General features: G+C 45.3%; 3 protein-coding genes across 4 annotated transcripts; 1 reads left to right on the top strand and 2 right to left on the bottom strand.

Moving 5' to 3' along the window:
* Positions 1–20,292: 20,292 nt before the first annotated feature.
* LOC311106533 (actin-related protein 10-like) lies at positions 20,293–50,796 on the bottom strand. Its single transcript, XM_084148896.1, has 12 exons — positions 50,621–50,796; positions 50,158–50,230; positions 35,541–35,623; positions 32,436–32,544; positions 31,808–31,983; positions 31,490–31,569; positions 30,488–30,523; positions 30,196–30,275; positions 29,941–30,014; positions 24,179–24,260; positions 21,679–21,880; positions 20,293–21,455 (listed from the first exon to the last, which is right to left on the bottom strand). The coding sequence occupies exons 1-12, from the start codon at positions 50,695–50,697 to the stop codon at positions 21,274–21,276; spliced, it is 1,254 nt and encodes a 417-aa protein (XP_084005022.1). The 5' UTR covers positions 50,698–50,796; the 3' UTR covers positions 20,293–21,273.
* Positions 50,797–55,888: 5,092 nt separating this feature from the next.
* Positions 55,889–60,495, top strand: LOC311106673 (uncharacterized protein; the record flags this gene model as incomplete). Its single annotated transcript, XM_084149066.1, has 7 exons — positions 55,889–56,993; positions 58,247–58,633; positions 58,819–58,974; positions 59,109–59,258; positions 59,433–59,464; positions 59,774–59,926; positions 60,421–60,495. 7 exons carry the CDS (start codon positions 55,889–55,891, stop codon positions 60,493–60,495), a joined length of 2,058 nt encoding a protein of 685 aa, XP_084005192.1.
* Positions 60,496–64,303: 3,808 nt separating this feature from the next.
* LOC311107039 (uncharacterized protein) lies at positions 64,304–68,865 on the bottom strand. 2 transcript variants are annotated; one of them, XR_014610379.1, is made up of 4 exons: positions 67,782–68,865; positions 66,648–66,771; positions 66,317–66,474; positions 64,304–66,110 (listed from the first exon to the last, which is right to left on the bottom strand). XR_014610379.1 is itself a non-coding variant. In XM_084149493.1 (4 exons), the coding sequence occupies exons 1-4, from the start codon at positions 68,667–68,669 to the stop codon at positions 65,973–65,975; spliced, it is 1,206 nt and encodes a 401-aa protein (XP_084005619.1). In that variant the 5' UTR covers positions 68,670–68,865; the 3' UTR covers positions 64,304–65,972. The 2 variants fall into 2 exon arrangements, 1 of the variants encoding a protein (XP_084005619.1); XM_084149493.1 differs by having other exon boundaries at positions 66,419–66,474.
* Between the last annotated feature and the right edge of the window lie 3,224 nt (positions 68,866–72,089).

The following is a 72,089-nucleotide window of genomic DNA, read 5'->3' as shown; positions in this document are numbered from 1 at the left end:
CCGGGCTGGGCTGGCGACGCACACCGTAGGTTTTGTGCGTGGGGCAGGAACAGGCCGGGCTGGGCTGGCGACGCACACCGTAGGCTTTGTGCGTAGAGCAGGGACAGGCCGGGCTGGGCTGGCGACGCACCCCGTAGGCTTTGTGCGTAGAGCAGGAACAGGCCGGGCTGGGCTGGCGACGCACACCGTAGGTTTTGTGCGTGGAGCAGGAACAGGCCGGGCTGGGCTGGCGACGCACACCGTAGGCTTTGTGCGTAGAGCAGGGACAGGCCGGGCTGGGCTGGCAACGCGCACCATTACCTTAGTGCGTGGAGCAGGGACAGGCCTCACCGGACTGTGGAGACGGATAGGAGACCTGGAATGAAGAGCGGCCACAACCCGTCCCGGCTGAATGCCTACCTTCACACACTCTGTGTGAGGCATCCGCACAGGACGTACAGGGCTGTGTACCCGTACCGACATGACAGCACGTGATACTGGAGCAGGATATCCGGGACCGCGGAGAGGCATAGGAGACCACGAGCGTTGAGCCGGCACACTCCGTCCTGGCTGCATACCCCCCTTCGCACGACACGTGCAGGGTGCTCGCACAGGACGTACAGGACTGTGCCGGACCACTCGTGGCACCGTACGCTGCTCCGCATACCGCGGAACCTGCCCCGTCCCATGCTGCCATGCCTGAGTACGGGAAGTTGGTTCCGCTCTCCATCCCGGCCGAGCCAACCTGCCTTCTGGCCCCCAAAACCCGGTGGCCTCCTCTCCGAATTGCCCTGTGGCAGCCTCCTGCTGCCCAGCCGCCCAAGCCATGTGCCCCCCCCCAATTTTTTTTTGGGGTTGCCTCTCGTCCGTCCGACGATGGCCCTGCTGACGCCGTTGCTCCTCTCTCGCCAGGGCCTTGATCCTACCCCAAGGTCCCTTGCCCCCGAGCATGTCCTCCCAGGACCACGATTTGCCCACCTGGGCCATCGCCAGCCTCTCGATCTCCTTACCCGGCGCTTCCTCCCATGTCCAGCCTCCTTGCTCCTGGACACGCTGCTTGGTCCTTTTAAGGTGGGTTTTTCTGTCACGATCGTCTAATGAGGGAGTGGACCAAAGCGCAGCGCGTTGAGCGAACATGACTTTATTTAATTAAAGTGCAACACGAAAACCACAAAACAAATGACGATACGAGAAGTCCACAGTGACAATGACTGTACAGGAACAAAAACCCACAACCACAAGGTGAAAACACACAGTTTAAATATGGCTCCCAATCAGAGATAACGAGCCGACAGCTGATACTCGTTACCTCCGATTGGGAGTCATTTGACCAAACAAGGAAACACAACCAAATAGACAACCCAACCAAACAGAACACAACGAAACGAACACACCCTGGCTCAACATACAAAGTCCCGGAGCCAGAGCGTGACAGACCATCCAGCTCCTTCAGATCTACCAAACGCATCCCTTATATTCTTCAATGCATCTATAACACTAGTGATATTATCGGAACTATCTGGGATCAAAGTATAACAATCATCCCCCGTCAAGTTCATAGCCAAACATAAGCCACCTTGTTTTGCTAAAATATAGTCAAGAGCCATGTCATGTTTCAACAGCGTCAGTCTGTGACTTCTTTGAGTATTCGACAGAAAGTTAAACCCTCTTATTGTTTCATTTGCAAAACCCTGCAAAGTATAGGTAATATTATCAATGTGATCTGCCAAAAATGTTACACCATACCATGGAAAAAGTCCCAGTCCCCACTTCTCTCCTAGACTTATCCTCCAATGGTAGGCTTCCAGACTATGACATTTCGCCATGTCCCTTTTCACCCTATTTCCAAACCTAGACTCAGATTTATCTGTGTCCGGTGCTTCCCCTCTTTTAATGGTAAAAACCTCATATGGAAGCTTCAACGTCGACATGTAACAACATCCTGTCCATCCATAGGGTAAGAATATATACGCTTTATCACCACAAACCCACCAAATATCTCTAAAATTCCCAATAGTCACATTACCAGGCAAAAGCTGATCTTTCACCATCAAAGTCCTGCTCTTCTTACTAACTGGAACATAAAAAGTTACATTATATTTCTCATCACTAACCTTATGTTCATGCTTACCCAAAGTCATCATATAATCATCACAATCTGATATTCCCATAAACATACCCTTTCCATCATATGTTTTATTAGAACAAAAACAGCTTTTAGCCCTCACTGGTTTCACCTCCAATGCTTCAGGAGTCGCTGTTAACTGATTTTCCTTCCCATCTAACACATTCACATAGGGTAATTCATTTAACCAAGAACACTTAAACCTAGGCCTAAACAAATGCTTTGACAACGACATTATTGTATCTGTTAATGACTGTTGCTGATACAACAGCCATGATAAAGCATAAGATTGACACGTACTTGATAGAGGTTTAGCCACCGTCTCTAAGATAGATCCCCATGTGCCTGGTGCTGGAATTCTCAACAGACATGGACCCTCAAGATTCCTCACTGATCTTACAGAATGAGTTAACTGCTGGAACCAAAGATTCCTACCTGCCCATCCATCTTTAATTTGCAAAACAGAAGAATCAAATCCATATGCCTTCCATTTAGTTTCTCTCTTCCCTAACGAGCGGTATTGATCAGATATATCTTCTTGTCTTCCATTAAAATCAAAGAACTCATCCTGTACCTCCATGATAGTATTCTCCCTTATCTTCCCTCTAACATTACTCAAAATAAGTTAGCAATCACTCATAACCCTCTTCCACTTCATATCGTTGTACAAAATATACTTCCTTTTACTAGGTGAAACAGCTTCTACTTCTTGTCCTCATAACAACACTTCTTCTTCATAATTATCTCTCCACTTAACTCTAAATTTCCCTTCACCACTGTTCTCTCTCTCATACTAACATTGAAACTGAGCTGACTTTCCTAGAGTTACTTCAACCCTAGTTTTCATAACTTTTCAGTCTGACTTTTTCTCCTAATCTTTTCAAAAACCATTTCACTGATTTATCCACAAATTCCTTTCCCACTAATTTGAGGATATGTGATCGGGAAATCCCCACCTGCTTTATGACTTCTTTACACAAGAACATGGCAAACGATTGAGCATCTTTTCGCTTGGTTGGACAGGCCTCTGGCCATCGTGAAAATATATCTACAACCACCAACATGTATCTTTTCCCATCAACTGGTTTTATCATATCAACAAAGTCGATAACCAACTCACGCATAGGACCTCTCAGTGTAGGAATGTAACCAGGAAGAACAGTCACACCCCTGCAAACATTATTTTTCAGACAGATTGTGCACTTTCCTATGATATAGTCAATCTGTTCAAGCAAATATGGTGCCCAAAAACCATACTCATTTGTGATCTTTCTCCTAACCTCCCCCCTTGCAACATGAGCTAACCCATGTGCTTCCTGAATCATCAGACCTAATAGGTCCAGAGGCGCTACTATCAACCCCTCATGGTTTCTCCAAAGACCAGTAGCATCTTTGACCGCCCCTCGGTCTAGCCATAGCTGTTTGTCGATCATAGAGGCAGCTTCCTGCATCAACATCACATCCTTAAGCGTAATTTTTTCTTCCAGGTCCACTCCATGAGTGACCAGAAAAACTTTTCCCAATTTGTCCACTCCTGTGACGGCTTTTGCAGCTTCATCAGCAGCTTTGTTCCCTTGTGTGACTTTTGACACATCTGTTTTATGAGCTGCACACTTAGCTATCGCTATCTCTTTAGGCTTCATCATAGCATGCAACAGTTTCATTATTTGCGCATGATGTTGTATCGGAGAACCATCCGCTTTCTTAAACCCTCGACCTTTCCATACTGCCCCAAACAAATGACATACACTATGTGCATATGCTGAATCAGTGTATATCGTCACTCACTTTCCTTCTGCTAACAAACATGCTTCTGTTAGCCCCACAAGTTCAGCAAGTTGTGCAGACGCAGGCTGTGGTATTACTTCAGCCTTTTCAACAACAAATCCAGTTCCTTGGGCTTTAACTACTGCATAGCCAGCACACAATTTATCTCCCACACGATAACAAGACCCATCAGTCCAATACTCCAGGTCTGCCTCACGTAATGGAAAGGCTTGCAAATCTGATCTAAGCCTCAAGTATTTATCTGCTTCTTGGACACAATCATGTGACTCACCATCCTCTGAAGTTGGCAAATTCTCGGCTGGATTTACTGTATCACACCTCACTAGGGTGACATCTTCCTGCTCTAAGAGCCTATGATAGTCTCTGAGCCTAGGCATAGTCAATGTATATTTCCCATAGTTCAGAAGATTTCTGAGACTATGATGGGTAAGAATTGTTACTGGGTAACCCATCGTAACCGATGATGCTTTGTCATACATTGAATATACTCCCACCATTGCTCTGTAGCACAGTGGTAGCCCTAGTTCTACTTCTGAATAGGCAGTAGAGTAGTAGGAAATAGGCTGAGGATTCGTCCCTGTGCTTGTCGGCTGAAAAAGAACTGCACATGCATATCTACCTCCAGTAGAAGTAGACACATATAGCAGAAAGTTCTTAGAGTAGTCTGGTAGTGTAAGTGCAGGTGCCTCCTGCAACCTCTGTTTGATCGTTTCAAATGCCACATGGCCTTCCTGTGTCCAGGAAAGATTGCTATGGAGTTGTCCACTTCCAGTATCCTTAACCATAGCTCTCAAAGGTCCAATCAAACTAGTATAGCTCTCCACCCAAACTGAGGAATGACCAGCAATACCAAGAAATGTCATCATCTCTCTGACAGTTCTAGGCTTCGGAGCCTTACGAATAGCTTCCAATTGACTGTCCGAAATGCTTCTGTGTCCATGCGTTATTTTCTGACCCAAATAAACAACCCTCTCCTGGCAATATTGCAACTTTTTCTGTGAAACCTTATGCCCCTTTTCTGCCAATACCTGTAGCAATTTAATTGAGTCTCTATGACATGTTTCCTTATTCTGTGAGCAAATAATTATATCATCTACGTACTGAATGACAGTACTTTGCAATATCTGATCTATCCCTACCAAATCATCCTTCAGTACTTTATTGAAGATATGAGGACTATGCTTGTACCCCTGTGGCAAACGACTGTACTCATAGAATTGTCCCTTATATGTGAACCCAAATAAACACTAAAAACACTAAAAAATGCACCACATAAGTCTAACACCGTAAAATGTGTCGCATCAGGAGGAATTTGGGCTAACAAGGTATGCGGGTCTGGCACTTCTGCTGGAAAGTCAGTCACTACCTCATTCACTGCTCTCAAATCATGAACCACACGATAAGTTTCATCTGTTTTTTTCACAGGCAACAAAGGCGTGTTACTCTGAGGGTTTTTTGTTGTCCTTAAAACACCTGCTTTCGAAAGTCCTTCAGTTTGTGGTTCAATCCCTTGGATTGCTTAATCTTTCAATGGATACTGATTCTTCCAAGGAGGTCTGGCTCCTGGTCGAAGTTCAACTTTCACAGGTTGGGCTGATTTCCCAAGTCCAATATCGGTACTGTGTTGAGACCACAAACATTCGGGAACTTGTTCCAACATCTTCTCTTTCATAGGGTCTGAATTCATCTGCACACTGCAAATAGATTCATGTGTCATCCGTACAGCTTGTGGCTCTCCTTGTCCTTGAGCCGAAATCATTATTTTGAGAAATCGCTGATCTTCACTCCTCCAAATCGCCAAATTCTCTTTCATCGGTACGAAAACAGCTTTCTCTGCTTCTGTCATCATTTCTCCTATTTGCTTCTGCTCATAGCCTTCCGAAACCAACAAGGTCACATGTGGCACACTCTTCTCAATCTCAAATTCTTTATTCAGATAATTGTCTGTGTTTATCTTCATAGCTGCTCCTTGTAGTCCTAAAATAATGCAACATGAACTGAGTTGAACTTTCTTTGGTTGATGACTCAACCATTCCCCTGAGTTCGATTGGGCAGCATTCTTGAAATACTTGAGCGTACAATGAAATGGATATTCCGGAAGCCTCGCATCTGGCATATTTGCCACAATACATTTCTCCCATATCTTAGCCTGCTTCAAAAAATCTTCACTGAGATTTCCAATCCAGAATACTGAAGACGAATCCATCTCTGTCATCATCAACAATTGGTAAACCTTTTCCTTTGGCACTTCTACCAGACAGCCGTCTGGTGTACATCTTATTGTACAGTTCAACTTACACAATGCATCTCTTCCCAACAATGCAATAGGTGTATGTTCTGATACCAGTATGGGTATTGTAATTTTCTGATTTTTATAACAGAGCTCAATTGGTTCCGTAAGAGGAATCAGCTGTTTTACTCCCTCGAATCCGATTGTCCTAATTAGTTGATTGGACATAGGGAGATGTGTAGCCTCTTCAGGCCGAACGCAGGTAAAAGCAGCTCCGCTATCCGCCATCACTTCCAATGGTCGGTTGTTTATTTTCACCTCAATTGTTGGATCTTTTTCCGGTCCTGATGCTACCAGCTGACACCCCCCTTTCGGATCTTCTGGGCACCCCTAGAATCCTTGCTCCGGGCCCCTATAGGGGTTCACCGGTCCTCCAGATGATCTTGACTGACCCCTGTATCTTCCTCTGAAATTCCCTCTGATGTTTCCTCCTGGCCCATTGCACTCACGGGCAAAGTGACCATCCTGTTCTTTCTGGTTGTGTTCCTTTTTCCTGTACAGATCCACTTGATGGGCTATATGATCTGTATAGACGCCTTTTGTCATGCTTCCAAGTCCAACCACCTCTGCCAGTTTGCTCCTTACTGGTGAGGGCAGTCCCATCTGCAGTTTAGCTCTCAAAATTGACTGCTCAATTTGACTCACATCTGGATCATTTCCGGTAATATTTCTCCATACTTGATGCACTCTTGACACATAGGCTCTCTGATTTTCTTGTTGTCCTAGTGGGTCAATCTGAATGTTGTCAGGATGCACATTTGTTGGAAACGTATCTTTCAGTGCTCTCCACAGCCGATTTCTACTTGCAGCCAACAATTCAGGGTCATTCACTGCAGTCCCCACATATCTATTGAGTCCAGCTCTCTGAAATATTTCTTCCATATCTGGAATCCCAAGGAGATTAGTCAAAAGTCTCTTAATGTCTCATATGGCTGACTGTGTTCCCACCGTAATTTCTTCCAATTTTGAAATCCAAGGATATGCTCCATCTTGAAGAGTAGGCAGCTTCTCAAGTATATCTGACATATCGGTATTTTGCAAAGGCTTATATTATAGGTTTTGTCCTCGAATGATCACTGGCATCATCTTCTTACTGGTGCCCTCTTTCCTTGGCCTTAATGTATACTTTTTCTCCAATTCTTGGGATCCTTTTCTCAGCAGTTTTTTCCTCTGTATCTTCAGCTTCTTGAGTTGTTGTTCCAGTTCTCTTACTTCTTCTAAATTATTCGCTTTATCCAGGCATGATACGCATCGATCTATATCTCTTTCTATTTATTCTGTGCTAGTCATTGTAGGATAAAATCCTCTTGAATATGAAGCACCTTTAATCTCCAAATCTTTATCGCTGTCTTCATCTTCGTTTTCATCAGAACTAGAATATCTTGTATTCTTCTTCTTCAAACATCCATCACCCCTTCTTTCCGCTCTGGCCAACCTCCGTCTGATCACAGGGTCATATCCACCCATGATCTCTTCTGAATCACTCTGATCATCATCATCATCATCTTCAAGTTCCATCCTCCTGAACCTCACTCCACCCTTAGTTTCCAGACGTCTCGTTTTCTTCTTAATTTTGGAGTTTGGATTCATCTTTATGGTCGTTTCTGCTTGTCCTCTCTCTATTATTCGTTCATCGTCATCTCTGATGCAATAATCACCCTCCTGAATGATCACTGGAAGCTGAGGATAGACGTCCTTAAACTCTACTTCTTTCTCATAAGGTGGGGGTCTTTTTGCTGAATCCGTATGTGAGAAAGGTGTACTGACTTCTGTCATTAGTTTTTCTGTCACCTTCTCTTCTTTTACCATTTTCTCTATACCTTTGTTTCTTTTATCGTTGGTATCTTTCATCAGTTTTTGTCCTTCATTTTCAAACAGCTTAACACCCAGCTCTCTTTGTCTCTTTTCTTTACGTTGTTCCCTTTTTTTTCCCTTCTTTTGATCTGCCTTATAAATTGACAGAAGCACTTTCATTATGTTGATGACGTCAGGGTTAAGAGTCCCTTCCACTGGCCATGGTTGTTCAATGTCAGGCCAACGTTTATTCCATTTTCCAGATAACCTTGCAATACCATTAACTAGAGGATTACTATTTTGTACTACATCAACAGGAGTAATTACTTTAATAGTTTTGATGTCCTTTTTCCCCATTGTAACTACTCTTTTATATTCCTTTATTGTGAATTATTTTATTATTTTAGACTATATAGCTTATGTTTTTTTATTTTTTTATTAAACAATTAATTAATTAATTAATTAATCAATCAATATATGTATAATGTTTTTATCTTTTTATTTTTTTATTTTTTTATTTTATTTTACCAATTTATTAATTAGTGGCAATCTTACCACATCCGATCAGGAAAAGTAAATGAAAGTAGTCAACTTCAGAGCAATCCAAAAAATAAAGACCTATAATCCAGCAACACTACAGCACTCACAAACCAATTGCTTAATAAGCACCCAATGACCTTAATTTTACAGAATAATGTCAGTACTCGATTTCCAACACAACTCTAATCAAACCAACTTATGCACAAAACTCCAATATGCAATTACATCAATTGATCAGTCTGTTGCCAAGTCCCTGTCAAATTGTCACAACATGAAATATGCTAGGCACACAAAATATCCTGTATGGGAAGGTAAGTTTTGTAAATAGAACAGTACTGGCCTTAATTTGACTGGATCCGTTGCAGCACACCCTGTCACGTGATGTACTTGTCAGCACCTCCTCTCTCTCTCTCTGTCTCCTCCTTCTCGTCTCTCATATGACAGAAGAACAAAGAACAGACAATAATTTAGTATTTTATGCACTCACTGAGTTATTCCAACCATTCAATATTCCTCTGTTCACATTCGCGCTAAGAAATAAGCAAACAACTTAACTCAGGAATATTTATAGATAGCTCAATAACATTTTATTTTATTTATTTTTAATCCGTCAACATATCTCTAGTTTATCAATTCGATAGGTCTCAAGCAAATAGTTTCATCGTTAAACAACAGCCGATTTAACAAACAGAATACACTATTAGTTTCTAAATCTCTCCTTTCTTCTCTGTCTGCTCTGAGTCTGCGTCTCCCAGCAGCTCAGTGCAGGCAGGGGAGTGGCATATTTGCTCTACGTAACTCTAAACTCATAAAATCCCACGCATGCGTAGTTCATTCACCAATGCGATTTCAGAGTGGATGGAGCTCTCACCCAGCTAAACAACAGAAAGTAGACAGACCAACTTTACCTCCGTTCTTCATGAGGCAAACAGTAACACTTAACAGAGCTCACAAACCAACACAAAACATGGAACACAAATCCAACTTTGAAGTTTCTTAACTTCACTTATCCTAATCTGCAGATTTATAGTTATTTTCTTATCCATTACAAAACATCTCTATACACTGTTAAAACTCCTCCCTGTAGGCTCATGATATTCTAATAGTTAGTAAACGTTCTCTTTTTATAGAGACTCATAAGATTTTTAACCTTAACGTCCTTCCAGGGGGCTCATATATAGTTAACAATTATTAACGTTCTCACCAATGCAGACTCATAAGATTTTTTAACTTTAACTTACATATTTCCTTATAAAAACAAAAAACCCTATCCTCAACCAAAACATATATATGTATATATCTCTAACATAAATCTTATCCTAACATGAGTCGACACACAGTTTAAACACAACAGAGACGTCTTTATTTTATTATTTTTCTCTCCCACACACACACACACACACACACACAGTTTAAGAGGCTTTTTCCCGTTCCTACGGACCTCTAAGGCAGTATTCTACCTCCATTGCGCCGTATTTTTCCTTGTTCCTAAATTTATGCTACCACGAGTTCGCGGACATCCAATGAGCGGTTACATCAAACATATAGTTCGTCAACTATAAGTTGAGCGGTAACTTGCAACCGAATATATATATACCACAACCCCAAGTCCCCGGGATTTTTCGGCCCATCCTAATGATCGCCTCGTTAGAGGGCTTAACATAGATTCGCAATGTCCTACTTTGTATACATTTTTCCTTGGCCTTATTCCTTCATTCTATACTTCAATAGTTATAGACACTCCCCCCTGTTTGCGTTGTTACCAGCGCAAACAAATTTAGAAATTTAGAACGGACTCCTATCCCACAGCAAATAACAGCAAAATTGCACACATAACTCTTTTAAACGGTACATGTCTCCAGCGCACACACCTACATAAGCAAGCGAACCAACCAGCGCACAAAATTGTGAGAAATCTCACCTTATGAGCCGGCGTCTTGAGCGGGAGTCACTTCGCAGCTCATGAATGGAACACTGGAGAGACGCATCACGCCCCAAATGTTCCTCGTCGCCATTCTGTGGTATCTAAATAATGATGCCAATTATGCTGTGAGACCAAGGAGTCCGCTTATACTGTACTTTGATTATAAAGGTTTATTTATATCACAAGATTTCAGCGTAAATTTACAGACATCTGCAGGCATCTGGAGAACAACGGACTCAAAATAATATGTTGTTCTCTCCTCCTTTGTTTTAACCGTGGTATTTATATCCTATGCTCTATGTAACATAATATGGGTGTTTTCCCATAAACCAATCCCAGGAGGCCACCTAACAGACTTCCTCTAACACACCATTTGCAAACATCAACAAAGTCATAAACTGTTTAAACACTAGTCTCAACTTACTATTGAGAGTAAGAATAGTAGAATACACCAGGTGCAATTTCAACATCCTGTCATGAGCCTCTCACTCCACCGGGTTACCACCTTATTTTCTTCCACTCTGCTCACCACTCTCTCTACTCAGCCTAACTAGCTCCACCTGTCCCTGCTCTGCTCTGCTCTAATTACTCTGCCAGCTGCGCTGCATTACCCACTACCTCTCCCAGTATTTAAGGCCCTGTCTTTCAGCTCTCCGGTGTCAGATCGTCTGCAAAGCTCACACCCGGAACCTGTTTGCTCGCGCTTCTGGCTCACCCTGGTTTTGTGACCCCGGACCTGCCTGATTTTTGGATACTCGTCTGCCCCAGGAGATCCAGACCTGCTTCTGCCATTACGACTCCTGACTACTCTTCAATCCCGGTAACTCTGACCAGCCTTCTGCCTTGCTACTACGTATTTTGGATTTCCCTTGAACTGTACTGCTGCCTTGTTTCATTCCGCCCTGTTGTGTCTGTGTCTCCCCCCCCCCAGGACTTCTGGACCACCCACCACCGGCTTCATAGGACGCATCGCTGCCACTGGGGGGGGCACAGACCCAGCACATTGGACGGGATCCCTGTTACCCCTGGAGCCTTCATTCACTCCCTACTTCCCTTTTCCCTTAAGTTTAATAAACTTTCTGGTGTGACGCAATTGTGGTCCTCTGGTCGTCTGTCTGAACCGTGACAGTACGATCTGACCATTATGGACTCAGCGCACACTTTCCCCGACATGGAAACCGATGAGCATGAGCAGCAGTTCCAGCAGCAGCAACAACAACTCGCCATGATCATTCAACTCCTCACCAACCTGACCCCAGCCAGTCAGCCCACCAGCCCTGCCCCCGAGTTACCTGCCCCGGTCATTGCAGCCGCTGCTCCGGAACCCAAGATTGGAAACCCCGAGCGGTTCAACGGCGATTCAACCCAGGTCCGGCCATTCCTGACTAGCTGCCGACTTCAGTTCTCCTTGCAGCCAAGGACCTTCGCCACGGAGGGGGCTAAAGTTGGGTATGCCATCACTCACCTGACGGGCCGAGCTCGACTCTGGGGAACAGCAGAGTTCGAACGTCAAACCCCCGCATGTGCAACCTTCGACCTGTTTGCTGAGGAGATGCTGAAGGTGTTTGACCTGGATTCACCAACCGCAGAGGCGTCTCGTGAACTGTTCAGTATTCGACAAGGCAGACGTACAGTCGCAGACCATTCCATCGACTTCCGAACCCTGGCTAGACGAAGTTCTTGGAACACACCATCGTTGGTGGACGCGTTCTTCCATAGTTTGGCTGACTATATCAAGGACGAGTTGGTCTCCCATGAACTGCCTTCCACTCTTGATGAAGCCATCGCACTGACTGTCAGGATCGACAGAAGGATACAGACCCGTCGTCGTGAGAGGGGGCGCCAAGGTCCACCTACTACCGGCATTCGGAGAGATCCGACTGGGCTCCTGTCATCTACTGCCACTCACCCAGGTCAGCTTGATCAGTCTGAGCCTATGGAGATTGGGCGAGCCTCTCTCACTCCTGCAGAGCGCCAGCGACGCTTCACCTCAAACCTCTGCCTCTATTGTGGAGGTGATGGACATCGTGTGGTAACCTGCCCTTTAAAGGGCCGAAGCTCACCGGGCATAGGGGGAGTCCGGTTGAGTTCAATGACCATCCAGTCCTCCGACCGCAAACCCCTGCTGCAAGTTCACCTCCGCCTCTCTGACTCAACTCACACCCTGGCTGCTCTGGTGGATTCTGGCGCCGAAGCCAACATAATGGACATCAAGCTGGCACGCCAACTGGGACTGGAGAACCTCCGTTTGACACCTCCTATTCCTGCCCGGGCACTGGACGGACACTTACTCGGATCGGTCACTCATGTCACGGCCCCGGTCTCGATGGGTCTGTCCGGAAACCATCAAGAAACTATCCAGTTTCACCTGCTCCCCTCTCCAGGCCAACCCCTCATCCTGGGTTACCCATGGCTCCGCCGGCACAACCCTCAGCTCGACTGGGTGACCGGGGTGATCAGGGAGTGGGGAGAGGACTGCCACCGAACCTGCCTGCTTGCTGCCGCACTACCCCCTCGGCCAGTACCTACTAACTCCGCTCCTGACCTCTCCAATGTCCCAGAATGCTACCATGGTCTCAGAGAGGTGTTTAACAAAGCAAGAGCCACATCTCTGCCCCCTCACCGACCGTACGACTGTGCCATCGACCTCCTCCCTGGAACAGCCCCTCCAAAGGGTCGTCTTTATTCGTTGTCTGCTCCTGAAAGAAAGTCCATGGAGGACTACATCAATGGCTCTCTGTCCGCAGGATTAATCCGTTCATCTTCATCTCCTGCTGGTGCTGGCTTCTTCTTTGTGGGGAAGAAGGACGGATCTCTTCGCCCCTGCATCGACTACAGGGGACTCAACGACATCACAGTGAAGAACCGTTACCCTCTGCCTCTGCTCACCTCTGCTTTTGAGTTGCTCCAGGGAGCCACTGTTTTTACCAAGTTGGATCTCAGAAACGCTTACCACCTAGTGCGGATCCGGGAGGGAGATGAATGGAAAACCGCATTCAATACACCAACAGGCCACTACGAGTATCTGGTTATGCCTTTTGGCCTCACCAATGCTCCTGCTGTGTTCCAGGCTCTAGTGAATGATGTACTGCGGGACATGTTAAACAAGTTTGTCTTCGTTTACCTGGATGACATCTTAATCTACTCCAGAAACCTGTCTGAACACACCCGCCATGTCCAGCAAGTCCTTCATCGTCTTCTGGAGAATTCCCTCTACGCCAAGGCAGAGAAATGTGAGTTTCACGTCAAGACAGTGGCCTTCCTGGGGTACATAGTGGCAGAGGGAAGTATCCAAATGGATCCTGCCAAAGTATCAGCAGTCACTTCATGGCCAGTTCCGGAGAACAGAAAGAAGCTGCAACAGTTTCTGGGGTTTGCTAACTTCTATAGAAAGTTTATCCGGAACTACAGTACCGTTGCTGCCCCTCTCACTGCTCTAACCAGCACCAAGCAACCCTTCACCTGGACCCCAGCAGCCGACAAAGCCTTCAGTACCCTCAAGGTGAGGTTCACCTCCGCTCCCATCCTCCAGATGCCTGATGTGGACCGGCAATTCATTGTGGAGGTGGACGCCTCAGATGTGGGAGTTGGTGCTGTGATTTCTCAGTGGGCTGCGGAGGATAGGAAGCTCCATCCCTGTGCCTTTTTCTCACGTCGGTTGTCCCCCTCTGAGTGCAATTACGACATAGGGAACCGTGAGCTGCTGGCTGTGAAGCTTGCCTTGGAGGAGTGGCGTCACTGGCTGGAGGGGTCCACCATTCCATTTCTCGTTTGGACCGATCATAAGAACTTGGAGTACATCCGCACGGCCAAACGGTTGAACTCCAGGCAGTCCCGCTGGGCCCTGTTCTTCACCAGGTTTAATTTCACTCTGTCATACCGGCCTGGATCACGCAACACCAAGCCAGACGCCCTCTCCCGTCAATTCCAGAAGGATGACACCCCCTCCAAGGACCCTGTGTCGATTCTGCCAAGTCCCTGCATCGTTGCAGCTCTGACCTGGGCTGTTGAGGAACAGGTGCTGGAGGCTCTCCGTAACCAGCCAGGTCCCAGCACTTGCCCAGCTGACCGCCTTTTTGTCCCCGAAGACCTGAGGTCCCAGGTCGTTCAGTGGGGACATGACTCCCGCCTAGCTTGTCACCCTGGCTCCACCCGCACTTACAACCTGCTCGCCCAGAGGTTCTGGTGGCCCTCTCTGAGGAAGGATGTACGGGAATTCGTCCAAGCCTGCCCCATCTGCAACCAACACAAGTCGTCCTGCCAGCCCCCAGCCGGATTGCTGCAGCCCCTGCCTGTGCCCAGACGTCCCTGGTCTCACATCGCCCTTGACTTTGTCACGGGGCTGCCCCCTTCAAGTGGCATGACCGTCATTCTCACCATAGTTGACCGTTTCAGCAAGATGGCACACTTCATTCCCCTCCCCAAGCTCCCAACCGCCAAGGAGACCGCCCAGGTGGTCCTGGAACACGTCTTCCGGATCCACGGACTGCCAAGGGATGTAGTTTCTGACCGTGGTCCACAATTCTCCTCCGCTTTTTGGAAGGAGTTCTGTCACCTGCTGGGAGCCACAGTCAGTCTGACTTCCGGATTCCATCCCCAATCCAATGGGCAGTCAGAGCGGGCTAATCAGGAGCTCGAGAAGGCACTGCGATGCATGACTTCACGCAACCCCCACTCCTGGTCGCAGCAATTGACATGGGTGGAGTACGCACACAATTCTCTGACCTGCTCTGCCATCGGTATGTCCCCTTTCCAATGTGTTTATGGATACCAGCCTCCTCTATTTGCCAGCCAGGAAGAGGAGGTTACTTGCCCATCTGCACTTGCTTTTGCCCGTCGATGTCGCCGCACCTGGTCACAAGCCCGAGCCACACTCCTCAGATCCGTTGCCAGCTACACTACCGGGGCCAACCGTCGGAGAATTCCTGCTCCCACCTACCATGTTGGTCAAAGGGTGTGGTTGTCATCGAAGAACCTGCCACTCAGGGTGGAGTCGCAGAAGCTGGCACCTCGGTTCATTGGCCCATTCCCTATCATAAGAGTGATTAGCCCAACTGCTGTCCGGCTCCAACTGCCTAATTCCCTGAGGGTGCACCCCACTTTCCATGTGTCTAAGATTAAGCCCATCCATGAGAGTCCGCTGGTCCCTGCTGCGCCTTGTCCTCCTCCTCCACGGCTCGTCGATGGTGGTCTGGTTTACACCGTCCGCCGCCTGCTTCGGTCCAGACGGAGGGGTAGGGGTCTCCAGTACCTCATTGACTGGGAGGGCTATGGACCTGAGGAAAGGACCTGGGTGCCAGCTAGTCGGATTGTGGATAGGACTCTCATCACCGCTTTCCACCAACGGCATCCTGATCAACCTGCAATCCGTAGGGGCCGCCCCAGAGGGGTCCCTAACCGTCCTGCCCGCTCGGCTTCCTGTCCTGTGCCTGATCCTGTCTCGGGACCTGTCCCATCTCCCGACCACGGCCCTCCGGCTTCCTCCGAGGATGAGGACGTTCACTCGGACCGTTCGGAGGAGTTCTAGCCCTCCTCCGGCTCCCCTCCTCCCGCCCGGCGTGGTGTTGCTCTTGGGACTTCTGGGGCCGTCCCTTGGGGGGGGGGTTCTGTCATGAGCCTCTCACTCCACCGGGTTACCACCTTATTTTCTTCCACTCTGCTCACCACTCTCTCTACTCAGCCTAACTAGCTCCACCTGTCCCTGCTCTGCTCTGCTCTAATTACTCTGCCAGCTGCGCTGCATTACCCACTACCTCTCCCAGTATTTAAGGCCCTGTCTTTCAGCTCTCCGGTGTCAGATCGTCTGCAAAGCTCACACCCGGAACCTGTTTGCTCGCGCTTCTGGCTCACCCTGGTTTTGTGACCCCGGACCTGCCTGATTTTTGGATACTCGTCTGCCCCAGGAGATCCAGACCTGCTTCTGCCATTACGACTCCTGACTACTCTTCAATCCCGGTAACTCTGACCAGCCTTCTGCCTTGCTACTACGTATTTTGGATTTCCCTTGAACTGTACTGCTGCCTTGTTTCATTCCGCCCTGTTGTGTCTGTGTCTCCCCCCCCCCAGGACTTCTGGACCACCCACCACCGGCTTCATAGGACGCATCGCTGCCACTGGGGGGGGCACAGACCCAGCACATTGGACGGGATCCCTGTTACCCCTGGAGCCTTCATTCACTCCCTACTTCCCTTTTCCCTTAAGTTTAATAAACTTTCTGGTGTGACGCAATTGTGGTCCTCTGGTCGTCTGTCTGAACCGTGACACATCCCTGTATAAACTATTAAACCTGTCAACGTAAACTACATTTCCCAGAAAACCTCACGAGCTCCATGCAGGTGGTGACCCCTCAGTACCTGTTCAATGCGTTGCTAATACATTTGTAGGCTAAATACTGTAACTACCTTGATAGTTATGCTGGAATGAGCTGCTTGCATGATGAACCTGAATAGTTCATTGGAGCCTCTTCAGTATGAGCTATAGGAGAGGATTAACTCTAGTTTACTATCTCCCTAATGGTGAATTTACTGTGTGATGACAAAAAGTTACAGTATTAGAAAAAATAGCTCTAAATGTGACTCTCAGTGGTAATGGGAGTCACATCTTGGGGCCAGAGAAGAAATTGGAGATATATAAATGTGAAGCATTTATGCAGAAACCTTTACAGAGAGCCCAGTATTTGGAACAAATTACATACAATAAAGACCCTTACAATTATTTTATGTGCTAGTTTTGCTGTATTAAAAGTAATTGAATGATTGATAGCATATCATTCTTTCTGAGTGCATGTTTTCAAGGAGTAGGCTATTAAAACAATGTTTATGAAGGAGTAAAGCAGAATCATAACATTATCCCAAGATGACAAAATTGCTTGACCATTTACACAACACATGTTCCCTGTTGTCCCTTGATAGTGACATACAGTGGGGAGAACAAGTATTTGATACACTGCCGATTTTGCAGGTTTTCCTACTTACAAAGCATGTAGAGGTCTGTCATTTTTATCATAGGTACACTTCAACTGTGAGAGACGGAATCTAAAACAAAAATCCAGAAAATCACATTGTATGATTTTTAAGTAATTAATTTGCATTTTATTGCATGACATAAGTATTTGATACATCAGAAAAGCAGAACTTAATATTTGGTACAGAAACCTTTGTTTGCAATTACAGAGATCATACGTTTCCTGTAGGTCTTGATCAGGTTTGCACACACTGCAGCAGGGATTTTGGCCCACTCCTCCATACAGACCTTCTCCAGATCCTTCAGGTTCTGGGGCTGTCGCTGGGCAATACGGACTTTCAGCTCCCTCCAAAGATTTTCTATTGGGTTCAGGTCTGGAGACTGGCTAGGCCACTCCAGAACCTTGAGATGCTTCTTACGGAGCCACTCCTTAGTTGCCCTGGCTGTGTGTTTCGGGTCGTTGTCATGCTGGAAGACCCAGCAACGACCCAAAAAGCTCTATTTTTGTCTCATCAGACCACATGACCTTCTCCCATTCCTCCTCTGGATCATCCAGATGGTCATTGGCAAACTTCAGACGGGCCTGGACATGCGCTGGCTTGAGCAGGGGGACCTTGCGTGCGCTGCAGGATTTTAATCCAAGACGGCGTAGTGTGTTACTAATGGTTTTCTTTGAGACTGTGGTCCCAGCTCTCTTCAGGTCATTGACCAGGTCCTGCCGTGTAGTTCTGGGCTGATCCCTCACCTTACTCATGATCATTGATGCCCCACAAGGTGAGATCTTGCATGGAGCCCCAGACCGAGGGAGATTGACCGTCATCTTGAACTTCTTCCATTTTCTAATAATTGCGCCAACAGTTGTTGCCTTCTCACCAAGCTGCTTGCCTATTGTCCTGTAGCCCATCCCAGCCTTGTGCATGTCTACAATTTTAACCCTGATGTCCTTACACAGCGCTCTGGTCTTGGCCATTGTGGAGAGGTTGGAGTCTGTTTGATTGAGTGTGTGGACAGGTGTCTTTTATACAGGTAACGAGTTCAAACAGGTGCAGTTAATACAGGTGGAGAACAGGAGGGCTTCTTAAAGAAAAACTAACAGGTCTGTGAGAGCCAGAATTCTTACTGGTTGGTAGGTGATCAAATACTTATGTCATGCAATAAAATGCAAATGAATTACTTAAAAATCATACAATGTGATTTTCTGGATTTTTGATTACAGACCTCTACATGCTTTGTAAGTAGGAAAACCTGCAAAATCGGCAGTGTATCAAATACTTGTTCTCCCCACTGTAATTGTGATGGACGCTGTAGGAGAGAGGAATAATGTCGTGGGAGAGACAAAAAGTGAGTACAAAACACCCTACAATGTAAGCCAGGGCGGGATCAGCCAGCGGCGGCTTCCCGCATGCGCGATTCATTTGCAGTCTGGACGCGGAGGGGTGAACATCTCCTGCTCTGACTGCAGCTGGGAGGGACTGCTGTGCAAGGACTGGGCCGCCTGTGAGTGCTGTGGGACGGGGGTGGGGCCCACGGTGGGGGTGGGGCCCACGGCAGGGGCCCACGGCAGGGGCCCACGGCAGCACCCGCTGCTCATTGAGAAGAGTAAGAACGATACGTGCTTTCACGTCAGTCTCCAAAAGTCTCCAATAACACCAGAAAAAGTCGCTAGATTTGTCGCTAGTCGCTTTTTTGAAAATGTGTCGCTAGAGGGGTCTGAAAACTCGCTAAATATAGCGACAAAGTCGCTAAGGTGGCAACACTGCTCGGAGTCTGAGCTATATCAGATTTCCCAGTCTCTGCCAGCTTCTGAGTCCAGCTGCATTTTGGGTAATGATGCCACACCAGTCACACAGTAACAACAGCCTAAACAGTTTATGATTTATGTGACCTCTGAGACACACTTTGATTTCACTATGGCGCCTCCTTGTGGGCGATAAATGTTGTGCTCAAAACCTACCTGGCCGGCCGGACCTACCTACCTGCCTGGCCGGACCTACCTACCTACCCGGCCGGCCGGACCTACCTACCAATGTCCATATGGGATCCAAAATCCACTAGACTGGGACCAGACCAGATCATACAGGTTCATTCAGGGTTGATTTAATGATACAGTCAATCACAGGCACATGGGGATCTCAGCTGTATGATTACAAGTCATTGTGGGATTCAGGAATGTGTGTTTGTGTGTGTGTGTCTAAGCTGATATGGCCCCAGGAGGAAAGAAGACCTTGAATCAAATACAGCCACATTTCATGTATTGCAGTTCTGACTGTGCTGTCCTTTATTCGTGCCAGAAATGGATGATAATTAATGTTTTAAAAGTAGTGTACACGTATGAAGTGATTTGCAGGTGCCGATTTAAAAAAGAAACAAATGAAATAGAGAATAGATTCCGGCATACTTCTCAAAGCTCACGTTTCGACCCGAAATGACGAAGACTTTCGTGTCAAAGTGTTGCACAATAAAACAACGTGAGCATTCATTAGTGAGCAGGCATCTTTTCTTTATTTCATGATAATTCATGTCAGACTCATGGCACTCCACCCCAGAGCAGCCAGTGACCATGTGTCGGAGAAGAGACTACTTCAGCCCAGGTAGTTCAGAGATCTGCGTGTGCTGCTCAGCCTGTTATTTCATATAAGCATGATACAACTGGTACTTTTATGGTGATTACTTTGGCCTGGTGTTCATTACTTTGAAAGTGACGGGGCTGGGAAATACCAATAAACCATCTTCAAACTATCCTCCTCTGACTGCTGTCTCATGGAGTGAACATTATTCATCCAGTGTACTCTACAGTATGCTTTCTAGTAGTGGGATTATCTGTGTGAAACATCACTTAAGGGCTCTGGAGAAATAAGTCTCATGAAAGACAAGAAAGGAACGACAAGATGCAACAGCGGGAATGTTTATTTAGCGCTGTTTGAGTTTATGCATTACAGGATAAAAGCTCTTGGGAGATTGAAACTGATATTACTTAGTTTTACATGGCAAAGAAAAATAAATAAATGGCAAATAAAACACTTCATATTAGCTGAAAATGAATGCCTAGGGGTAGCATTCATAAGGACTACATAAAGAGAAACTTGACAGAGCCAAACTTCAAAACTGACCTGCAATTAAACAAATCTTTTTAACTACAATTTATTTAGTTGAACTACAATGTATCTGGTTGAACTGCAGTACATTTTCTTACTGACATTTTCTATATACAGCTCAAGAGTATGTTTTAACATGAAAAGCCTCAGTTCAGCTGGAAAACAGTTCAACTGGAAAACCGAGTCAAATCCACACTTCTGCCTCATGGCCACAACTCTGTTCAAGACTGCCTTGTGTACAAAGCTCTAGACCCAGAACTTGCTCTCCCTGACCCCTGACCCCAGCACAGTACTCTCAATTCAAATGCTGACTACTGTACCAGTGCCCTCCTTAGATCAAATATCAAGTTTAGCAATAGAGTGAGCAGTCTGGATGGCAGTGTGGCAGGAGGAGTCTTTCAGAACAAGAACAGGCACATAAAGACTGATAGAACTAAAACTACAACCCCCACAATCCACAGCCATCTGGGGGTTGAGATGCTGGGTGCATCTCTATAGTCTAAAGTGGCTCCCTCGCCTTACAGATGAGGGGAAGGGCATGAGGAGAGGAAGCCACAATAGACTACTGAGACACACCCATAACGTCTGGTAGGTTCAAGTTGTTATGTCTGGGGTGAGTTTGTTGTGCCTAGGGTGGACTATGTCTAAAATGCCACCATTTTCCCTATACAGTGCACTACTTTGGAACAGGGCCCAAAGTAGGTGCACTATTTTTGGTATAGTGTGGCACTGCAGACGCAGACCAGGAGTAGACAATAGTGTCTGGTCTGGTGGTTTATTTCTCTGTGGAGAAGGCTCTCTTCATGAGTGGCGGGGGGGTCTTCCCTGCATCATAGACTGATTCTGGCGGCGGGGAGCTGAGAGAGCACCAGTCGGGGATACGGCCTGTCTGGTTGTAGTAGTCGCGTGACACAGAGCGACTACCCAGGATGTCTTGCAGTGCTCCAAAGATCGCTCCTACACAGGGAGAGGAAAGCAGGAGACACAGGGTTATTCACAGCTGGTTTATACCTACAGTCATGGGGGAGGGGCAGGTTGATCTAACCCATGGCCACTAGTTGTAGCATCTCCCCCCCTCACGTCGCAGCTAAGCCATTACTGTATTACTACATCCATCGGATCCATTCAGCTCTACAGTGTCCAAGGACAAGGTCGGTTATCAGACTAATCTGGGTCTCACCTCCGAGCCATGCGGTGCAGTTGGGTTTGGCTGGAGGACTGTGCAGCCTGAAGCTCTTGGTGGCCAGGGCGTCGCGGTACTTGGGTTTGTCCACCAGGAGGCGTATCTCAGCCAGGAGCCGGTGCAGGAAGCCAGGCAGCATGGCTGTGCCCCCGATGATGACCAGGTTTTCAGATAGAACCTTACGAGTGTCGATGGGACACTGAGGGGGTTCATCAGATAGAAACACATGGTTGCAAATGTATCAATCATCTTTCTTATTTTTTCAAATGTACTGTTCACAAGCTTAACAGCAAGCTGGGTTTAAACTCCCACACTGCTTAAAACTGTCTATGGGACAGAAATAAGGGTTTAACCTCTTAAGGATCGGACCCTAAAATGACATACCCAAATCTAACTGCCTATAGCTCAGGACCTGAAGCAAGGAAATGACGTAGAATACCATTTGAAAGGAAACACTTTGAAGTTTGTGGAAATGTGAAATTAATATAGGAGAATATAACACATTAGATCTGGTAAAAGATAATACAAACAAAAACATGTGTTTTCTATTTATTTTTTTGTTCCATCTTTGAAATGCAAGGGAAAGGCCACAATATAATATTGCAGTTTAGGCGCAATTTAGATTTTGCCCACTAGATGGCAGAAGTGTGTGCGCAAAGTTCCAGATTGACCCAGTGAAGCATTGCAATACTGGACTATTTTGTATCAAGTCTGCCCAAATGTGCCGAATTGGTCAATTGATACATTTTCAAGAACATAACTATAGAGAACATACAAAAATGATATCGTAATACAAAATGTAATTTTACACACTCCCAGGAATGTCTTACATGATGGATCATTAGCTTATACACTAACTTTCACACATCTAGATGGCCGGGCGGGGTGGGTGTGGAGCCAAAGACAGCAGTTCAAACTGTAGAACCCAGTTCCTACATTTGAATATAAAAATGGATTTTATCAAACAAAACTACGCTACATGTTATCTGGGACCCTTAGGATGACAAATCAGAGCAAGATTACTGAATGTAAGTACATTATTTACCTTCGGAGGTGAATGTATCAAACCAGTTGCCGTGATAAGTTTTTTGTTGTTGTGCACTTTTCTCAAACAATAGCATGGTATTTTTTCACTGTAATAGCTACTGTAAATTTACAGTGCAGTTAGATTAACAAGAATTTCAGCTTTCTGCCCATATAAAACATGTCTATGTTCTGGAAAGTTTGCTGGTACTTACAACAGTCATGCTAATCACATTAGCGCACGTTAGCTCAACCGTCCCTCATTGACCGACCCTACACTGTAGAGAAGTGGACTGTTTACAAGCTTACTGCACTGCCTGTCAGACTAGTCCATGGAAACCAATGAGTGCTTATGGTACTGTGCTTACAGAGTGCAGCACAAGCACAAAACATGCAGGAAGAGTAATGGAGGCTGCTCTGCCTATTGAGATGATTGGTCTGTCGTTGGTCTGATCCGACTTCTTGAGAAGTTGCCTAAACATCACACTGTTCCCATGGATATCAGTCTGAAAAAAATCCATGTAAAAAAGATGCAATAGTGTCTACAAGGCAGAATGTTGAATAAAATTATATTTACACTTACTTTACCGGCTGTACATGCGGTTGGTCATTTTGGCGGTAGAAGGTGGAGATGGGGTATCCACAGGAAATTGTTGTTTACCCGACTTTCTGCGGTGCCGGTAGGTCCTGTTACTTGTATATTCAATATGCTGACGCATTGCACGTGATGCACAATGTCTAAACAATAGCCGAATGTAGTCGACCGAAGCACTTTTTTTTTGCAATCAGCTGGAAGTGTTTGCCGTTCGGTTAGGCAAGTGTTTGTCACGTGCGAATTGCATCAGTATTGAAAATAAAAAACAGAAATACAAACGATATGCAGACCAGCATACTGAAGGTCGGGTTGATAACACTACTCTGTGGATATTTTGTCTCACATTCCTACCTGCAAAAGGACCAACCACACGGACAACCAGTAAAGTATAATTTTATTCAGCATTCTGGCTTGTAGAGTTCGTGAGAGGAAACTTTCCTGATCCAAATGCTAATTTCTGCCCGACGTAGAATTCTATACAATTCAACGTCGGGTCTTCAGGCAACTCGAGAAAGAACCAAGCTGATTTCACCTCAGCGAACTGGAGAGTCCCGGGAGGCTGGGACTGTTGCTATGGTAACAGGGTTAAAGTCTCTCCTCGTACGTGTCGGTGGAATGCGTTCGTCATCACAAAATTGAAAAAAAGGAAGGAAGGAATTATGAAATAGCTGACAATTTTAATTAGAAGACGCAGATGTCTGATGAAAGGTCGTTGGCGAACGAAACAACATCGTCCAGTAATTACTGACAAAGAGAGAGAGCTGCAACTTTTGAATTCTGTACCCATTTTGGCATCATCTCATCTCTTGCGGTTTGAGCAGAAAAAAAGAAACCACAGATTAATACATGGTATTTTTCAATGATGAAAATTAATGTTACCTTGACCAGAGTGTCAAGCACTAGAGTGGCCACACTCTTCTCCTCATTGTCCTGCTCAAACAGCATCTCCATCACTGAGTCCCTGCAAAACACAACCCACACGTCACTCAGAGTCCCTAAAATACAGAACCAACACATCAACCAAGAGTCCCTGCAATAAGTCTTTGCAAAACCACAGCCCTCATTTCAATTCAATTTAATTTAATACACTTTTTTGTGGCCCCAAGGGGCCATTGTAGTGTCATTAGCCGCCCCTGAGAAGAGCACACAGACAGACATGATTAATGATGAAAACCTTGCAGAGACAACCCAGATTCAATAATAGAAGAAGGTGACCCAGATATTAAAAGAGGAGACACAGAACCAAATATCTAGGTTTGAAATGTTCTGGGCATTAATGAAATGAACAGAGATTATATCAGAAAACACAACCCATTTGCTGTGTTTTGTAATTGTATCACATTTCAGTTGATATACAGTGCTATGAAAAAGTATTTGCCCCTTTTCTAATTTTCTCTACTTTTGCATATTTGTGATACGGAATGTTATCAGATCTTCAACCAAAACCTAATATTAGATAAAGGAACCAAATAACACAACAATTACATATTTATTTCATAAACAAAGTTATGCAACACCCAATTCCCCTGTGTGAAAAAGTAATTGCCCCCTTACACTCAATAACTGGTTGTGCCACCTTTAGCTGCAATGACTCCAACCAAATGCTTCCTGTAGTTGTTGATCAGTCTCTCACGTCGCTGTGGAGGAATTTTGGCCCACTCTTCCATGCAGAACTGCTTTAACTCAGTGACGTGTGGGTTTTCAAGCATGAACTGCTCGTTTCAAGTCCTGCCACAACATCTCAATTGGGATTAGGTCTGGACTTTGACTAGGCCATTCCAAAACTTCCAATTTGTTTAGCTTTTTAGCAATTTTCATGTAGACTTGATTGTGTGTTTTGGATCATTTTCTTGCTGCATGACCCAGCTGCGCTTCAGCTTCAGCTCACAGATGGATGGTCTGACATTCTCCTGTAGAATTCTCTGATACAGAGCAGAATTCATGGTTCCTTCTATTAAGGCAAGTCGTCCAGGTCCTGAGGCAGAAAAGCATCCCCAAACCATCACACCACCACCACCATGCTTGACCTTTGGTATGATGTTCTTACTGTGGAATGCAGAGTTTGGTTTTCGCCAGGCATTACTGGAACCATGTCATCCAAAAAGTTATACTTTTGAATCATCTGTCCATAGAACGTTCTTCCAAGAGTCTTGATGATCATCCAGGTGCTTTTTGGCAAACTTGAGTCAACTTTTTGGGCGAGATGGGTCCCATTATGCCTGGCGAAAACCAAACACTGCATTCCACAGTAAGAACATCATACCAAAGGTCAAGCATTGTGGTGATGGTGTGATGGTTTGGGGATGCTTTGCTGCCTCAGGACCTGGACGACTTGCCTTAATAGAAGGAACCATGAATTCTGCTCTGTATCAGAAAATTCTACAGGAGAATGTCAGACCATCCGTCTGTGAGCTGAAGCTGAAGCGCAGCTGGGTCATGCAGCAAGACAATGATCCAAAACACACAATCAAGTCTACATGAAAATGGCTAAAAAGCAACAAATTGGAAGTTTTGGAATGGCCTAGTCAAAGTCCAGACCTAATCCCAATTGAGATGTTGTGGCAGGACTTGAAACGAGCAGTTCATGCTTGAAAACCCACACGTCACTGAGTTAAAGCAGTTCTGCATGGAAGAGTGGGCCAAAATTCCTCCACAGCGACGTGAGAGACTGATCAACAACTACAGGAAGCATTTGGTTGGAGTCATTGCAGCTAAAGGTGGCACAACCAGTTATTGAGTGTAAGGGGGCAATTACTTTTTCACACAGGGGAATTGGGTGTTGCATAACTTTGTTTATGAAATAAATGAAATAAATATGTAATTGTTGTGTTATTTGTTCACTTATGTTCCCTTTATCTAATATGAGGTTTTGGTTGAAGATCTGATAACATTCCGTATCACAAATATGCAAAAGTAGAGAAAATTAGAAAGGGGGCAAATACTTTTTCATAGCACTGTATATATACACATACATACATACATACATACATACATACAGTGGGCTCCAGAATTACTGGCACTCCTGACTGGCAATGCACAAACAATACTTAAAAAATATAAACAATATAATTATAGAGATAAACTCAAAATACCAACATGTGAGAAATACTGTACTTTATTAATGTTTCAATAGAACCAACCAAAATCATACAATTATTTAATACAAAATAAATGTCACCAAAATCAAGGTTTCATAATTATTGGCACTCCTTATTTAGTACTTAGTGCAACCATCTTTTTCTATTTTTTTTGCCATTTAGCAGACGCTTTTATCCAAAGCGACTTACAGTCATGTGTGCATACATTTTTACGTATGGGTGGTCCCGGGGATCGAACCCACTACCCTGGCGTTACAAGCGCCATGCTCTACCAATTGAGCTACAGAGGACCACATCTCTGGCAAGGATAACAGCATGTAGTCTTTTCCTGTAATGTTTGACAAAGTTAAGGAATACATTTGGAGGGATTCTGGACCATTCCTCTATGCAGATCCTTTCAAGATCCTTCACATTCTTGGGTTTGCGCTTATCAACTGCCCTCTTCAACTCAGCCCGCAGATTTTCGATTGGATTGAGGTCCGGCGACTGAGATGGCCATGGCAGAACATTGATTTTGTTGTCACAGAACCATTTCTGTGTGGATCTTGAGGTATGTTTTGGGTCATTGTCTTGTTGGAAAGTCCACCTACGGCCAAGTCCCAGCCTTCTGGCAGAGGCAACCAGATTGTCAGCCAAAAGTGCCTGATACTTGGTGGAATTCATTATGCCATCAATCTTAACCAGTGCCCCTGGACGTCTGGAATTAAAACTGCCCCAAAACATCACTGACCCACCACCATATTTCACCGTGGGTATGAGGTGCCTCTCCTTGTATGCATCTCTGTTTCGACGCCAAACATGCTGATGCTGTATCTGACAAAAACATTCAATTTTGGTCTCATCTGACCAGAGAACCTTCTTCCAGTCATAATTTTAACGACGTTTCGCAAACTCCAAGCACTTGCGTCTGTGTCTTGGGGTCAGAAAGGGCTTTCTTCTGGCAAACCTTCCAAAGAGCCTGTGGTTGTGGAGGTGGCATCTGATGGTGCTTTTTGAAACCTGGTGACCCCAAGACGCCACCAAGGCCTGCAATTCTTTCACAGTGATTCTTGGGGATTTTGTTGCTTCTCTCACCATCCTCCTCCCTATCCTGGGGGGCAAAATGCATTTGCGTCCTCTACCCGTGAGGTTTTCAACTGTTCCATATCTTTTTTATTTTTTAATAATAGCCCTGACAGTGCTCAGTGGTACAGTGAGGTAAAAAAGTATTTGATCCCCTGCTGATTTTGTATGTTTGCCCACTGACAAAGAAATGATCAGTCTATCATTTTAATGGTAGGTTTATTTGAACAGTGAGAGACAGAATAACAACAAAAAAATCCAGAAAAACGCATGTCAAAAATGTTATAAATTGATTTGCATTTTAATGAGGGAAATAAGTATTTGACCCCCTCTCAATCAGAAAGATTTCTGGCTTCCAGGTGTCTTTTATACAGGTAACGAGCTGAGATTAGGAGCACACTCTTAAAGGGAGTGCTCCTAATCTCAGCTTGTTACCTGTATAAAAGACACCTGTCCACAGAAGCAATCAATCAATCAGATTCTAAACTCTCCACCATGGCCAAGACCAAAGAGCTCTCCAAGGATGTCAGGGACAAGATTGTAGACCTACACAAGGCTGGAATGGGCTACAAGACCATCGCCAAGCAGCTTGGTGAGAAGGTGACAACAGTTGGTGCGATTATTCGCAAATGGAAGAAACACAAAAGTACTGTCAATCTCCCTCGGCCTGGGGCTTCATGCAAGATCTCACCTCGTGGAGTTGCAATGATCATGAGAACGGTGAGGAATCAGCCCAGAACTACACGGGAGGATCTTGTCAAAGGCAGCTGGGACCATAGTCACCAAGAAAACAATTGGTAACACACTACGCCGTGAAGGACTGAAATCCTGCAGCGCCCGCAAGGTCCCCCTGCTCAAGAAAGCACATATACATGCCCGTCTGAAGTTTGCCAATGAATATCTGAATGATTCAGAGGAGAACTGGGTGAAAGTGTTGTGGTGAGGTGTGACCAAAATGGAGCTCTTTGGCATCAACTCAACTCGCCGTGTTTGGAGGAGGAGGAATGCTGCCTATGACCCCAAGAACACCATCCCCACCGTCAAACATGGAGGTGGAAACATTATGCTTTGGGGGTGTTTTTCTGCTAAGGGGACAGGACAACTTCACTGCATCAAAGGGACGATGGACGGGGCCATGTACCGTCAAATCTTGGGTGAGAATATCCTTCCCTCAGCCAGGGCATTGAAAATGGGTCATTGATGGGTATTCCAGCATGGCAATGACCCAAAACACACGGCCAAGGCAACAAAAGAGTGGCTCAAGAATAAGCACATTAAGGTCCTGGAGTGGCCTAGCCAGTCTCCAGACCTTAATCCCATAGAAAATCTGAAGGTTCGAGTTGCCAAACGTCAGCCTCAAAACCTTAATGACTTGGAGAAGATCTGCAAAGAGGAGTGGGACAAAATCCCTCCTGAGATGTGTGCAAACCTGGTGGCCAACTACAAGAAACGTCTGACCTCTGTGATTGCCAACAAGGGTTTTGCCACCAAGTACTAAGTCATGTTTTGCAGAGGAGTCAAATACTTATTTCCCTCATTAAAATGCAAATCAATTTATAACATTTTTGACATGCGTTTTTTTGAATTTTTTTGTTGTTATTCTGTCTCTCACTGTTCAAATAAACCTACCATTAAAATTATAGACTGATCATTTCTTTGTCAGTGGGCAAACGTACAAAATCAGCAGGGGATCAAATACTTTTTTCCCCCTCAATTGTTTGTGGATCTTCTTGTAGCCATTACCAGATTTATGAAGGTCTACGACAATCTGTCTCTTTTGAACTGCCAGTTCTTTTGTTTTCTTCATGGTGTTGGATGACAAAGGGATATTGCATGCATGTTACCTCATTTTTATACCCTTGTGAAACAGGAAGTGATGTAATGGCTCAATATAGTTCCGTAAGACTTAGAGAAACTAAAATAAGTGGAATTTAATTCCTGGTTTAATTTTGGTAGATGTTATTTATAATCATCTTTAAGGGTGCCATTAATTGTGAAACCTTGATTTGGAGGACATTGAATTTTAATTAAATAAATAAATGATTTTGGTGGGTTCCATTGGAACATTAATATAGTACAGTATTTCTCACATGTTGGTATTTTGAGTTTATCTCTATAATTACATTTACATTTACATTTACGTCATTTAGCAGACGCTCTTATCCAGAGCGACTTACAAATTGGTGCATTCACCCTATAGCCAGTGGGATAACCACTTTACAATTTTTTTTTTTTTTTTTTTTTTATTTTTTTTTTTTTTTTTTTTGGGGGGGGGTATTCCTTAATTTATATTGTATATATTTTTTAAGTATTGTTTGTGCATTGCCAGTCAGGGGTGCCAGTAATTTTGGAGCCCACTGTAAATGTAATATATATATGTGTAATATATATATATATATATATATATATATATATATATATATATATATATATATATACATACACACACACATATAGACACACACACACACAAACAGCTACCTGATTGGTCCCTTGATATGCAGAATCTTCTCCCCATCCAATGGGTAATCAACATCAGGGGGTGGTGTTGGTCGCTACAAGGGAAAGAACATGGATGTGAGGGTCTCAAATGCACTGGACTATAATACTCACCAAACTAACTTTAATGAATGGCATTTGCTGGAAGAACACAGCAATAGCTACTCCTTGAATATACCAAACAATGCAAAATATAGAAATGACCGACTGCCCAGTTGGGGGTTATAGGTCACCGACCTCAGCCGTGCCCTCTAGGTTAAACTTGGCCTCCTGGATCTTCAGGCCTCTCTGTAGGTCACTGACGAAACAGGTCCTGACTGGACAAGAAACAACACAAACAAGAGGGTCTATATAATATCGGCAACATACATAAATGGGGCGAAGATATGTTTTTAAAAATGAATTAGCTTTAGCTGCCTTTTGTAGCTAAATCCATTTAATTTAGCGGTCAAACAGGAATCCCAGCATTGTCTGTTTTGTCTGTATGAAGGCAATAAAAACAAGTGGTTTCAGTCTCTTTTGAACGTACCCTTGATATCCTCCACAACTTCCTCTGGGATGGAGCCTGGCAACAAAAGACAGGATAAAAAGAAAGTTAGACTTCTTTTTCTATGACCCACTTAGCCTCCCTCACATAGAGCCCTTCCTTTCACGTCAATGGTTCTACTACTGTACTAAATGATTGTGTCTCATTGTAGTCAAATGGGGCGCGCCATGGGGTGCGTCCGAGACAAGGAGAGTACACCACCTTAGACTACAGAGGTGCAATCATTGGTTGAGGAAGTATGGAGAAAGTGAAGAAAGTAGATTATATCAACTCTTGATAAATGCAGAGCAGTTTACTTGTCCCAATTTTAATACATAATTGTTTTACTTGCCTTGGATAGGTTTGCTACAGTTTACTGTCTCGAGCCATTGCATAGGCTACATCAGTCATTTGACTGTAATAGTCCATTCAGTTGTGCCGTGGTTCTGCAGTGGTGTGGTTCAGTAGTGCAGAGAGAGGTGGTCTATGCTATGCCTGTTTAAATTATTGATGCCCACCAGGCCTGCCTAGCCCTGCATCAGCTAGCTAGAGAGCTAATGCTGCTCTTCATGGTGATTCACTCTCAGAACAGAACAGTACTTCCAGGATACAGTACACAGGGAGAAAAATAACTAAAATAGGCCATGTGTATATGTATAATTCAATAGAGAGACGGAGCGGGTCCCTCCTTTCTTTAACAAGGAACTCTGAATACAAAATGTTGCATGATTGATTCACCCAGAGAGAGCAATTATAAATTCCTTCCTTCCTTCCTCTACATATAACAAGGGAACATCAGCATCATTATGAAACTAATTAGGAAAATCAATTAACATGATTGTCAACAACAGCAATTCACAACGCATGATATAGCCACAGCAAGAAAACAAGAGGATCCATGGGACAGCTAACTAAGACAGTTTATACAATGACAAAGCACTGCTTGAATTGTGCGGTAAGTTGCTGGTGTTATTGACCAGTATGTTTCTGATGTCGGGGTCTTACCAACGACAGTAGGTAGACTCTGTCCAGTACTGGAGTCTGAGTCTACTGTACACTGTTCCACCAGGAGCCCATCCAACTCCCTGAGGGGTAGAACACACACAGCTACTTAGAACAAAGGGGGACAAGTACCTCTGAAAGCACTCACCTTGATACACTTGATTCTGTCACGGTAGTCAAACCAAGAAAATGGGGCTTGAAACACACAGCTCTCAAGAGGTGAACAAAAGGTTGTTTCCCTGATGTTCAGTATGTGACACAAGCAAAGTAGCACCCACGCCAACATCTTTACACCATCTCAAACACACGCACACTACTTACTTATGAATGGCCTTTCCACCCAAAGGCAGGGCTTCCCAGGCTGACAGGATGGGGATGCACTCATACACTGGCAGCACCAATGTCTCAGTGTAGCCACAGTCCATCACCAGGCCTGAGTTGATGCCCAGAGACATGATGGACATGAGATGACTGGGGGCAAACAGCACTGAGGGCACCTGGGAAACACAGAGGCATCATGGGTAAGAGACAAATCCAAAACATCCATTGCCTGATCTGAAAATATAAAATCCATGCCCCTTTGTGTTCCAAGTACTGTCAGGTGTGAGCAATATGGAGATGGCTCCATCTAGGCTCCTTATTGTCTTGGGGAGAATTGCATTCACCATTTAGCTCACACCCATCTACTTTGGGTTAGGAGAAGTGGATAGGGTTTTTACATCAGCAACCTCCTGCCTCCAGCAAAGTGGTTCTAGACATAAGAGGCTGAGTTTACAAAGGCAGCCCAATTCTGATATTTTTTCCAATAATTGGTCTTTTGACCAATCACATCAGATCTTTTTCAGAGCTGATCTAATAGGTCAAAATTGGTCATAAAATATCAGAATTGGGCTGCCTGTGTAAATGCAACCAGAGACATATAGATCAGTGGTCCAGCTGGTCTCAGTACCTCAAACTGTTTGAAGAAGACCTTGGTGAGGGTTTCTCTGAAGTGGGAGGGACAGAGGATGGACTCGATGATCACCACTCTCCTGTCACGGGGGTTCACCAGCAGATGCCTGGGCAGGGCAGCAAGGTAGTAGACACAGACATTTATTCTAGACTACACAGTCTCTCAATCATTAGATTTAGATTTTAGTCATTTAGCAGACGCTCTTATCCAGAGCGACTTACAGTTAGTGAGTGCATACATTTTCATACTGGCCCTCCGTGGGAATCGAATCCACAACCCTGGCGTTGCAAACTCCATGCTCTACCAACTGAGCTACAAGGAGGCCATCATCAATGTTATTGCCCATCTTCACTAGATGCTGTTCTTCTACTAATCTCACTGCAACTCCCCTCCAAGTCTCCGACCACTACTTTGTATCCTTTTCTCTCTCCCTCTCCTCCAACACTACTCACTCTGCCCCTACACAGATGGTAATGCGCCGTCGCAACCTTCGCTCTCTCTCTCCCGCTACTCTCTCCTCTTCCATCCTATCATCTCTTCCCTCTGCTCAATCCTTCTCCCTCCAATCTCTTGATTCTGCCTCCTCAACCCTCCTCTCCTCCCTTTCTGCATCCTTTGACTCTCTATGTCCCCTATCCTCCCGGCCGGCTCGGTCCTCCCCTCTAGCTCCGTGGCTTGATGACTCATTGCGAGCTCACAGAACAGGGCTCCGGGCAGCCGAGCGGAAATGGAAGAAAACTAGACTCCCTGCGGACCTGGCATCTTTTCACTCCCTCCTCTACATTTTCTTCATCTGTTTCTGCTGCTAAGGCCACTTTCTACCACTCTAAATTCCAAGCATCCGCCTCTAACCCTAGGAAGCTCTTTGCCACATTCTCCTCCCTGCTGAATCCCCCCCCCCCCCCCCCCTCCCTCTCTGTGGATGACTTCGTCAACCATTTTGAAAAGAAGGTTGACGACATCCGATCCTCGTTTGTTAAGTCAAATGACACTGCTGGTCCTGCTCACACTGCCCTACCCTATGCTTTGACTTCTTTCTCCCCTCTCTCTCCAGATAAAATCTTGCGACTTGTGACGGCAGGCCGCCCAACGACCTGCCCACTTGACCCTATCCCCTCCTCTCTTCTCCAGACCATCTCCGGTGACCTTCTCCCTTACCTCACCTCGCTGATCAACTCATCCTTGACCGCTGGCTATGTCCCTTCCGTCTTCAAGAGAGCGAGAGTTGCACCCCTTCTCAAAAAACCAACACTCGATCCCTCTGATGTCAACAACTACAGACCAGTATCCCTTCTTTCTTTTCTCTCCAAAACTATTGAGCGTGCCGTCTTTAGCCAACTCTCTTGCTATCTCTCTCAGAATGACCTTCTTGATCCAAACCAGTCAGGTTTCAAGACTGGTCATTCAACTGAGACTGCTCTTCTCTGTGTCACGGAGGCTCTCCGCACTGCTAAAGCTAACTCTCTCTCCTCTGCTCTTGTCCTTCTAGACCTGTCTGCTGCCTTTGATACTGTGAACCATCAGATCCTCCTCTCCACCCTCTCCGAGCTGGGCATCTCCGGCGCGGCTCACTCTTGGATTGTGTCCTACCTAACCGGTCGCTCCTACCAAGTGGCGTGGCGAGAAGCTGTCTCCGCACCACGTGCTCTCACCACTGGTGTCCCCCAGGGCTCAGTTCTAGGCCCTCTCCTATTCTCGCTATACACCAAGTCACTTGGCACTGTCATATCCTCACATGGCCTCTCCTATCATTGCTTCGCTGAAGACACACAACTAATCTTCTCCTTTCCCCCTTCTGATAACCAGGTGGCGAATCGCATCTCTGCATGTCTGGCAGACATATCAGTATGGATGACGGATCACCACCTCAAGCTGAACCTCGGCAAGACGGAGCTGCTCTTCCTCCCGGGGAAGGACTGCCCGTTCCATGATCTCGCCATCACGGTTGACAACTCCGTTGTGTCCTCCTCCCAGAGTGCGAAGAGCCTTGGCGTGACCCTGGACAACACCCTGTCGTTCTCCGCTAACATCAAGGCGGTGACCCGATCCTGTAGGTTCATGCTCTACAACATTCGGAGAGTACGACCCTGCCTTACACAGGAAGCGGCACAGGTCCTAATCCAGGCACTTGTCATCTCCCGTCTGGATTACTGCAACTCGCTGTTGGCTGGGCTCCCTGCCTGTGCCATTAAACCCCTACAACTCATCCAGAATGCCGCAGCCCGTCTGGTGTTCAACCTTCCCAAGTTCTCTCACGTCACCCCGCTCCTCCGCACACTCCACTGGCTTCCAGTTGAAGCTCGCATCTGCTACAAGACCATGGTGCTTGCCTACGGAGCTGTGAGGGGAACGGCACCTCCGTACCTTCAGGCTCTGATCAGTCCCTACACCCAAACGAGGGCACTGCGTTCATCCACCTCTGGCCTGCTGGCTCCCCTACCTCTGCGGAAGCATAGTTCCCGCTCAGCCCAGTCAAAACTGTTCGCTGCTCTGGCACCCCAATGGTGGAACAAGCTCCCTCATGACGCCAGGACAGCGGAGTCACTCACCACCTTCCGGAGACATTTGAAACCCCACCTCTTTAAGGAATACCTGGGATAGGATAAAGTAATCATTCTACCCCCACCCCCCCCTTTACTCCAACCCCCCCCAAAAATAATAATAATAATAATAACAAATAAAACAACAACAAAAAACATTTAAAAAAAAAACACATTGTAAAGTGGTTATCCCAATGGCTATAAGGTGAATGCACCTATTTGTAAGTCGCTCTGGATAAGAGCGTCTGCTAAATGACGTAAATGTAAATGTAAATGTTATTATGGCCTGGGGTGCGTCTCCAAAATCTAAAATGGCTGCCTCCCCATGGTTGCTTTAACGTTATCGCCACTGATGTGTCAGTCATCACACACACTACAACGTGGTCCTCTGTAGCTCAGCTGGTAGAGCACGGCGCTTGTAACGCCAGGGTAGTGGGTTCGATCCCCGGGACCACCCATACACAAAAATGTATGCACGCATGTCTGTAAGTCGCTTTGGATAAAAGCGTCTGCTAAATGGCATATTATTATATTATTACTAGCTATGTCAAAAGCGCCATACCTGAAGTAGAGCGTGTGGATGAACTCCTTGAGGTTGGAGTAGAGTTCCTCTGTGTTGATGTTGTACTGAACCACTTTGATAGACTGTGAGAGAAGACACACCGACAGAAATGGTTATAGATGAGGCTATCAATTTCAATACTCCGAGTCGGTATTAATGTCATATGAAGGAATTCCCTTCGACCACACCCACAAATTGGGGAAAACAAACATTCTTTCCCATTGACCCCCATTGTAAAAGAGCCAACTTCGTCGTAAATATTTTTATTATACAGAAATAAAAAAACATGCTGAAAAGCTGCTGTTGTTCAATGTACAGTACGAGTCAAAAGTTTGGACACACCTACTCATTCCAGGGTTTTCCTTTATTTTTACTATTTTCTACATTGTAGAATAACTATGAAATAACACATATGGAATTATGTAGTAACCAAAAAAGTGTTAAACAAATCAAAATATATTTTATACTTGAGATTCTTCAAATAGCCACCCTTTGCCTTGATGACAGCTTTGCACACTCTTGGCATTCTCTCAAGAATCTCAAATATAAAATATATTTTGATATTTATAACACTTTTTTGGTTACTACATGATTCCATATGTGTTCTTTTATAGTTTTGATGTCTTCACTATTATTCTACAATGTAAAAAATAGTACAAATAAAGAAAAACCCTTGAATGAGTAGGTGTGTCCTAACTTTTGACTGGTAGTGTATATGTAACCTGGTCAAAAATCCCGACCTACGGTTCGCAATGCTCCCACGTAGGGAAATGAAGCCTGCGAGAAGCGCCCTGTTTGCAATGCTCCCAGGTAGGGAAATGGAGCCTGCAAGAAGAGCCCTGTGGCTTCAGGCTATTCAGTGTGGAAGAGTGGGAAATTGTGGGGACCTGGTGTCCAAGTAGGCTACACCTAGCTATGTGTGTGGAAAACATTTAAAATCACAGGTAAGACATTTAACTTGTCTGTTTGTAACTCCACTCACTACTTATAGCATTATAGTCAGTTTGTTTGGGTTGTTGGTCTTGGCTAGCTTAATAATGTTCTGGTTGGTAGCTAGCTAGCACTCAAGTGGCTAACGTTAGTGCCTTCATGAAAAGGGGCATCAAATAAAATAAAATTGTATTTGCCACATGCGCCGAATACAACAAGTGTAGACATTACCGTGAAATGCTTACTTACAGCCCTTAACCAACAATGCATATATTTCTTAATAAAAAAGTAAAATAAAACAATAACAACAAAAAAAGTGTTGAGAAAAAAAGAGCAGAAGTAAAATAAAATAACAGTAGGGAGGCTATATACTGGGGGGGTACTGGTGCAGAGTCAATGTGCGGGGGCACCGGCTAGTTGAGGTAATATGTACATGTGGGTAGAGTTAAAGTGACTATGCATAAATAATTAACAGAGTAGCAGCAGCGTAAAAAGATGGGGTGGGGGTGGGGGGGCAGTGCAAATAGTCCGGGTAGCCATGATTAGCTGTTAAGGAGTCTTATGGCTTGGGGGTAGAAGCTGTTGAGAAGCCTTTTCGACCTAGACTTGGCGCTCCGGTACCACTTGCCATGCGGTAGCAGAGAGAACAGTCTATGACTAGGGTGGCTGGAGTCTTTGACAATTTTGAGGGCCTTCCTCTGACACTGCCTGGTATAGATGGTCCTGGATGGCAGGAAGCTTGGCCCCAGTGATGTACTGGGCCGTACGCACTACCCTCTGTAGTGCCTTGCGGTCGGAGGCCGAGCAGTTGCCATAACAGGCGGTGATGCAAACAGTCAGGATGCTCTCGAAGGTGCAGCTGTAGAACTTTGAGGATCTGAGGACCCATGCCAAATCTTTTCAGTCTCCTGAGGGGGAATAGGCTTTGTCGTGCCCTCTTCATGACTGTCTTGGTGTGTTTGGACCATGATAGTTCGTTGGTGATGTGGACACCAAGGAACTTGAAGCTCTCAACCTGTTCCACTACAGCCCCGTCGATGAGAATGGGGGTGTGCTCAGTCCTCTTTTTTTTCCTGTAGTCCACAATCATCTCCTTTGTCTTGGTCATTTTGAGGGAGAGGTTGTTATCCTGGCACCACACGGCCAGGTCTCTGACCTCCTCCCTATAGGCTGTCTCATCGTTGTCGGTGATCAGGCCTACCACTGTTGTGTTGTCGGCAAACTTAATGATGGTGTTGGAGTCGTGCATGGCCATGCAGTCATGGGTGAACAGGGAGTACAGGAGGGGACTGAGCACGCACCCCTGAGGGGCCCCAGTGTTGAGGATCAGCGTGGCAGATGTGTTGTTACCTACCCTTACCACCTGGGGGCGGCCCGTCAGGAAGTCCAGGATCCAGTTGCAGAGGGAGGTGTTTAGTCCCAGGATCCTTAGCTTAGTGATGAGCTTTGAGGGCACTACTGTGTTGAACGCTAAGCTGTAGTCAATGAATAGCATTCTCACATAGGTGTTCCTCTTGTCCAGGTGGGAAAGGGCAGTGTGGAGTGCAATAGAGATTGCATCATCTGTGGATCTGTTGGGGCAGTATGCAAATTGGAGTGGATCTAGGGTTTCTGGGATAATGGTGTTGATTTGAGCCATGACCAGCCTTTAAAAGCACTTCATGGCTACAGACGTCAGTGCTACGGATCGGTAGTCATTTTGACAGGTTATCTTAGTGTCCTTGGGCACTGGGACTATGGTGGTCTGCTTGAAACATGTTGGTATTACAGACTCAGTCAAGGACATGTTGAAAATGTCAGTGAAGACACTTGCCAGTTTGTCAGCACATGATCGGAGTACACGTCCTGGTAATCCTTCTGGCCCTGCGGCCTTGTGAATGTTGACCTGCATAAAAGTCTTACTCACATCGGCTACGGAGAGCGTGATCACATAGCCATCCGGAACAGCTGGTGATCTCATGCATGCTTCAGTGTTGCTTGCCTCGAAGCGAGCATAGAAGTGGTTTAGCTCGTCTGGTAGGCTTGTGTCACTGGGAAGCTCGCGGCTGTGCTTCCCTTTGTAGTCTGTAATAGTTTTCAAGCCCTGCCACATCCAACGAGCGTCAGAGCCGGTGTAGTACGATTCAATCTTAGTCCTGTATTGACTATTTGCCTGTTTGATGGTTCGGAGTGCATAGTGGGATTTCTTATAAGCGTCCGGGTTAGAGTCCCGCTCCTTGAAAGCGGCAGCTTCTGGTTGGGGTATGTACGTACGGTCACTGTGGGGACGACGTCATCGATGCACTTATTGATGAAGCCAGTGACTGATGTGGTGTACTCCTCAATGCTATCTGAAGAATCCCATAATATGTTCCAGTCTGTGCTAGCAAAACAGTCCTGTAGCTTAGCGTCTGCGTCATCTGACCACTTTTTTATTAACCGAGTCACTGGTGCTTCCTGCTTTAGTTTTTGCTTATAAGCAGGAATCAGGAGGATAGAGTTATGGTCAGATTTGCCAAATGGAGGGCGAGGGAGAGCTTTGTATGCGTCTCTGTGTGTGGCGTAAAGGTGGTCTAGAGTTTTTTTTCCTCTGGTTGCACATTTAACATGCTGGTTGTCACGGATTCAGCCGAGGCTGCCCCTCCTCCTTGCTCGGGCAGGCTTCGGCGTTCGTCGTCCCCGGAGTACTAGCTGCTACCGATCTACGTTTCTGTGTTTGACTTCTTGGGTCTTGATTGTCTACACCTGTTTCCCATTATGTTGTATTGTCTTCCCTATTTAACCCTCTGTTTTTCATTGTGTGTTGTGTGTGATTGTATTTCGTTATCGGCAGTCGTTAGTGTGCGGGTTATTTTCCTCCCTGTGTGGAGGTTGTATGTACTCAGTTTACTTTCTAGTAAAGTACGTTTCCAGTAAGCTCTGTGTCCTGCGTTTGACTTCGCCCACCGCAATTCACTGACGCTTATGACAGAATCACACACCACTGACATGGAGTCAGCAGGAGCAGCGGTGCCAGCAGGATCAATGGAAGAACGCGTACAACAACAAGCGGCCATGATCCAGGCTCTCGGCACCGCCATGGAACGTGTAGTGAACACCATGGAGCGATGGGAGAGAGGAGGTCTGCCTACACCTCCTCCGATTACACCACCACCATCGATACCCATCGCTTCACCTCCGGGGTCCAGTGGGATTCGGCTCTTGATGATGGCACAGCTGCCGGGTGTCAGGGTCTCCTGCTCCAGGTCGAACTCTATCTGGCAACCATCCACCCGGTCCCCTCGGGATACGAGAGCGTGTCCGCCCTCATCTCCTGTCTGTCCGGCAAGGCGCTGGAGTGGGCCAACGCCGAGTGGGGGGGAATAGACGCCGCTACTGTCAACTATGCGGAGTTCACCTGCCACTTCAGGGCGGTATTCGATCATCCACCAGAAGGAATAGCGGCGGGTGAGCGTCTATTCCACCTCAGACAGGGGAAGAGGAGCACGCAGGAATTCGCCCTGGACTTTCGGACTCTGGCTGCCAACGCGGGATGGAATGAGAGGGCCTTCATCGACCACTACCGATGTAGCTTGAGGGAGGACGTGCGTCGGGAATTGGCCTGCAGGGACACCAACCTAAGCCTGGACCAACTGGTGGACATGTCGATTCGACTGGATACCCTGTTGGCTACCCGCGGACGTCCGGATCCGGGGCCGTCCATTCCATCCCCCAGCACTTCCGAGCCTACCCCTATGGAGCTCGGAGGTGCTGGTATGAGGGAGACCAGGAGAGGGGCCGTCCCCTGCACCAACTGTGGTCACAGAGGACACACTGCGGGTCGGTGCTGGGGAAGGTCTCCCAGGAGTCGAGGCAGTAGGCAGCGCACTGATGAGCCATTCCAGGTGAGTAGGCACCCAACTCACCCAGAGCTCCCTGTTGCGCAAATGTGTATTAATGTTGTGTTTCCCGAGGTTTCTCCTCATTCCCAGCATAAGGCGCTAGTAGATTCAGGCGCAGCTGGGAACTTTATAGATCGTCAGTTTACCTATAAGTTAGGGATTCCTATTGTTCCAGTTGATGTGCCCTTCCCTATCCATGCCCTAGATAGCCGCCCTTTGGGGTCAGGGTTGATTAGGGAAGTCACAGTGCCTCTCAGGATGAAAACGCAGGAGGGCCATGAGGAGATAATTAGCTTGTATCTGATTGATTCTCCTGTGTTTCCCGTGGTGTTGGGGCTTCCCTGGTTAACTTCTCATGACCCCAATATTTCATGGCAACAGAGGGCTCTCAAGGGATGGTCTGATCAGTGCTTGGGGAGGTGTGTAGGTGTTTCCGTAGGGGCAACGACGGTGGAAAGTCCGAACCAAGTTCCCACCATGCACATTCCGCCTGAATATGCCGATTTGGCTCTCGCCTTCTGTAAAAAGAAGGCGACTCAATTACCACCCCAGTGACAGGGGGATTGTGTGATAAACCTCCAAGTAGGCGCTGCGCTTCCCCGAAGTCATGTGTATCCTCTGTCTCAGGAGGAGACGGCGGCTATGGAGACATATGTCACCGAATCTCTGAGACAGGGATACATACGGCCGTCCACTTCCCCTGTGTCATCGAGTTTCTTTTTTGTGAAGAAGAAGGATGGTGGTTTACGCCGTGCATTGACTACCGTGGTCTCAATCAGATCACAATCAAGTACAGCTATCCACTCCCTCTGCTTGCTAGTATGATGGAGTCATTACACGGGGCGCGCTTCTTCACAAAATTGGATCTCAGGAGCGCGTACAACCTGGTGCGTATTAGGGAGGGAGATGAGTGGAAGACAGCATTTAGTACCACCTCGGGCCACTATGAGTACCTCGTCATGCCATACGGTTTGATGAATGCTCCTTCAGTCTTCCAATCGTTCGTGGATGAGATTTTCCGGGACCTGCATGGACAGGGTGTAGTGGTGTATATCGATGACATTCTAAAATACTCCGCTACACGAGCCGAGCATGTGTCCCTGGTTCGTCGGGTGCTTGGTAGACTGTTGGAGCATGACCTGTATGTGAAGGCGGAGATATGTCTGTTCTTCCAAGTGTCCATCTCCTTCCTGGGACACCGTTTGTCCGCGTCAGGTGTGGAGATGGAGATTGACCGCGTTTTGGCCGTGCGCAATTGGCAGACTCCCACCACGGTGAAGGAGGTGCAGCGGTTCTTGGGTTTTGCCAATTACTACCGGAGGTTTATCCGGGGCTTTGGGCAGGTAGCAGCTCCCATTATCTCCCTGCTAAAGGGGGGGCCGGTGCGTCTGCAGTGGTCGGCTGAGGCGGACAGGGCTTTTAGGCATCTGAAGGACCTGTTTACCTCGGCTCCGGTGCTGGCACATCCGGATCCCTCTTTGGCATTCCAAGTTGAGGTGGATGCGTCCGAGGCTGGGATCGGTGCTGTACGGTCTCAGCGCTCGGGTACGCCACCAAAACTCTGTCCCTGTGCTTTCTTCTCTAAGAAGCTCAGTCCGGCGGAGCGCAATTATGATGTGGGGGACAGGGAGCTGTTAGCTGTGGTTCAAGCCCTGAAGGTGTGGAGGCATTGGCTTGAGGGGGCTAAACACCCTTTTCTCATTTTGACTGACAATCGTAACCTGGAGTATATCCGGGCGACGAGGAGGTTGAACCCTTGTCAGGCAAGGTGGGCTATGTTTTTCACTCGATTTGTGTTTACGCTCACCTACAGACCAGGTTCCCAGAACGCTAAGGCAGACGCCTTGTCCCGACTATATGACACAGAGGAGAGGTCCATTGAGCCCACTCCCATACTTCCGGAGTCTTGTCTGGTGGCACCGGTGGTGTGGGAGGTTGATGCGGACATCGAGCGGGCGTTACGTACCGATCCTACTCCCCCCCAGTGTCCAGAGGGTCGGATGTACGTGCCGCTCGAGGTTCGTGATCGATTGATATATTGGGCTCACACGTCACCCTCCTCTGGTCATCCTGGTATCGGTCGGACAGTGCACTGCCTTAGTGGGAAGTACTGGTGGCCCACTTTAGCTAAGGACGTGAGGGTTTATGTTTCCTCCTGCTCGGTGTGCGCCCAGTGTAAGGCGCCTAGACACCTGCCCAGAGGGAAATTACAACCCCTACCCGTTCCACAACGGCCGTGGTCTCATCTATCGGTGGACTTTGTCACGGACCTTCCCCCCTCACAGGGGAACACTACGATCTTGGTCGTTGTGGATCGGTTTTCGAAGGCCTGCCGTCTCATTCCTATGCCAGGTCTCCCTACAGCCCTACAAACTGTTGACGCCCTGTTTACGCACCTCTTCCGGCACTACGGGGTACCTGAGGATATAGTGTCTGATCGGGGTCCCCAGTTCACCTCTAGAGTCTGGAGGGCGTTTATGGAACGTCTGGGGGTCTCGATTAGCCTTACCTCAGGTTTTCACCCCGAGAGTAATGGGCAGGTGGAGAGAGTGAACCAGGATGTGGGTAGGTTTCTGAGGTCCTATTGCCAGGACCAGCAGGGGGAGTGGTCGGGATATATCCCCTGGGCAGAGATAGCCCAAAACTCACTTCGCCACTCCTCAACTAACGCCTTTTCAGTGTGTGTTAGGTTACTAGCCGGTCCTGGCACCTTGGCATCAGAGCCAGATCGAAGCTCCTGCGGTGGACGAGTGGTTTCGGCGCACGGAAGAGACCTGGAACGCTGCGCATGTCCACCTGCAGCGGGCGGTTTGTGGGGCCATTTAAAGTCCTGAGGAGATTGAACGACGCTTGTTATAGGTTACAACTTCCTATTAATTACCGTATTAACCCCTCGTTCCATGTGTCTCTCCTCAGGCCGGTAGTAGCTGGTCCACTCCAGGAGTCTGAGGTACGAGAGGTTCCTCGTGGAGTGGGAGGGGTACGGTCCGGTGGAACGGTGCTGGGTCCCTAGGAGGGACATCCTAGATCCCTCCATGTTGAGGGATTTCCATCAGAATCATCCGACTCGCCCTGCTCTGCGTCCTCCTGGCCGTCCCCGAGGCTGGGGCAGGCTTCGGCGTTCGTCGTCCCCGGAGTACTAGCTGCTACCGATCTATGTTTCTGTGTTTGACTTGTTGGGTCTTGATTCTCTACACCTGTTTCCCATTATGTTGTATTGTCTTCCCTATTTAACCCTCTGTTTTTCATTGTGTGTTGTGTGTGATTGTATTTCGTTATCGGCAGTCGTTAGTGTGCGTGTTATTTTCCTCCCTGTGTGGAGGTTGTATGTACTCAGTTTACTTTCTAGTAAAGCACGTTTCCAGTAAGCTCTGTGTCCTGCGTTTGACTTCGCCCACCGCAATTCACTGACGCTTATGACACTGGTAGAAATTAGGTAGAACGGATTTAAGTTTCCCTGCATTAAAGTCCCCGGCCACTAGGAGCGCTGCCTCTGGATGAGCGTTTTCCTGTTTAGTTATGGCCTTATACGGCTCATTGAGTGCAATCTTAATGCCAGCATTGGTTTGTGGTGGTAAATAGACAGCTATGAAAAATATAGATGAAAACTCTCTTGGTAAATAGTGTGGTCTACAGCTTATCATAAGATACTCTACCTCAGGCGAGCAAAACCTTGAGACTTCCTTAGTATTTGATTTTGTGCACCAGCTGTTGTTTACAAATATACACAGACCGCCACCCCTTGTCTTACCGGAGTCAGCCGTTCTATCCTGCCGATGTAGCGTATAGCCCGCTAGCTGTATGTTGTCCATGTCGTCGTTCAGCCACGACTCGGTGAAACGTAAGATATTACAGTTTTTATGTCCTGTTGGTAGGATAAGCGTAATCTTAGGTCATCTAATCTTATTTTCCAATGATTGAAGATTGGCTAATAGGATTTATGGAAGAGGCAGTTTACTCGCTCGCCGTCGGATCCTTACGAGGCACCCCGACCTACGTCCACGATATCTCTGTCTCTTTCTCCTGCGAATGACAGGGATTTGGGCCTTGTCGGGTGTCTGTAGGATATCCTTCGCGTCCGACTCGTTGAAGAAGAAATCTTCGTCCAATACGAGGTGAGTAATTGCTGTCCTGATATCCAGAAGCTCTTTTTGGTTATAAGAGACGATGGCAGAAACATTATGTACAGAATAAATTACAAATAACGCGAAAAAACACACATAATAGTACAATTGGTTAGAGGGCTGTAAATCGGCAGCCATCTTCTAAGGCGCCATCTCCATCTCCCTGTCTGGCTCCTGAGGGAAGCCCTAAAATATTAGGTTTTTCTAAGTAGTGAGAATGCTTGGGAGCAGGCAATGTTGAAAAGTAATCTTTAGACATGTTGTACTTTTCTTAAATGTAGTTTTGTAATTGACAACAAGAAAATGTTGTTTGAAAAATGTATAGTATTTGCTGTTAGCCAATGGGGTAACCAAGGTAACATGGGTTGTTTTACCCACAGGCAAGCGGGGCCGCAACATTCTATTTAATACGGACTGGGACCATACCAGAGTATGTGAGCAGAGTTGAGCAGTTGGAAATCCCACTCATGTCAAAAAAAATGCTTACAGGAAAAAAAACTGCCTTTCCAAATTTGCTCCATTCATTAAAAATCACAATTTAACCAACACACATCTATTTTTGTGACTACCTGGACCTACCATTTGGTTTTGAAGTATTGAAACCAAACCATATGGATTTGAATGAAAAGTATTTGAATAAACACAAAAAGGTAAATGTAAGAAGTGCTCATCATTTCAAATAGGCTACATGTCGTATTAAACAGCAAGTAAACACTCTAAATAGGTTAGGAGCCAGACAGGGAGCCGAAGAAGGAAGAAAAATGAATTATTTAGGCTATATTATTTCAATTATTTCAAGGCTATAGCCTACAAAGAAATACATTGTGAAGCATTTGCGAGTGCAACACAATAGGATGGTAGGGACATTAAGCTCTCAGCATTTAAACAACGTTTTGTTGTATTCAATCATAATAGTTTATCAATTGCGCATATAGGCTTTGACTTACTTAGAATTAAATACAAATGAAAAGAAAAATTACTTATTAGTGCCTTTGAATTCATTTTTAGAAACACGAGTTTGGCCAGTCTGTGGCTTCAGGTTCATGCAATGATGGCTGGAGAACAGGCCAGCAGCGGAGAATATCCTCTCCACACTTGCAGAGCCACTGGGGATGCTAAACACCCTTCTGGCCACTCTTACCAGGCTGGGCAGAGATGCAGAGATGTTTTTTTATTTTTCTATAGGGTAGGCCTAAAGGTTTTTAGGCAAAATAACCCAATCACAACGGAAAGCTCCTTGAACGTGGGAATATGCCAGGCCTATTGGGCCAAAATAAATTATGGCCTATTGTATAGATAATAGAACAAAAATGAACAAAAAGTTTAAGAGATCTGATTTTTTGTTTATAAATACTTTGCTACAATGACACAATTATCTACAGCAGCACACAAGTAGACTACAAATGCATGCTGGACTAGGCATGCCCTGAGCTCGTAAAGTGAGCGCTACTGGAGTGAAATTGGAGCGGGCAAGAAGGCTGACGCTCTAGCCTTTGGGAATCTCGCTCCGAGCTCCAGTCAAATTGGGATCGCTCCGCTCCGCTCACATACTCTGGACCATACTGCCTGTCCATAAGTTAAAGTGGAACTGACAGCAATTTTAGCAACATGAAATCTTATTAAAAGGAAGAATGACACATTTAAAAAAAGAAATCTGACAAGCGAGCACATATACATGGTCGTTCTCATGTTTTGAGAATGTTTGGGAATGACGTATAATAAGGCATTTGTGAAAATGCTATAGCAATATATAGTGGGAAAGCTGCCATGCGTTTGGACAATTAATAGACCCTGCACTAAATAAAACATTGGGCTCATCCAGGACCGGAGTCTAACCAGTCCGGTGCACCATAGCCTATCAGAGCTACAGTAAGCTTTTATGCAAACAAGCCATTTGCCACACAGGCCTGCCATCATTCACTTTGAACTGGACTGTGTGTTTGCAGGCAGTTAAAACAGCGCGAATTTAGATCATTAAAACGCATTCGCCTAAAGCCACAAAATACACCTGAATGGATTTCTGCAAATATGTCAATACCACGGGAGTCCTCTTACATTTGGGAACTTTACAGTCCTATTGATCAAACAACCATAAAAGGTAGGCTCTCTCTCCCTCAGTTATGCACATCAACAAGATCAACAATTAATGCTAGCCAGAGCAAGATGAGCTAAAATCTAACGAAGGAACATTAGATAAACCCTCTCAACTTTTTCAGCTAGTTGGCAATCAAAATTGCACTGATAAACAATGGGGAACTGTAGCCTACTCCTCCTTCTGCAGCTGCCTTGTCTAAACCAAGCACCCAAGCTAACTGGCTAAAGTTGGCTAGCTAGCTCCTTCCAGACACAAATGAGAGAACACCTCACTGACCATTTTACTCACCCTAGCAGAGCTGGTTAGGCTGTTTTCATGTTAGGCTGAGAGAGGATCTAATGTCAGATGATGTGGAAGCAATATGGCTACAGGTTCATGTGCCTCACCTAAAGCCTATTCTCGTAGGAAGATTTGCAATGATTCCTATGTCGAAGATGTGAAAAATATTTGTTGGTCTGATGTGTGTAATGAGGAACATCCGGACACTGCACTTGAAGCATTTATGAAACTGCTTCTTCTGGTTACTGATAGGCATGCTCCCATCAAGAAACTGACTGTTAGAACTGCCAAATCCCCATGGATAGATGATGAATTAAAAACTATATGGCTGAGAGGGAGGAGGCAAAGGGAATAGCAAATAAGTCTGACAACACAGCAGACTGGCAAACATACAGTAAATTGAGAAATCACGTAACAACATTTTTGAAGAAGAAACTATACTATGGAACACAGATAAATGATATAAAGAATGATAGTAAAAAGCTCTGGAGTACTGTAAATGAAATTCTAGGCAAAAAAGCAAACTCAGCTCCATCCTTCATTGAGGCAGATGGCTTGTTCATAACAAAACCCTTTGATTATTGCCAACCACTTTAATAATTTTTTGTTGACAATATTAGCATACTTAGGTATGACGTTCAAACAACAAATGCTGAGCCTTCATTTCATGCATAATGGACCAAATAATGAAAGATAAGCACTGTAGTTGAGTACCACAAAGTGGCTGTGGAAGAGGTGAAAACATTGTTGCTATCTATAAATAAGGACAAACCACCTGGTACCGACAACCTGGATGGTAAATTGCTGAGGTTGGTAGCGGAATAAATTGTGACTCCTGCCACATCTTCAATTTAAGCCTAGAAGAAGTGTGTGCCCTCAGATTTGGAGGGAGGCAAAGGTCATTCCGCTACCCAAGAATAGCAGAGCACCCTTTAATGGTTCAAACAACCGTCCAATCAGCCTGTTACAAGTGCTTAGCAAACTTTTGGAAAAAATGGTGTTTGATCAAATACAAATGTATTTTACAGAAAACCATTTAACAACAGACTTTCAGCATGCTTATAGGGTACTCAACATGTTCGGCACTGACACAAATGACTGATGACTGGCTGAAAGAAATTGATAGTAAGAAGGTTGTGGGAGCTATTTTGTTAGACTTCAGTGCAGCTTTTGATGTCATTGATCATAACCTATTGCTGCCAAAAATGTTGCTGTTTTGGATTTGCATCCTCTGCCTTATTATGGATTGAGAGTTACCTATCTAATAGAATAAAGAGGGTTTTCATTCATGGAAGCCTCTCTCATGCAAATTCAGTTGAGTGTGGTGTACCGCACGGCAGCCGGATAGGGCCATTATTGTTTTCTGTATTTACAAATTACCTTCCACTGACCTTGAATAAAACCTTTGTACGCTGACGTCTCAACAGTATACACGTCGGCTGCAACAGTAAAATAAATAACAGACACTTAACATAGAGCTCTAGTCAGTCTTAGAATGGGTAACTAGCAATAGGCTGGTGCTAAATATCTTAAAAACTAAAAGCATAATTTTGGGGACAAATCACTCGCTCAATGCTAAACCTCATTTAGATCTATTATTGAATAATGTGGCTATTGAGCAAGTTGAGGAGACTAAACTGCTGGGTGTACCCTAGATAGCAAGCTGTCATGGTAAAAACATATCGACTCAATGGTTGCTAAAATGGGAAGAGGTCTGTCCATGATAGGGCGTTGCTCTGCCTTCTTGAAATCTCAGTTGACCAGACAGGTCCTACAGGCCCTAGTTTTGACACACCTGGACTACTGCCCAGCTGTGTGGTCATGTGAGGCAAAGTAGGACATAGGTAAATTGAAGTTGGTCAAGAACAAAGCAGCACGGAGGCAACGTGTCAGTAACATGCATGTCAGTTGCTCCTGGCTCAAAGTTGAGGAGAGATTGACTGCATCACTATTGGTCTTTGTGGGAGGTATTGATGTGTTGAAGATACCGAACTGTCTGTTCAAGCAGTTGGCACACAGTTCGAACACTCATCAGTACAACACAATACATGCAACCAGAGGTCTCTTCACAGTCCCCAGGTCCAGAACAAAGGCTGGAAAACACACAGTATTAAATAGAGCCATGACTACATGGAACTCTCTACCACCCCAGGTAAGTCAAGCTAGCAATAAAACCAGTTTCAAAAAACAGATAAAAGAACACCTTACTGCACAAAGGGGACTGTGAAGAGACAGCCATTTTATATATATTGTATTGCAATTTGCACTGTACTATGTATTAGACCTAGATATTGTGTGTATGTACTGATATGTAGACTATGTAACGTTTTAAATGTATGTATTTCAGTCCTTGACTAATAATGCTCTGTACTATGTATTATGTCATGTTTCATGTGGACCCCAGGAAGAGTAGCTGATGCTTTTGCAGCGGCTGATGGGGATCCTAATAAATACAAAATCTAGAGCGTTCGTGACTATTACTTTCTTTGCCTACGTTTACTGACATCGGTCATACTCAGCGGATGTTGCGCGTTCGTAAATTCATCAGTTATTCTGCGCTCTGGCACACAGACGAGAGTGCTCTGAAGTTGGAGTAAATAGCCAGGGTGAATTTGTGAACGCAAGAGATATGCTAACTGTATAACACAGTCGTTCAAGTTCTTGCTAGCTAACCAAATGACACCTGCATCTCTAGCTGTGTATGGCCACCGAAAAACAATGAGGGGGGAAAAGTCACTCACTCACCCCCTCCTCCAATGACATGACATCCTCCTAGCAGCAAGCTAGCTAGCTAACGTTAGGCTCCGCGTTATGACTGACTTGTGATCATTGCCCTTGCTAGTTTGACTGTATTGACATTCCCAGCCTTAGTTACATTCGTCAATTTTTTTCAAAAATATTGAGTAATTGAAACTGAAACAGTGCATCCTGAATGGAGGCAGCAAACAATGTACCAGGCCAGCTGTGATTTACTACCTGATATATTTTGGGGACTACCAAGAAATGTATTGGTGAATTATACTAATCATGCACTGAACTGCATCCATCTATTCTGCCAACAATGCCTTAGTGTACGTCATGGAAAAACCTCTTATAACGTTGGTTTTGTAGCATAATGTGGGAATTTGATATATTTGACTGATATTATTATTGTCTGTTTGTTTCATATCTGCAAAGTAGTTAACTCTGTCAGTTCCACTTTAAAGAGCACTAGTCATTAGTCATTCATTCATACACACACACACACAAATAGTTAAAGAAGATGCAGTCGATTTCATTACTGCCTGTCCATAAGTTAAAGAGCACTAGTCATTAATTCGCTCACTAACCTGCTGTTGTCCAGGCTTCTGGATCTCACTAGGAATGATGAACCTGGGCCCCGTTTCTCCAGCAAAGCCACATCTGCATCATCATACAGAACCATTTAGTTTGTGATGGGTGAAATCATTTACACTTGTCAGACAGTACTCAATCCTCATTATTACACATTCATTTGCAAAGGGCCTTAGTGTGACCCAATGTGTGTCTGATTCTCATATGATCTTCCCCAGCCCAGCCCAAACGAATCTAACATTAGCCAGCTAGTTTACGTTAACATTGCTAGCCCTTTTTCAGCAAAACACATATTTAACACATTTTGACTAACTAAATAACGCGCTTTAAACATAGGATAGTCGGTTTATATTTGCTTAAACCTCTGATGTTCAGTACTTAGCAGTTGTGACTGGCAGTGGCCAATGTTGTTAGCTCTGCTAGCTAACAACATATCTAACTAGCTAGCTAAATACTTACTTTGTGTAGGCTGCTCCTAAATCAATGACGACTGCAGTTTTCTCCCCTCCACTCCCCAACCCTTCAAACAAGGGCATTTTTACCTTTTATATTTACTTAATCGTTTCCAATATACAACATGCAAGCGCAAATACATTAATTCCTGGGTCCTTTCTTTCAGTTTGAGGAATGACGTCTGGGAACTCGCCTGATTAAAAATAGTTTGTCCCTGCTGTAAATTAGTTTATGCAATTGTACTTTTATGTTATTATTCACACGCACAATAGAAATACATCACGGTCTATACTACTCATATCCAAATATTTATAAAAGGTATTTTTACACACTAGATATTCACTGAAAATTTGAACGATCTATAAAGAACATTTGAACGATCTATAAAGAACATTAAATTGTTTGGGCAATAGATTATGCAATCAATTTCATGTTCTTTATAGATCGTTCAAAAAGTATGAAATGAAAGGAGAGAAATTCGGTGTTTTCTTTATTTGCCATGAAGTGATGCATCGACTAGAGAGACAGGTAGTCTGACAGAAAAAATAATCATGTCATTTACTTACATTTTTAGATTTCACATTTATCTTCAAGGAATCTATTAATTGCCATAGGCCAATTCACTTTCTAAGACGCACAACACAGCACAGCACAAAACAACATTATTATTATTATTATTATTATTATTATTATTATTATAACACAGGTTTCAGAACCAAGGAGCTGTCCATTCAGCACCACCTCGGAAAAAACAAAATCTGAGGTTCTACAGATTTTTTCCCCACACTAAAACAATTGCATGTTATGCAACGCATTCGACATTAAATATTACTGAACGTTCTTCATAAATCATATCTCTACATGCGCTCAATCACAGCGCAGATCGAGGCATTCTGCCAGTTCAGAGGCGCGCGCATGCACACGCTCTCGGAAGCGTAGCCTACATTGTGTGATCAGCACATTAATAAAGACTAGGCTATTCCTTAAGCTTGCTTCCGGATCGATAGAGGCAGCTTATTGATATGATATTGGTACAGTTGTAATATAGAACCCGTTGTTTAAAGGAAAGGCAGGGGGAAAATACATACCGCCCTGTGCAATGAGGTAAACATCATTCCTGTCTACGACTCTGGCAGGTAAGGACAATGCATTATACTGTGCATATTTTCCTTATGACTTTTCATCTAACATAACCCATTTGTTTCGATTTGTTTAAAATGTAAAAAATGATCTATTGATAGAACAATATGGTTCATGACAGGCTTCTAAGAAGAGAAGCACCGTCTCTACTGAAGCCAATGTGGCATAGTCACAAACGCACATATGAATACACGGATTTTAATGCACTAGAAGAGTAGGCTACTTAGATCTCTTGGCAATGATTCTGTACACTAAAGCGGTTTATGTCTACGCCGCAGTGGCGTGGCGTGGGTCTGGATGATGATGTTTGTTTACCGGACGGAGGTCTATTTTAATCCTCATAATTGGTTCATAACTGGTATTGTGGGTGTCAAGCAGCAGGCGGCTCTCTTGACTCTTGTTGAGTACATTGATTAGCGATGTTCAGCTGGGGATCGGTAGTGTTTGTTAGAGTAAGTGTGTGTGTGTGTGCAATGCACTAACTGGAAGTCGCTCTGGATAAGCGCATATGCTACTAAAATGTCAAATTTGTGTGTGTGTGTGTGTATGTGTGTCAGGGTTTGACGTTGATGTCTGTGAAACGCCTGTCTGACGTCTGACACCAACCTGCTCTCAGAGCATTTTGTATTATTGTGTACATAAATCAGAGACACACCATTTAGGATGATATGTTATGTTTCGTATGGTATGTATTAATTTGTGGATGGCTATCATCCATTTCATATATGTGACAAATTACAATTCGTATGATATGTTAGGAATATGCTAAATGTACAATATATTTCGAATTTACAAAACGTTTAAAATGTTACGAATTCAATTTTATTTTGTAACGTTAGCTAGGTGGCTAACATTAGCTAGGCTAGGGGTTAGGGTTAAGGGTTAGTGTTTACATTTACATTTTAGTCATTTAGCAGACGCTCTTATCCAGAGCGACTTACAGTTAGTGATTACATTTTTTTTTTTTTTTTATACTGGCCCCCCGTGGGAATCGAACCCACAACCCTGGCGTTGCAAACGCCATGCTCTATCAACTGAGCTACATCCCTGCCGGCCATTCCCTCCCCTACCCTAGACGACGCTGGGCCAATTGTGCGCCGCCCATGAGTCTCCCGGTCGCGGCCGGCTGCGACAGAGCCTGGTTAGGTTAGGGTTAGGTTAGGGTTAGGGTTGGTTAGGTTAGGGTTAGGGTTAGGGTTAGGAGAGCCTGGTTAGGTTAGGGTTAGGAGTTAGGTTAAAGGGTTAAGGTTAGGGTTAGGGAAAGGTTAGCTAACATGCTAAGTATTGCAAAGTAGCTAAAAAATGTAAATGAGAACTTGTTCTCAACTGGCTTACCTGGTTAAATAAAGGTTAAATAAAAAAATAATAAAAATACTAATTTGGTGAACTGGATTTACATTTACTATGTTACGTCTAGTCTATGAGACCAGGCTGCTGACACACTGCAGCAACACAGGGAATCTGAGGCAAGCAGGGTGTCTTCCAGGCAACCCAATGGGAACAGAATTCTCTGTTTACAAGTCAACTCCATTTGCCAAGAAAATGCCACTTGCAGATTACCAAAGTATTGGTGCAGTATCCTATTCTCTTCATCACTTGGTATTTGAATGTGTTCTTTCTGTTATTATAATGGTATTATCTATTTGTATGGTACATTGTATATGAAAATGCACTAACTGAAACATGTTATTATCTATCTAAAAGAAATTACCTGCAGAGTCCAACTGAACAGGACTGAGTAGTTCTGGAGAGAACCTGCTATTTATAGTTATTTGTGCAATGCAAGGGTTTGCTGTGTCAGGCTGTACTGACTGTGTGTGTGTGTGTGTGTGTGTGTGTGTGTGTGTGTGTGTGTGTCAGTGTTAATTTCGTCAACGAAAATAGTGACACATATTTGTCAAACACCTGTTTTTCAGTGGCAATTGACAAGACTATAACTGACTAAATAGACCCAGAAAATGATTTTTAATTTCAGTTGACTAAAACGAGACAAGACAAAATTATCTCTGTGACTTGACTACTAAGTGGACTGGACAATCATTTTTGGAGAGATTGAGAGCTTTTCAGTGATAACACATTTCATATTAGCAGCACAGATGCACAGCGCAGTTGTGTTCAGCAGTGGGAAGGAGGCACCACACCCGGCACACACAGTCTACATCAGCTGGTGAGCTGCGGGGGAGCAAGCGATGAGTGTGGGCAGACAGACAGAGAGGCTCCGCTTTCGATTATACACATCGCGCAGATTAGTCTCTTGCTTCCCCATAGCTAACCAGTCACCACCAGCCTTCTAGTTAGCTATCCTTTGCCCCTTTGCCTGGTTAAGAAACACAAGCTGCTTTAAGAAATTAAAAACAATAGCAGCATTGAGTTTAATAGTAAAACAACAGTCTAGCTATGTTTTTCTCTCTCTTGAGTATAGAAAAGTAGGCTGTCTTTGAATTTGTAGTCTCGCTCAACCCTCCCACTTTCCCCACTGCATTTCATTGCCAGGCGCTAAGTTTTTTCCTTTCTATCGTGCATTGGTGGGCCGCAATTTATATTCATAAAGCATATCGCAGGCCTATTATAAAACTAGGCTACTTGCGGACCGGACCATTAACCATTTCTTTAGGCTACATCTTGTTCAGTCATTTTACCTCATTAGCTAGCCATAGCTAACAACCTGGGGTGCATTCAGCAGGACGTAACGTTTTGGAACGTTCAGATAGAAATATGCTTTGTAGAACAAACATAACTTTATGTTGAGTTAATGGGGACCCAGTGACTCAGACTGGACCAGGACTAAGCATAGGGACTTGGACTTTAGCCATAGCGACTCGTGACCCAATTCGTGACTCGACCATTGGTGACTCGAACTTGGACTCGAGCACAGGGGACTTGGGACTCGATTCAGACTAGAAATGTAGTGACTCAACCACATCACTGGGCGCAACAGTCATTATCTCCCATTCAAAGTCATTAGCCCCCGTTCTAGTGTTAGACACCAATGTAGCTGCGGTGTCTGTGGAACGTTGATGACAATGGCAATACTTTGCGGCACCATCTGGTGATTGTGCTACTCTCTGTCTCTCTGTCTGTCTCTCTGTCTGTCTGTCTGTCTCTCTCTGTCTGTCTGTCTGTCTGTCTGTCTGTCTGTCTGTCTGTCTGTCTGTCTGTCTGTCTGTCTGTCTGTCTGTCTGTCTGTCTGTCTGTCTGTCTGTCTGTCTCTCTGTCTCTCTCTCTCTCTCTCTCTCTCTCTCTCTCTCTCTCTCTCTCTCTCTCTCTCTCTCTCTCTCTCTCTCTCTCTCTCTCTCTCTCTGTGTGTGTCTGTTTGTTTTGTATGTAATGTGTAATATCTATGTAGGCTGATGTAGGAATTTACATGGCCAGATAATTCTTATATTTTCTTATATATGTTTGTCATATTTCTGCTGTTTGGAGGAGAATAGGATGTTATTCAGAAAAATATGTTGGTAGGACAAGGCTGTCTGTTTGTACACATTTTGTTACTATATCCCTCAAACTCAACTCTGGACCTCGAAGCCAGTTCCACTGCGTTTTTTCATTATTCCTGTCTAATCAGGGACTGATTTAGACCTGGGACACCAGGTGGGCGCAATTAATTATCCGGCAGGCTCCGGACCTCGTAGGGTAAGAGTTGAATACCCCTGCAGGGTTAATGACTCAATACAAATGTGATGTGACTAAAATGAAAGGGCATTTAGTTGACTAAAATGGCCCACTGTTTTAGTCACTTTGACAATAACTAGACTAAATCATTATTCAAATGACAAAATGTGACTAAGCCTTAAGACTAGACTAAATCTAATATACTAATTAACACTGGTGTGTGCGTGTGTGTGTGTGTGTGTGTATGGAGTAGAAGTACAATAGACGGAGAGAGGGCTCGAAAGTCCACATTTTCCACGAAACTGCCAGACTGCAACATCAAAGGAAAGGCTTACACAAAAGCTAATATAATCCTCAGCCTCAGTTATCTTAGGTTAGAGTTCAGCAATAAATAAGTGGTGAAATTCTTTCCTCAGCTGAATCTCCAGACCATTTGGGTGTGACCTGCCCCCGTCAACTGACCACTCTCTTCTAGCCACTGCGACGCCTCTCTCCGTCTCCATGTTTACTTTGTGGTGAGAGATGGGAGAGATGGTCTTCCCTGTGACTCTCCATCACCTCCTATTGGTAGGGGTCTGTCTCTGTGTCTACAGCACCCCAGTCCCGCCCCTCCAAGACTACGCACCCACCTCACAGGACAGGGTCTGTGATGGACAAGCCGGGGAGCCAATGGAGGGAGAGCCCTGTGTAACACCAGCAACACCTGTCAGTGTCACATCAACAAGTGTCCAATCTGGGCCCTCTGATCCCGGCAGACTGTCCTATGGGATGGCAGAACACATGACCGGCAGCTGGACTGAACTATCAGAGAATGTTGGCGCAGGGGGAGGCACTGGCCCAGATGTGGGGGGACGCAAACCAGCGGGGATAGAGGCGGTGACGAAGGCACGAAACGTGGACAGTCATGAGGGTATATCTGGACCGGGAGGGGCTGAGAGCCAGGGGAGGGAGGCAGAGACAGGGGCTGCCTTTGAGAGCCTCTCTGAGGGGAAGGAGACTCACAGACAACCTGTAGAAGCTCCAGAACTCTACACAGATAAAGAGATGAGAGTAGGGCCCGAAGAGGATCCTATGGAGGATGTACCTACTATCACCACTGGGGCCATGTTAGCTTCCCTAGGAGAGAAGCAAGGGATGACAGTGGCCATGAACACACCCAGAGCTGATTTACATGGTGCCTCCAGCGCAGCCAGAGCCCCAGAAATAGACAGCCAGACAGGGACGCACCTTGCTGGGGAGAGAAGAGACCTCATCCTGGAAGAGAGGCCAGATCTCCATGGAGGAAAGGAAGGGGAACTCAGAGAGAGCTTGCCCGACCTCAGAGCTCCTCTTCTGGTGCAGGAGACAGAGACGACCAGACCGAGCTCCTCATCTCCCCATAGTATCCTTACAAACTCCCCTTTGACCTCCATCCCTCCGTCAGTATGGGGATCCAGAGGAGAAGCTCAATCACTTCCCCCTAGTGGTCTGGAGGCCGCTGGCCCTGCAACTCCACAGCCCCAAGATGGAGAGACAGCACCTGCTCTCCCAGACCCCCTCCTGCCTGACCTTGGACCAGCCCTGACAGGATCCTCCAGACAGGATGACCCTGACAGCCTCTGGACTGAAACACTACAGCAAAATGGGGGTGAGTATGCAGTATGCTATGGTCCAATGAGTACATACTGGATATGTTAGAGAGCCACTGGGAACTCAGCCACCTGGAGTGAGTCTACTCTACAGATGCACTTGAGGGCCACATTCTATGTTGGGTTTTTGCACATGCACACTCCAACACACTTGCTCTGCCTCACAACAAGGTAAGGTTCTGCTCTATCCGTCATTGTGTCACACCATAGACTTCCATTACACGGGTTGCCCATTTGCCTTTCGCTGGATTTCACTAGGTTTCATTAAAAAGGGAAGGGAAATGAAAGTGACACGTCTAGCTGCAGAGATCTCCTTTGATGATCGGGGGGACAGTGGGGAGAGCCGTGTGCTTGGTTTTCCACGCTTCACTTTGAATCCTAGCAGGCAGGGACCCAGGGAAGCAGTCTAATTACTTTCTATTTCTGACGGTGGAAATAAACCCCACATGACTGCCAGGAGACAGCAATGACAGGGACTGTTATACAAGTCTCTGGGGAATTCACTCACCCTTCATCTCTATCTCCCACCCTCATTCAGAGAGGAACAGTAAAGACCTAGGCACTGGCAGGGCCAGCCAGGCAGGTTATTACTGTGTGATGCAGTAGAATAGTGGATTAGAGGAGTCTGTCTGAGCCAATATGTGTTCCTGACTGTTCCTGCCTGTCTGGCGTCCCTCTAAGGATTGTCTGTTAGCTCTACAGGCAGCCTGTTAGCGTCCCTCTGGGATGTGTGCGTGCGTGCATATATTTGTGTGTGTGTGTGTGTATGTGTGTTCAAGCTTCCCTTTGGGGACATGAAGCTTCCCTACAGGGAAACCAAGTATGTAAAAAGAAGGATTTTCTTTTTGGAATGCCCTTTTCAACCTGGCTAAAATAATGTTTTCAACTTTAGTACATGACTGAAAGAGATGCAGAAATAAACATTTTGATTGAATCTTCATCAACAATTACAAGAATAACCTGTCCCAGAAAGCTGCAACATATGATGGATTCTATCCATGGTTATGGTATGTGAAATGGGATTTATAAAACATGTATTTGTGAGCAGAGCAGTTAGAATGTAGTTGAGAACTGGAAGCAGAGCTATGGGTCTAAAACTCTTCTCCGCTCACCAGTACATACCGTCATGTTTCTAGTCACAGGCTGATCTCTAGCAGTCACTGAGCCAATACGAATTGCCTATGGACCATCAGTGAGTCCTGACCCAACATCTGTCGGTGTGTGTGTGTGTGTGTGTGTATTTTACTAACAGCCGTGGATGCCAGTGCCCCTCCCTTGCAGGACGCATCCACAGAGGGCACGATGTCATCGGAGGACCTCCCTCTCATCTTCGAGCCCTTTGATGATATCACACCTGAAGGGGCGGGGGTAGTGACGGCCACTCTCACGCCCGGCAACTCACAGCCGTCTGTCTCCATGGCTACCACGGGGATGCTGCTGTCAGAGGTGGAGTTCGACCAGGTGGACACAGGTGACACGGGGCCATCCCGTGTCCCACCCCCGGTGCTACCAGATTGGACGTCGCCATGGCAGACATCCGGGGCTGAGATCTCTGAGCCTATCAGCCCCTCTGGTCCACCCATAGACCCCCCCCCTTCAGAGACAGAGACAGAACAGCCAGTAGACCAGTCTGACACAGGTGACTTCTTCCTTCTTAATCTTCCTCTTCATTCTTCCATTCGTCCTCATTTTTTCACCATATTGCTTACACTCATCCGATCCGTTCAGGTCTAGAAGTTTCTACAGTAGTGTCTAAGGGCTAGGTGTTGATGCTATACTTCACTATATCCACAATATTGATCCAGCTGTGATGGTTATTTTTAGGTGGCAGTGAGACCATACAGAACCCAGAGGAAACCCTGCCCACCTCCGAACCCAACCCTACAAGCACCGCCTCCCAGCAGACCACCATGACAACGGTCACCAAGACAACCAATCTGCCTGTGGCCAAATCAGGTCTGGAGGAACTGGAGTCTGAAGGTAGGAGAGTCACACTAACACACACACATAATACACTAATGTACACACATTGTTTACACAGTGTAAAGATGAAAGTTCACAGTTCAAATTGACAGGAAGTTGCATCAGCTGTTTTTGTTATTTTCTTCCTGTAGAGGAGCCAGAGGAGGATGAGAACACGGAGGAGTCAGAGGAAGAGGACAGCGAAGAGGATCTGAATGAGACCCCTATGCCAGCCCCCACTCGACCTCCCTACAGCCTCATCCCTCCGCCTCCTGTCTGGGTGCAGCACAATCAGGGCCTGAGTGAGAGGAGACACACACACGAATGCATGCACACATAAAACTGACTTTGGCTCTTTGTGGCCATCAAATATGAGATATTTGGATATTAGGAAAGAAGTGTAATTGAAATAGTGTGTTACAATCCCTTGTGTGGGTTCAATGTGCTTCAAAGCCACTCTTCCTCCTTTTCTTCAGTGCGTAGCTGGGTGGAACTGATCAGAGAAAAGGTAAGATTGCCCTTAATGGTCATGACAGAACCATACTACGGCCATGACAGAACCATACTATCCTCATTATAAAGAACTGTTAGAAAGTGTGGTCCTTTGGGCTGTTTGGCTATGTAGCAGGGATAATATTGACCCCTATTACCCTTAAGTTAGTCCAAAAAACTACTGAAAGAGTTAACTCTAAGACACTGTGGTCTACGACTTGTCTGTATTTCCTCTGTGTGCCGCTACTTTCTCCTCCCTGCTCTTGTCCCTCACCCGCCCCTATCTTTCACCCCTGTCCCTCACCCATGTCCCCTCTCCCTCCAGGCAGGGTATATGTCTGGGATGTTGGCCCCGGTGGGCATTGGCATCATGGGGGCCCTGCTCATCGTTGGGGCCCTTTACAGCATCAGGATGATCCACCGTAAGAGGAGGAACAGCTTCAAACACCAGCGTAGGAGGAAGGCCAGGCACACGGAGGTTAATAGAAATACGCTAACTAGTAGTTTGAAGCCTCCCGAGTGGCGCAGTGGTCTAAGGCACTGCATCGCAGTGCTAGCTGTGTCACTAGAGATCCTGGTTCGAATCCAGGCTCTGCTGTAGCCGGCCGCAACCGGGAGACCAATGGGGCGGCGCACAATTGGCCCAGCGTCGTCCAGGGTAGGGGAGGGAATGGCCGGCAGGGAGGTAACTCAGTTGGTAGAGGGCCAGTATGCCATGCCATGCTCAGGCCAGTATGAAAATAAAAAAGAATAATTTATGCACTAACTGTAAGTCGCTCTGGATAAGAGCGTCTGTTAAATGACATAAAATGTAAAAGTGGCTTCCTCATCTGTACTGATTTGAAAGACATTGGACAGTTTCTTTCACATCAGTGCAGATGAAAGAAAGGAGATGGACTTATTGAGCTTTATACAACCTTTAACTCCATGTAATGAATATCCTGACATTTGGTATTTGCCGTCTGTCTTCAGCAACCCAGGGAGCCAAACAGCAATGGGCAGGATCAAGCGATGCTATTGGCTGACAGCTCTGAGGACGAGTTCTGATCCCACCCACAGCCCTGTAACTGATTAAACTCGGCCCGCGTCGTCGTCATCACATCTCCATGACTACCACAACTCCAATCACTGTGGGCCAATTGGCTATGATTCATCAGAGAGTATTTGACTGTCTTACCGACAAGACTGATGGGTATTTGACATGTAAAACAGGGTTGAACATTTTAACACCTATGTAATTACAAGTGCATAGAGGAAAAACAATACAATATTTGAAAAATAAACTCCAGGCTATTGACATTCTTGTATGATCCACAATGTGTTTGAGATCCTTTAAACCAACACTGTGTGGAGCATACAAGAATGTCTGTGTCCTGAAGCCTCTTTTTCAATTACTTTCTATGTCATAAAAGGGCTAGAGCAGATTCCATGGCATTTAACAGGCTCTCTGTTTATATAGCTGACGAGGGGTGTATTTCAATAGTCTAAAGTGGCTTCCTCTTCTTGTCTCCTTTTCTACATTTAGGAAGCAACTTCAGAAATGAAGCCACTTCAGGCTATAGAGATACACTTATGGTTACTGGAGTAAGATTGTCACACACTATAGTGTACATAACACATCATAGACACTGAAAAAACATAAGCTGTCGGCACCAGTGTGCATTAATGACAGCCATTGCTTGATTCAGCCTTGTCGATTGTTTAAGGCCGAAGGAATATCATCCTCCTTCAAAAGCATTCAGCAGGAACCAGCTCTCTGTGTGTGTACAGTTACAGAAAACGGATATTTCTATTGTTGCTCCTCCTGAAAATGTTGTTTTTCCTCCAGTGCGTGGCAAGCAACCTCTTCCATAACTGTATATACAAAGCTAATGCTTATTTAATAATCTCTATATTATTTACTATTGAATAGCCTACTCTACAGAAAGTCCAAGTCATTCAGAATCATTACATCCATAGCCATGCTGAGGGATTTTTAAAAGGGAGACCACTGTTTTTTCTCCTAACTGCCTAACAATCAATTTTTCTTAATTTGCACTGGAACCTGAAAGAACTGAGCAGGTGAAAGCCAAAACTCTAAGGAGAAATGTTGACAGGTTTACATTCCCCCTGGTTGATGCCGTTGGGATCCAAATTCATATATTTATTCATTTCTGTGGTTGATGCATCTATTGTCTGCATTTTAGCACTAAATATCAAAGGTGCTTTGAAAAATGTAATTCAATGTAATGAAGTAATCTTGCATTGTATAGTAGCCATTCAAGTTTGAAATGTGTCACATTTTGCATGACCATCTCCTGGTAGGTTGCTTGAGATATATTGCCTGTGAATATGCAATAATAATGTCATGTATGGGTTCTTCTGTAAAATGGTCACATTTTGGGCTTTCTTTCTATAGATACCAAATGTGTAGTGTTTACCAATAAAGCTATCCTTTACCCAGGATGATCTGTTTGTGGGAAGGGTTCACTATTTTTGTTTCTATTGCTAAACACGGTTGGAAGACAACATACCTAATCATGTAATACATTGCAGTACTTTACAATTTTTCAAATGTGCTGTTTGCATTCTTTGGAACCAAGATAACCATCAGACAACCAATTCATCTTACAGCATTAAAAAAATCGAATAATTTATTTGTGTACTTTTCCCACATTAAATAAAAGATATTGTCGGACAGATTGAAATCAAAAAGAGGAGACAGAGGAAGAGGGGTAGGGGAAGAAGAGACAGAGGAAGAGGAGCAGGGGAAGAGGGGCAGGGGAACACAACTCTGACATGCAAAAAGACCGTTCTCTCGTCCCTTAGCACACCTTATAGATTGGAGGGGTCCAGGGCTAGTCACCGCAATAAACAAACAGAGCCCGCCTTTAGCTGGTCCAGGGGGGGGGACAGTGTGTGGGGTCCCCGAGTGGAGTGGTAAGAAGAGTAGATGCCCACTGAGGTAAGGTCAGTTTGCATCCCCCATCACTAATGGTGAAGTGGTGAAGTTTAGGATTTGGACAAGGTAAACTGATCCTAGATCAGTGTAACTAAAGAGCAAGAAACCGACTGGAACATCCAATAAAAAGCTTGACAACTCTTCCTCTCATACAAGGAGATGGGAGAAGAGTGGTTGGTCTCTGGGGTGAATGGTAGCTAGGCAACCAGTGGGATGTTGGCCCTCCAAGACCCAGTTTTAGTGGCCTTGTCATGTCCTTTGACCCTAAACTCTGAAATGGCATGACAACTTTTGATTTCTCTGTAGTGAAGACCATTCATTGATTTAATTTGAAGCCATGAAGGATGCGAAGGTATCAGCTAACCTGGATGCCAGTCTGTTTCTTCTTTAGCTCACTCCTTTGTCAAAACAGACCAGAGCCATAGATATACATTAAATAGATGTCAACGACTCTGGAAATCACACCAGATTCTGGCCACAAACTGAGACTGACGAGGAAGCCCTTCAACAGGGTGCAAAGTTCAGAACATTGGGGAGAAATAAAGACATTCCATGATAATGAGGAGAGTGGGTAGGACCAAAACAAAGACCAATTTCATTTGAAACAGGACAGAAGCCCCTCACACCTCTAGACTGAAGCAGGATCAGAATGATATCAGAAAGAGTCAAGATTCAACAGGAAGTGTATCTGCACAGGTAGCCAAATGGAAGTCTTCCCAGTGAATGGAACAGAGTTCCATTGGAACAGTTCAAAGCAGTATGGCTCTGGAACAGCTAACCTAGCTCCCATCTGGATCTCTGATGACATCGTCAATGTCCAATCCTGCATTCTCATTCTAGTCCTAATAGTCTGGATGGGTCAAAAATAAATGAGCTGAGAAAAGAAACAGAAAACCTAGTCAATCAATCAATCCCTCCAAAAACACAACTCACAAAAAAATATGCTCTCAAATGTCAAATGAAGAGAGAGCAAACACTCGTATACAAATCGGCAATTAAAAAAACACCAATAGGTCATCTGATCGGTCTTTTCAAACACACTCACACACATACTTTACACACAGCCTGCTGTGAGGCTGGTTATAGTATTTCTGTCGACATCCCTTCTCACATCCTATTCTGTAATGTTAGCTGGTTGAATTTAAGAGACGTTGGGTAAGAGCTCCTAACTGTTTGCATCCGTTTTATTAAAGCTGCAAACTCTGTGAAATAACAGCTGCGAAAACTTTACAGAGATGCAGACACTGAGTAAACTTGGCCCATAATGTGTTGTGTATGCTAGTGTATACCTTATAGCTGCTCTCTCTCGGCCCATGGGAGCAGTACATTAGTGTCTCTGCTAGGCAAGGAGCAGCTCTTTAGTAACTACTACGACTACTACCACCACCACCTAGCTCCTGGTGTTCGTCGGTGTCTTCTCTATACTGTAGGGTTATCTGGAGGAATTACATAGGAATAGGGGAAGAGGGAGTCTGAAAGAACCGATTTCACACCATCAGTCAAAACACACACACACACTTCAGCAATAGCCAAACTAAGTGCAGCCGACCTTTGTTCATTTACTCTGAAAAAAACAATGTTTGTTTATTTTTTTTTTAAGCTGCCACAAATGCATATTTTCTTTGCCATGACTGGAGTAGATAGGAACTGCATGGTGTCTCTGTCTTTCCCAGACAGAGGAGCTCTGAAATATTACTGGAGTGTGCTGCATCAGAGTAGGGCCCCTGGAAAGCACGCACTAGGCTTGGCCACTAAGGGGAGAGAGTGAGTGTACGAGTGTATAGCACGCAATCTAAATAAACTCAAGAGAGCAAACAGGAAATAGTAAAACTGCTAACAATACTTTTGCCCTCCTTTACCAGAGGTCAACCAAAGATCAACACACTGACTCAACACACACACACACACACAGAGTGAAGCCAACAGGAATCCAGCATATTTAATAACACTATTACTCCAGCCTGACACTTTGCCATACTGAAACAGGACTCTAGTGCACTGCATGTTGTTCATTCATAAACAACTAAGATGATGATTGATTGAAAGAAAGAGTGGTACTTGGAAAAATAGTCTACAAGTTATGAGGAATTTGAATGAACAAACTGCAATAGGGAAATAGTTTCCCAGCCCACACCTAAACTCCTCCTTTATCAATAATGATTTATCCTTCTCAAGGGCTTAAAAGCAATGTTCCAGTGGCTTGCAGTGCATTTTGGAAAAATTAGCTTTGATCTGCAAAAAGGGTCAACACAAGTGCCCAAACTCAAATCGGCCCCTAACACTAAGCACTTACCAATTGTATCAGAAATGATTGAATAGGTATTACTAAAATCTTAATAGCGCCACCTTGCCCTCTGATAGGGCAGGAAGAATTTGCACCATATTGCTGACACCTATCCAAGCCTTTCAGATCTACACAAGTGCCTAGGAGTTAGGACTATGGGTCTGTTTGGAATTGGGCAATGTTCAGAGTGTTAATCAACACACACTCATCACTCATACCACCACTCGTTAAAATAAATGCATGCATATCTTTACAGGCTCCAGCTCTTCGTCTGGGGCTCCAGCTCTTCGTCTGGGGCTCCAGCTCTTCGTCTGGGGCTCCAGCTCTTCGTCTGGGGCTCCAGCTCTTCGTCTGGGGCTCCAGCTCTTCGTCTGGGGCTCCAGCTCTTCGTCTCAACAGCAAGCAGCTGGCGTGTTCATCTCACAACGTAGGGGCAACGAAAACACAGACGGGGGAGAAAAGCACACTAACACGCACAACTTATGATTCCCACCAAGCATGCGTGCACACACATCCACTACACAACTTCAAACATTCACACCAACCACATGTACACAATAGCCTAAACACTAACTTTTCCAAACCCCTAGGCGAAACACACACTCTCACTCACACAAACACTATAGCTTTTCCAACCCCCTGTTGAATCATGAGATTAAAAAATATACACAAAAATAAACTCCACAAATATTTCCTTCAAGTCTGTCGCCCCCCCCTCACTTCCTTATTTTCACCCTGTGTGATTGTTCTTGTCTTCTGTTTTCCTGCGTTCCGGTGAGTGACTTTACATGATGCATTGCCCTTCGGGGGTTTGTGGGTTCACCCCCGACTGACCTGACATCATGCCTTAGATACTGCTCCGTTGGGGGGGGGGGGGGTCAATGTTCTGAGGTTAAAGGTCACCAGACCACGTCACACACCCCTCTTTCTTCCCTCTCTCACAGGGTCCTACAGCTAACAGGGCAGGGGCCTCTTCATAAAAACATTGTGGGATTTCTGTCTGTATGTCCAGTTCAGCCTTGAGCTGTTTTCCGAGATGTCAAGGATCAAAAAAGGGAGGGATGTACTGTGTAGGTGAATCTATGTGCATGTGGGTGTATGACGATATGTGTGTGTATAACTGTATGAGTGTGTGTATATATGGGTGTATGACTATGTGTGTGTGTGTGCATGACTTTGTGTGTGTGAGTATATGTGTGAGACAAGGGACCAGGGCAGGGTTGAGAGTGAGACTGGAGCTGGTTCAGTAAGAGGGCAGCACCTGTCATCCTCCCTCTCCCTCTTCTCTCTCGTCCCTCTCTAGCGGAGCCACAGTTTGAGCCTCAGTGCGTCCACACCGTTCAGGTAATATCTGAAGAGCCGCTTGTCTCGGACGAAACCAAGATTCTCATACAACTTTAGAGCTGACTTGTTAGTGATCTCAGTCTCCAGAACCACCTGGGAGAGAGAGGGAAGGAGAGAGGGAGGGCGGGGAGAGATACTGCTTGTCAGAGCTGAAGCAATACAAGTACTCTTTGTATCATTTTGGGGGTGTTTTGTCATAAGGTAATATTGTTCTATTATATCCCCATGTTATTCACTAGAGCACTTCATTTTCTGTACTAGAGTCCACCTAGTGTGGATATATAATATGGGGTTAATACCTCAGGCCATGTACAGTCAGGGCCACTAGCTGAGTGAAGGCCCCAGAGGGACAACAGGGCCTTGGGACGTCACCATCAGACAGACAGTACCAGTCCTCTTACCTCATCACAGTCCCCCTCCACCATGGCATAGATGGCTTTCTTCACCAGGTTAGTACCTGCAACACACAGGCAACAGAAAATCAATTCAGTGGGATTGTACGCATAGAAGTTTGCGGGGAGAAAATCGAATAGATAAAGCACGTTGAGATCAAATATTTTTTGCAAAAAGGGCTGTTAATAAAATGTGATTGGTCGTCATGAGAAAATGAGAGAGAGCGCTGATTCTCACCGATGCTTTTCCTCCGGTGTTTGGAGTCCACAGCCAGCATGGCGATGTAGCCACGACGAAACATCTTCTTGTGCATGTCCAGCTTACACACGATGGCCCCCACACAGTCCTGCTCCACCATGGCCTGGAAATGAATAAATGTTAGTGCTGTGTCCAACCTAAAGCTTTCGAAGCCTTCTTAAGACCATACAAAACCAGGAAGTAAACAAAAACCAATGCTTCTAGCCAATGAGCATCAAGAACACATCTGCCCTGACCTCTAGTTTGATTACACTGCACATAGCACTTCCTCCTTCCTAGAGGTCACTGAGGGCAGTAGACTGAGAAATCATATTGAATAGTTAAGTATCATGGTCACAAAGATGAATGGCTCATTCCTTTATGGAGAGGGAGACAGATCAACAGCAAGGCCCTTTCTGAATTTGTGGACACAAATTGTTTCTTATTAGCCTAGAATTCACCTCAAAATACCAAATTAAACATCAAGACTAGAAACGTAAAAGACTTGAAAGAGACCTGCAAGTGTTTCACAGTCAGCAAGAGTCTGAGGTTGAAACACTATGCTAGGGTTAGGCTGTCAAAGGGGGTTTATTTTTGTGTGTGTGTACGATGTGCGCATTTACATGCCACTTCATGTTCAACTGTAGCTGTGTGACACCTCCAGATGATTAAATATAGACATAGTGCACAAGTCTACACTAGCAATCACACCAAAACGAAACAACCCTAGGCCTAGCCCACCAACCATTTTAGTCCAACTTAAAACAAATTAGTTTCACTGTCAGACAAGACAACAGGGAGGAAGAAGGGTGTGTTATTGTCTGGATCTACCTAAAGAGAAGCCTACCCTTTACCTAGAACTTTAGGAATGTCAAATGAACAGGATTAGTATACAGACAGATAGGAAAATAACACAATTGAAGCAGACACCATAACTGTAGCTAGGCCTATATCAAAACTATGTTAAGAGACTACTGGCCTCTTAGGGTGGACGGCAACACAGCCAAATGTCCCAACAAACTCGCTTTGTTACACCAGAAGCTAATGGCCTCTTTTTATTTTGCTCATTTTCACCAACCAAAACCAAGTCAAGTCAAGTAGGTGTTTTCCTAGATAGTGTCATGTCATACTCACCAGAAAACAGAGTTGCGGCCAGTTGTGGATGAAGTACCTATAGGTATAAATGGAATAGGGCTCAGACAAGTCCTTGGTGATCAACCTCATGATTCCTGGCATCTGTAACTCGGACTCGTAGCGGACATAATGAATCCCCTGGCTCTCTTCCTCTCCTCGGTCAGGCGAACAGTTCAGATCCAGCCTCGCTAATTCTGACACCGGCGGCTGGTGTATGGCGTTGGGTTCACTCTCTACTCCAGCCCGGTGCTCGCCGAGGCCTTCGCAGTCTGGGGGCTGCTGGCTCGGTGGTCGAGGGGCTTCTGTGGGGTCGCATTCCCCTTTCCTAACGTTACCACCGGGGCTGTCTCCGGTTACAGGGTGGCTTTGGATAGCCTCAGTTCTTGTGATAGTCAACATACCGTTCATGCCATTGTTGTTCAAGTGAGGGTGGCGGCTGCCTTTCGAACACGGACTGTGGTCCTCATGTTGGCAGCAATGGTCGCTATTGTTTTTGCCACTCGGGTCGTCTCCAAAACTGCTGCTGTCACAGAGCTTCATGGACGGTCTCGGATTGTTGTGTCGGTTTTTGGTTGTGTGGTTGTAACTCTCACCGTCTTCAGAGGGACTGACCAACCCGTTCAGCTGCTGTTCCTGCAGGGCCTGCGTTTTGAGGTGTAACGCAGCCGGGTTAGCATGCGATAGCATGTTTTTCTGTTTTTTCTTACTTGGCCGTTTGTCCTCGCTGACCCGCTGCTCCTGTCGTGCTCCAGAGGTTACAGAGCCCTCCCGACCGCAGCCTGGCTGCTCCCCTTCCCCGGTTTCGACGCTCCCATCCCCGGGGAAGGGAGTAATTTCAGCCGGGGATGCTGGCAATGCGCTACTAGGCCCAGTCGGCACTGCAGCCATCCCACCTCATCAAGGGGGCGATGCACGTTTGAAAAAACTCTAAATATAGTTTCATCCACAAGGTGAAAGGGTTTATAAACGAAGCTCACTTCACTTAGTCGATAATTGTATAAATCCGAGGGTTGCCGAAACAATTTCGTCTTTACTTCTAACGCCTGTCGTTGCTTTCTCCTCGGTTTCCCTGCTGCCGGAAAGTGCTGTCGCAGCAAACGCCATTGCAGCTGAAAGAGGGTTGTCACTACTTACCACAGCCACAAAGTCAGAATTGACTATATCGTACAAATTCATGAAAACAAAAATTAGCTTTTTGGTATTAATTTAAGGTTAGGGTTAGGAATACGGTTAGCAGTGTGGTTAAGGTTTCAAATCAGATTTTAAGAAGCTAAATTGCAAAAATAGGCGGGGTTTAGCCATAATTATGACTTTGTGCTTGTGATAAGTAGTAACTACCCTGAAAGCGGGTGGCGCTTTACGACAGTGATGGGAAGCATTATCGATGCGCGGTTTGCACAACTTTTTTGGGTCTGTCCCTCCTCGAGCATCAGCGAAGCCACAAATTAATTTTAGTTCATCAACGGTGCATTATTTGGTATAACTAGAGCTCGCAGTTTTAGGCATAAATAGACAATTCAAACCTCTGCAAAGCTATGACAATTATGAATGGGCTGGCTATTAACAAAGTAAATAGTGACCAAATAAAAAAAACTATTTTGAGGTATTACTGATGTATTCCCTTTCACACAATTAACTCAAGTTCATGAATTAAGCAGGCCATCTCTGGATCCAATACTCTCTTGCCAGCAGAGGGTGCTACTGTTATGTACATTTCTCACAAAGTATTATGCAGTAGGCTACTAATGGTGAAGTAATGTCAAGTGCAGTGCTTGACTTGGACTGAAATTGGTTCTGGTACTAATTTTGGGTGCCGGTACTCTTTATATAGTATTTAGGTGCAGGAGCTGCTCCACAATACTTTTGAGCTAATATTCAATAAGAGGAACAGGAGAAGCAGTAGAATATTTGAGTTGCCTGTACTCAGCTCCGGTGAGCTCCTGCCCAAGTCAAGCATTGGTCAAGTGTGTAATGGAGAGAGAACTATACTATACAGGTTAAAAAATAATAAACAAAAGTAATATCTCTGAAAATGCATTAACCCTAATCACAACTGCTTGTAATATTATTTTCACGGACAGACAGTGACTCTATGTGCATACACACACTGCTGGACTAACACTGGGGAAACCCTTGGCAATGCTAGGCAGCAGACGGGGCACAGAGTGGATGTAGTAAAAGGGTATGGGGGTACATACTCCAGCTGGAGCACGGTTAGGGGGTGGCATTGCCCAACTGGGCATCAGAGGGGGGTGGAGCACCCCCAGCCAAGGGCAATAAGGGGGAAGCTGGGAGGCGTATGTGTGTTTAGGGGGTGGGAGTGGGGCCGGGACTGTTTGGGTGTTTGAGCAGGTGGAGGGATTAGATGAACTGGAGAGGCTGGATAAGGGTTCACCACATTAGGCCCTCCTGTAGCTCAGTTGGTAGAGCATGGCATTTGCAACGCCAGGGTTGTGGGTTCAATTCCCACGGGGGGCCAGTATAAAAAATGTATGCACTCACTAACTGTAAGTTGCTCTGGATAAGAGCGTCTGCTAAATGACTCAAATGTAAACACACACACCAGAGTTCCGCTGAATTCCTGTCAGATGAATTGGACATGGAATTCTCCACAGGAAAGCAATTCAACTCCAGAATTGACTGGAAATTAGATGGAGTTGACCTCAACTCGTGCACATGCACTTACTAACTGGTTTGTGTAGTGCTCTTTTAAAACAGACAGGTGGAAGTGTTGCCCTATTCTTTGTCAAGTCCTATTAGAAGCTCTTTCAACAGTTGCCACATACTGTGGTAGTGCAAAGGCTCAGTGGCATGTCCAGAACATTTTGAATGGGGTGGCCACAGCGGGCCACAGACCCAGTTTAGGGGGGCCATAACATTTGAAACCTTAATCGATGCAAGGTGGATTTCTTCAATATAATTATGATATTTCAAAACATTAAATGATTCAAATCAAATCTTATTTGTCACATGCTTCGTAAACAACAGGTGTAGACTAACAGTGAAGTGCTTACTTACGGGCCCTTCCCAACAATGCAGAGAGAAAGAAAATAGAGAAATAATAGAAAAGTAAAACACATAATAATAAAAGTAATAATAAATACACAATGAGTAACGATAACTTGCCTACCTTTACCGAGTCAATGTGCAGGGGTACAAGGTAATTGAGGTAGATATGTACATATAACTAGGAATAAAGTGACAGATAATAAACAGCAGCAGCAGCGTAAGTGATGAGTCAAAAAAGTTAGTGCAAAAAGCTATTTGGTTAACTATTTAAATAACTATTTAGCAGTTGGGGGGTAGAAGCTGTTCAGGGTCCTGTTGGTTCCAGACTTGGTGCATCGGTACTGCTTGTCATGCGGTAGCAGAGAGAACAGTCTATGACGTGGGTGACTGGAGTCTTTGACCATTTTTAGGGCCTTCCCCTGACACTGCATGTTATAGAGGTCCTGGATGGCAGGGAGTTCGGCCCCAGTGATGCCTTGCGGTTGGATAAGAAGAAGTTGCCATACTAAGCGGTGACGTAGCCAGTCAAGATGCTTTTAATGGTGCAGCTGTAGAACTTTAACATCTTAAGGATCTGACCCTTTTTTTTCAATTTTCGCCTAAAATTACATACTCAAATCTAACTGCCTGTAGCTCAGGACCTGAAGCAAGGATATGCATATTCTTGATACCATTTGAAAGGAAACACTTTGAAGTTTGTGGAAATTAATGTAGGAGAATATAACACATTAGATCTGTTAAAAGATAATACAAACAAAAAAACATGCGTTTTCTATATATATTTTTTGGTTCCATCATCTTTCAAATGCAAGGCCACAATATAATATTGCAGTTTAGGCGCAATTTCGATTTTGGCCACGAGATGGCAGCAGTGGGTGTGCAAAGTTTCAGATTGATCCAGCGAAGCGTTGCAATACTGGACTATTTTGTATCAAGTCTGCCCAAATATGCCGAATTGGTCATTTGATACATTTTCAAGTACATACAGTGCCTTGCAAAAGTATTCATCCCCCTTGGCATTTTTCATATTTTGTTGCATTACAACCTGGAATTGGAATGGATTTTTATTTGGATTTCATGTAATGGACATACACAAATAGTCAAAATTGGTGAAGTGAAATAAAAATAATTACTTGTTTCAAAAATTCTAAAAAATAAGTAACAGAAAAGGGGTGCGTGCATATGTATTCACCCCCTTTGCTATGAAGCCCCTAAATAAGATCTGGTGCAACCAATTACCTTCAAAAGTCACATAATAAAGTCCACCTGTGTGCAATCTAAGTGTCACATGATCTGTTA

This window comes from Coregonus lavaretus (genome assembly GCF_964263955.1).
Source record: "Coregonus lavaretus genome assembly, chromosome: 31".
Classification (NCBI taxonomy): Eukaryota; Metazoa; Chordata; class Actinopteri; order Salmoniformes; family Salmonidae; genus Coregonus; species Coregonus lavaretus.
The sequence above is the reverse complement of the archived record's forward strand: the minus strand, read 5'-3'. Positions and strand labels throughout refer to the sequence as shown.

Excerpts from the sequence above, each read along its gene's own strand:
- LOC311106533 (XM_084148896.1), bottom strand. The coding sequence starts at position 50,697 with ATGCCCTTGTTTGAAGGGTTGGGGAGTGGAGGGGAGAAAACTGCAGTC. Across the intron at positions 32,545-35,540 it reads ATCCACACGCTCTACTTCAG|GCATCTGCTGGTGAACCCCC; the intron begins GTATGGCGCTTT and ends TGCCCTGCCCAG. Across the intron at positions 21,456-21,678 it reads CTGCACCGCATGGCTCGGAG|GAGCGATCTTTGGAGCACTG; the intron begins GTGAGACCCAGA and ends CTCCCTGTGTAG.
- LOC311107039 (XM_084149493.1), bottom strand. The coding sequence starts at position 68,669 with ATGGCTGCAGTGCCGACTGGGCCTAGTAGCGCATTGCCAGCATCCCCG. Across the intron at positions 66,475-66,647 it reads ACACCGGAGGAAAAGCATCG|GTACTAACCTGGTGAAGAAA; the intron begins GTGAGAATCAGC and ends TGTGTGTTGCAG. Across the intron at positions 66,111-66,418 it reads TGGAGGGGGACTGTGATGAG|GTGGTTCTGGAGACTGAGAT; the intron begins GTAAGAGGACTG and ends TCTCTCTCCCAG.